At 39.2% G+C, this 72,089-nt stretch overlaps 1 long non-coding RNA gene across 1 annotated transcript; it reads left to right on the top strand.

Annotated features, from left to right (window-relative positions):
- Positions 1-26,688: 26,688 nt before the first annotated feature.
- On the top strand, positions 26,689-56,819 carry LOC110743946. The gene is made up of 2 exons (XR_002523803.2): positions 26,689-30,919; positions 56,675-56,819. It is a non-coding gene; the product is annotated as an uncharacterized LOC110743946 (long non-coding RNA).
- Positions 56,820-72,089: the final 15,270 nt, after the last annotated feature.

Below are 72,089 nucleotides of genomic sequence, written 5' to 3'. Positions count from 1 at the left end.
GTGCAGTCCCAGGGATGGACTTTGGCTTCCATGCTTACATGGTGAATGCCTGAGCCATAATTATCCTGCTTGATCTAGAGGATTCCTATGTCTCCAGCTATCTGTACTGAATACACTTTCCTTCAACTCTTCTAGCTTACTTAAAGAATATATTTGATTTGATAATATAAAGGATGATATGATATAATTTTCCCAGTTCAAAACCCTCCAGGACAAAAAATATAAGAGCAACAACAAAAATGTCCAGGATCATGATCAAACCATTAAAAAGAGAAGTGGAAAACATTATTAACTCAGGCAAAGAAAAAATGAAATGCACTTTCTAGAAAGAGTGAAAGGTAGAATACCTTTCTACCTTTTTTGGATGTGGTTTCTGATTAGAGAAAAGGTCTTTGTGCCTAAAATGTTTCCAAAGATAAAAGTTTAGGGTAAACTAAACTCTCCAACTCAGGAAAATGACTAGAAATCAGTGTCACCTGATTCTTAACCACTGCCCTGTGATAAGAAACAGACGTATAGATTACTGTTCTAAATGTAACTTAGAAATTGACTTCTCAATTATAGTATTATCTTTTCATTTAAAGAAATGCACTGAAAGAAAGTTGAAACAATTTTCATAAAAATAATATAAGCTCCAAATTTTTACTATGATGTTAGTAATTGTAATATAATAACTGACAGTTAAATGTTGTATTTCTAAAATCTATAATATGATTTCTTATACACTTACAGAATAATTTTTACAATATATTAGATTCTAGAATATAGAGATAGGTTTTCCTTTTAGTAAAATATATTTTGGTTCTTGAAGTTTTTGAGAAGAAAATATTTAAGAAAAGAGACATTCAGAAAAATAAATGTAAGTTCTGAAGTTTGCAACAGCTACTCTGCAAGTCTGTAAATTATGGGTGTTTTATGTATTAATTTAGTTATTGAGTATTTATTGAACTTAAGCTTTGTACCACTCACTGTATTTCGTGCTGAGAACACATAAATAGTAGGTTGACCCAAAATCGCTGTTTTTATAAGTTAAACACCGTTAATAGCAATTTAAACAGAAATGTATCAGGATTTAAGTTAAAGTTAAATGTAGTGTTTGTTCTTGTGGGCATCAATCTAATAAGGAAAGCAGACTTACAAATAAATACATGCAAGTTCAGGGTGAATAATCAGAAAGGACTTTTAATAGTGGGTTATATTTTTTAAAAAGTAGGAGTAGCATGGGTGGTATGTTAACAGATGGAGAAAGTTGCAGTGGATTAGAACATTTAATAGGAGTTGAAGCAGTGAAGACAGGAAATACAATATTTCATTTTTAAAAGCTTGATTGTGAAGCCGACAGCATCAGTTGTATGTGAGTGTGGTTCAGGGGTGAGTGTGTGTGTGTGTGTGTGTGTGTCTGTCTGTATGGGAGAGGCATGTTTATGTGCTGAGGGCAAGTGGTCAGGACAAAGGTTATGGAAATACAGAGGCTGGACGGGAGAGTTTCTGGCACTGAGAATTTATTTTAATTTTGCGATTCTATGTACTATGCATTTGACTTAAGTAGGAGGATTCAACAAATGTTCCTTGAACTGAAATATAAACAATGCTAGATTTTCTATCTAATTTTTGATGATACCTTGTTCTTCTTTAGGGAATACAGCTGATGAGAGCCAAGTCTGGGGAAGAGTTTTGAAATTTCGCTTTTAAATACTTTAAGTAAATAATGTTAAGAGGAAATGAAAAAGGAAAGAAAGGGGAACAGGTGTTTAGAAAGACTTTGAAATGAACCCAAAGCTTAGTAAAAGAACAATTGGCGTAGAAGCAGCCAAGAGAGCTGTCTTGTACACGGGTAAAATGAGTCATGCATAAGAAGGATTAATGAATGAAGACATGGATAAGAAAAACGTATTGCGGGTGAGAAAAAAAATCCATGAAAATGAGAGAGGCTTTTTGAAGCTCAGAGCAAAGGCAGCAAGAAAACCATTAGTCCCTGATGACAGAAGGAATGTTGTTAGTAATTGCTCAGCGGAATATAATGACTGGCCCTTTGACAGAAAGCTAATCCATGAAATGCATGAATGGAGAGTTAACATGTGGTTACAGTGCACCAAGCTCTGCTGACAAGGTGAAATCAGAAGGAGATCCATAATCAGGATAGCTTTAGGGTCAAAGAATCTTGCTTTCTAAATGAATAGTGAGAGAGAGTGTGTATGTCTTAGTCTATTTTGTGTCACTATAAGAGAATACCACAGACTGGGTAATTTATAAATAAAATAAATGTATGCCTCACAGTCTGGAGGCTGGGAAGTCCAGTATCAAGGTGCTGGGATCTGCTGAGGGCCCTCATGCTGTGTCTTCCAATGGAGGAAGGCAGCAGGAGAACATGCACTCCAGATAGCAAGAGAGCAAGAGTGCTTTATAACAAGCTCACTCTCGAGATAACTAACCCACTCCCATGACAATGATACTGATCCATTCATAAAGGCAGAGCCCTCATGACCTTATTATCTCTTATTACGCCCCATGTGCCAATACTGTTGCATTGGGGATTAAATTTTCAATGCAAGAAGTTTGAGGGGCACATTCCAACCACATCAGAGAAGAGACCTGAACCGTCAAGAAATATGAATTTTTCTAAAATGAATTTCTAGTTATTAAATTAAAGTAATTTACTTTAATGAAGTTACACATTTCAGATTGGTTTCCAGATATTTCAGGCCAACTCAACTCCTATTTCAGGGTTTTTCCCACACAGAATACTCTCTTTAATGGACATAGCTTATACATTATCTCTAATATATAATGAGAGACAAATGCCTCTGCTCAAAGCCAGTGGGGACCCCATATGCTGTCACTCCAATTCCCTCTACTCTTCTCCCTGTCTCTTTCTCCAGCCTTCTGTCTGGTGAGACATCTCCATGGATCTCAAGTTAAAAAGCATTCTGTAATTCACTTAACCTTTTAAAAAACATGACTTATTTTTTAACACCATGTGTTTTACTATGTGTCAATGTAACCCTCCTAATCCTAATTTTCCCCATTCTCCTCTGTTCAGCCTCCCTGGAGTCTTGGACTGGAGGGTCAGTAAGTGTATCCAGGCCACCAGCAGTGAGCATTGGGCTTTGGGTAGCCCCAAGTATGTGCATGAATCATGGGTGTTTTTTTCTACATCACAGAAGGAGGCTGCTCTGTTGGACTCACTCCATTCCCAGTGTCCTTTGCCTTGTTGCCAATGGGAGGAGAACTGGCTTTACTGAAGGCTGGAACTCTCTTACTCACTCAGCCATCATTCCTTATCTGACACCCCAGAAGTCTGATACCAGAAATACGATAGAGTAAGTTTGAGTTATTATTTAAGCAATGTACCAATATATTTAAGAGCATGGACTCCAACTCAGATGGATCTAGGTTCAAATTCTGACAAAGCCATTACCAGCCATGAAAGTGTAGAAGAGTAACTTCACCTTTCAGAGCCCAATTTTCACCAAATGTACAAACAAGATAACAATCCCTACGTGTAGCATTGCTGTGTTAAAAATAATATAGGCCAAAATCCTAGCACCTTACCTGGCTCAGGGAAACCACTAAATACATAATTATTAATGTTATTTTTATATGAAAGTCTCTATTTTCTCAGTTTTTCCAGAAAGCTAAAGTTCCTAAAAGACGGTCTGAGCATAATGTCAAGGGTCCTGATGAAATGGCTATGACAGGCAATATATCTGCATTAGTGGAATGCCTATGTGGAGTTGCCTGCTTAAGAACACCCTGAAGGTGGGTCGATACTATTAGCACCAATGCTTCCCTGTCATAACATCCTACTTAAACAATCAATAGACAAATAAGAAGACCTTAATGATTTAACATTTTATTAACAAATTGCAGTGGCTGCTTGCAAGATGACTTTGAACTATAGTTGGAAATTTGAAGCAGGTGATTTAGGCCACTTTGCTTTTTGGCAACTACCCACTGACAGCATGTTACTTTTGCTTCCTTTGTCAAGCACAGAAAAACAGGAAGCACAAAATCAATTTGAACTGGGGTTGGAGGTGGGAGGGAGCTGGTGGAGAGGCAGGCTGTGTCTCCCATCAGGTCTGATCCACATTAAGCAACAAGAAATCACTCTGTACTCAGCCTGGGTCTTGTGCTGAGCTGCACCTTCAAGCATTTTTGGACACAAAGAAATCCTTCCGTACATGTGGGGTTTCTGGCTCTCTCTTCAGGACCAGCCCCACCCCACGACCCCTTTTAAGAAATGTCTCTGGGGTATAGAGGGCAGTAGAATAAGTGCAGAAGGAGACTGAGACATGGGCATGTTCTGAGTATTGCAGTGAATTAGTTATGTGACCTTGATAAAATATACACTGCTTCTCCATCTATGGGAGTACTGAAGAAGGAAGAAGCATTTCACAATCAAATTCCAACCAAGGAAAGGCGTTATGGAAAAACAGTGGAGGTAACCCAGAGATGCTGGCATGAGCTGTGGCCCATGGGAGACCCCATGCCCAATCTAAAGACATTCAAATTTCGTAAACATAAAGAAATCAAGTTCTACAAGATAACATACCTATTGGCTGCCAATTCCAGACCTCTGGAGCAGATGGTGGCTGAGGTCTTTTCTAGTTTTATGATCTGAGCCGCCCTGGCACCAGAAAGTAGCACTGAAGGATGCTGAAGGATGTGAAAGCAGAACAACTGGCAAAGTCACATTTAGCTATGCCGTATTAGAAAAGCTTTAAGTGTAGAAAAAACTAACTTGCTTTAAGTTATGCTAATTCTAAAACAAAAACCAAATGAAGTCCAGTTTAATTAGAATTAAATCTAGTAGTAATAGATGGCTCTTCACAAATTTTTAAACATACAAAAAAAAGTAGTGCTTTGAGAAAAATGTCAATGAGATAATACTAGCCTCTAGGATCATTTATCATCTTCAATACAGCTAGATAGAGACCTCACACACAGTGCTTCCCTTAATGGCCACTCAGCAGGGCCTCCATCCATCTGTCTCCATTAAAAGGAAGAGGAAGTGTTTTATTTATAGAATGACTAAACGTGTCCATTGTTACTTTATTCTGCGTTTTAAAATAATGAAGACAGGTATGTGTTGCTTCTCAAAGTCTTCAGCCCAAGTAGTACTTTATTGATCATTTCCAAGTTAATGGGATAAGAACCTAGAAAGCAATGACCCAAATTATCACCTAATTGAACAAGCCCCTCACTTAAAAAAAAAAAAAAAAAAAAAAGTACATATACTTTAAAAGGTCCTTTGATTCTGAAGCACAGGGTGTCAATATAGATTGTGAATTCCATAGAATATCATAGCTCAATTAGCTATTGTGAGTTCCACAGGATATCATAGCCAGATTAGTCAAATATCATAGCCATTTTTTCAAAATGTTTTGTTCTGAAATAGTTATGGATTCATAGGAAATTGCAAAGATAATACAGAGAGGACTTGTGTACCCTTCACCCAGTTTCTCTCATTGGTTCCCTCTTATATAGAGCACAAGGTCAAAACTAGGAGACTAATAATGATATAAAGGATGTGCATAGTTCTATGTCATGTTATCACATGTGTAGATTCTGTAACTACTGCTGAAATCAAGATGCACAATGATTCCATCCCTTGCCCTCCTCCTCACCATCTCTGTCTCCTGGAATTAATATTTTCTTCATCTCTGAAGTCCAATTTTTGTCACTGTAAGAAGGTTATATAAGTGGAATCATACAGCAAATACGTGTTTTTTTTAATACTGGATTTTAAAAATCAGCATAGTATTCTCGAGGTCTATCCAAGTTGTTCCATTCCTTTTCATTTTTGTCCATTCTTCTCTATTGCCAAGTAGTATTCCATGGTATAGGTTTGTTTAACTATTCACCTATTTTAGGACATTTTTCTTCTTTCTACTCTGTGGCTATTTCAAATAAAGCTACCATGAACAATCAAGTATGGGTTTCTGTGGGGACCTAAGTTTTTATTTCTCTTTAATAAATGCCCAGAAGGGCAATTTTAAGTGCATGTTTAGTTTTTTTAAAAACTGCCAAACTAATTTTTAACGTGGCTGTACCATCTTACATTCCCACAAGCAACGTATGTTTCTCTGTGTCCTCCCAGGCATTTGGTATTGTCATTATTTTTAAACGGTAGTTGTTCTAACAGGTATGCAGTGATATCTCACTGTGGTCTTAATTTGCATTTTCCTAATGCAAAACATCTTTTAATGTGCTTATTTGCTCTCCCCATAACTTCTTCAGTGAAATGTCTCTTTATGCTTTCTGCTTATTTTCTAACTGGATTGGTTTGTTTGTTTGTATTTTACTGTTCAGTTTGAGAGCTTTAAAAATATAGTCTATAGATGAATCTTTTGACAGGTATGTGGTTTGCAAATATCTTTTCACAGTCCATAGCTTGTCTTTTTATCATCTTAAAGGGGTCTTTTGCAGAGCAAATGTTTTTAATTTTGACGAAGTCCAATTTATTATTTTTTTCTCTTTTATGAATTGTGTTCTTTGTGTCTCAGACTCTTGGTGAACAATAAATAGGTCCTGAAGTTTTTCTCTTGTTTTCTTCTAAACATGTTATTGTTTTATTACATTTTGCATTTGAACCTATAATCCATCTTGAACATTTTCAGGTTTTTTTGGTTGTTAATTTACTTTGCATCGGTGGTAGGTTTAGGTTGAAGTTTATTTCTTTTTTGCTATAAATGTCCCATTGCGCCAATGCTATTTGTTGAAAAGACTTTCCTTCCTCCATTAAATCAGTTTTAAACCCTTGTCAAAGATCAGTTAGGCATATTTGTGTAGGGATTTTTCTGTGTTTTCTAATTTGTTTTATTAATCTATGTGTCTATCCCTCCATCAATGCCACCCAGTCTTGATCACTGTAACTATATAATAAGTTGATAGACTTATTCTTCCTACTTCATTATTATTTTTCAAAACTGTTTTAATTATTCCAGCTCTTTTGACTTTCCACATATTATTCTGGAATAACTTTATATGTCTACAAAATATCTTGCTGTTATTTTGATAGGAATTACATTAAACTTGTATATCAACTTGGGGTGAGTTGATATTGTTATTATGTGGGCCTTCTGTTTTATGAACAGATATTACTTTTCATTTATTTGGATATTCTTTGATTTCTTTTTATCAGCTTTTTGTAGTGTTCAGTATAAAAGTCTTTCATATGTTTTGTTAGATTTACATATAAGTTTTTCTCCACTTTATATTTTAGGGATAGTAAATGTTATCATATTTTTAATTTCAGTGTCCACATGTCCACCGTAGACACGTGGTACAGAGCAATACAACTGATTTTTGTATGTTGATCTCATATCCTGTCATCTTGCTGAATTATATTATTAGTTCTAAAATATTTTTTTTTTCATAGATTTTGGGGGGATTTTCTACACATACAATCACATCATCTGCAAATAGAATTTTTGCCTCTTCCTTTCCAATTTGTGTGCTTTGTTTTTTCTTATTGCCTTATTGTGGTGGTTAGAACTTCTAGTACTATTTCAACAGTGATAGAGCTAGTCATTCTTGCTTCTTTTCTGTTTTAAAGAGAAAGTATTCCATTTTTCACCATTAATGCCATATAAGTTGTGGGTTTTTTGTAGATGTTCCTTGGCAAGTTGAGGAACTTCCAATCTATTCCTAGTGTTCTGAGATTTCCTTCTTTTCTATTTTTTATTTAATTTTTATTTACTCTGATCCTCCCATGTTTTGAGATTTTAACCACAAATAAGTACTGAATTTTGTCAAATGATTTTCTTGCATCAATTGATACAACTATGTGATTTCTATGTTTATATAATGGACTACATTGACTTTTGATTATTGAACCAGTATTGTATCCCTAGAATAAACTTAATTTGGTCAAGGTATGTATAAGTAGTTGTATCACTGAATTAAATTAACTAATATTTTGTTAAGTATTTTTGTGTCTATACTTATGAGGAGTATTTGTAGTTTTGTTTTGTACTATCTTTGGTTTCTGTATCAACTTCATAAAATGAATTGGCAAGTGTTTCTTCTTCTATTTCTGGAAAATATTGTGTAGTACCGATGCCAATTCTCCCTAAATGCTTCAAAGAATTCTTCAGTGAAACCATCCGTAATCTTTGAAAAGTTTTTTTTTTTTTTTTTTTTTTTTGAGACGGAGTCTCGCTCTGTCGCCCAGGCTGGAGTGCAGTGGCCGGATCTCAGCTCACTGCAAGCTCCGCCTTTCCGGTTTACACCATTCTCCTGCCTCAGCCTCCCAAGTAGCTGGGACTACAGGCGCCCGCCACCTCGCCCGACTAGGTTTTTGTAGTTTTTAGTAGAGACGGGATTTCACCGGCTTAGCCAGGATGGTCTCGATCTCCTGACCTTGTGATCCGCCCGTCTCGGCCTCCCAAAGTGCTGGGATTACAGGCTTGAGCCACCGCACCCGGCCTTGAAAAGTTTTAAATTACACATATAAATATCTTTTTTTGTTGTTTTGTTTCGTTTTGTTTGAGACGGAGTCTCGCTCTGTTGCCCAGGCTGGAGTGCAGTGGCACCATATCAGCTCACTGCAAGCTCCGCTTCCCAGGTTCACGCCACTCTCCTGCCTCAGCCTCCGGAGTAGCTGGGACTACAGGCGCCTGCCACCACGCCCGGCTAATTTTTGTATTTTTTAGTAGAAACGGGATTTCTCCGTGTTAGCCAGGATGGTCTTGATTTCCTTCTCACCTTTGGCCTCCCAAAGTGCTGGGATTACAGGTGTGAGCCACCAGGCCCGGCCCTACGGATGTAAATTTCTTAATAACGTTGGGGCCATTTAAGTGATATAGTTCATATTGGGTGATTTGTGGTAGTTCCTGCTTTTTGAGAAATTCGTTCACTTCATCTAAGTTGTTAAGTTTACATTTGTGAGGTTGTGCATAGCATTTCCTTATTATATTTTTGGTATGTAAGGTCTGCAATGATATCCTATGCTTAATTCCTGAATTAGTAATTGCGTCTTCTATCTTTTATTTCTTTGTCAAACCTGTGAAAGATTTGACAATTTTATCAGTTTTTCAAAGTACCAAGTTCTTATTTAATTGATTTCCTCTATTGATTTTTTTCCCATTTTTAACTTCATTGATATATGCTTTTTTACAACTTATTTCTTTCTGTCTGCTTGGGCTCATTTTGATCTTATATTTCTAGTTTATTGAGGTAAAGGCTTAGATTATTGGATTAAAACTTTTTATCTCCTAATGTAAGCATTTAGTGTTGCAAATTTCCTTCAGCGTTGCTTTACCTGTGTTCTGAAAGTTTTGATGGTCTGTATTTTAATTTTCATTGATTTAAATGTAATTTTCATTTTTCCCCTGAGTCTTTCTCGTTGACTCATGACTTATTTAGAAGTGTGTTGTTCGGTGTTTGGAGATTTACTTTCTGCTTTTGATTTCTAGTTTCATTCCATTGTGGTAACAGTCCACTCGGAATGATTTAAATTCTTTTAAATTTGTTGTGGTTTGTTTCATGACTCAGGATATGTTTTATCTTAGTATATGTTCCTGGGGCACTTGAAAAGAGTATCTATTCTGTTGTTAGGTAACATATTCTATTAATGTCAGCTGGTGTGTTATTCTTCTTTATCCTTGGATTTTCTGTCTAGCTGTTCTGTCAGTAATTGAAAGAAGGATGTTGGTGTCTCCACATATAATTGTGGATTTGTCTGTTTCTCCTTCCATTCTATCGGTTCTGGCTTCACATATTTTGCAGTTCTGTTGTTTGGTGGATACACCAGGATTGCTATGCTTCTTGGTGGATAGATCAAGAAGTGATTTTATGTAATGGCCCTCAATGTCCCTGTAATCCTCCTTGACTTGAAGTCTACATTATCTGGTACTAATATAGCCACCCTGCTTAATCTTGATTAGTGTTTTGATGGTATACCTTTTTTCACCCTTTTACTTTAACCTATCTAGATCATCATATTTGAAGAGAGTTTTTTGTAGACAGAATATGGTTAGGTCATGGTTTTTTTTTTAATTAAATTTACCAGTCTCTGTCCTTGAATTGATGCATTTAATGGAGTTATTGGCATTATAGGGCTTACATCTGCCATTTTATTTTTTGTTTTCTGTTTGTTCTGTTTTGTGTTTCTCTGTTTCCTTTTCCTATCTTTTTTGAGTTATTTGAACTTGTTTTTATAATTCCAGTAATACTATTTATCTATAGATTTTTTGAGTATATCTCTTTATATAGGTTTGTATGCAAAGATTTTCAGTGGCTTATATATCACATATTTGTGTATTTATGTGTGTGTTTGTGTATGTGTATATATGGCTTATTTCAGTCTCCTGATTCCACCAGCTTGAGTGATGTGTAGAAATCCATCTCTTTATTCTCCCATTTATAATTGTTTATGTGTTTCCTCTACACACATTGAGAATCACATTAGTCAAGTGTTACAATGTTTCTTTCAACTTTCAAAGATAATTTAGAAAAGTCAGGAAGAAGAAAATTAATATTCATTCATATATTTTCTCTTTATCTTGTTCTTTCTTCTGTCCTATTGTTTCAAGAGCCTCTCATTTATTATTTCCTTTCTGTTTAGAGAACTTCTTTCCCCATTCTTTCAAGGTAGGTATGTGGGCAAGAAATTATCTCATTTTTCCTTCATTTGACAATGACTTGACTTCCCCTTCATTCCTGGAGGACATTTTCACTGACTATAGAATTCTAGTTGACAATTCTTTTATTTCAGCTCTTGAAAATATTGTGCTGCGGCCGGGCGCGGTAGCTGAAGCCTGTAATCCCAGCACTTTGGGAGGCCGAGACGGGCGGATCACAAGGTCAGGAGATCGAGACCACCCTGGCTAACATGGTGAAACCCCGTCTCTACTAAAAAATACAAAAAACTAGCCGGGCGAGGTGGCGGGCGCCTGTAGTCCCAGCTACTCGGGAGGCTGAGGCAGGAGAATGGCATAAACCCGGGAGGCGGAGCTTGCAGTGAGCTGAGTTCCGGCCACTGCACTCCAGCCTGGGGGACAGAGCGAGACTCCGTCTCAAAAAAAAAAAAAAAAAAAAAAAAAAGAAAAGAAAATATTGTGCTGCTTCATCTGGGCTCCATGTTTTCTAATAAGTCTGCTGTTGTTCAAATTGCTTTTTTTTAAAAAAAGTAAACTTTTCTGTCTCTCTAACTTCTTTCAAGTGTTTTTCCTTATTTTTGCTTTTTAGAGCTTTGACAACAATGGGCTTTTATATAGATTTCTTTGGATTAACCCTGTTTCGATCATATAGCTTCTTAAATCTATAAGCATATGTCTTTTGCCAAATTTGGTGAATTTTCAGCCATTATTTTCTGCAAATATTTTTAGCTACTTTCCTCCAGGGACTCTAATGACATAAGTATTAGATCTTTATTATTGTGGTTCTTCAGGTCCCTAAGGCTCTAAACTTTTTTTTTTTTTCCCTTGTCTGTTTCCTTCTGTTATTCAGCTTGGGTAGTTTCTCTTGTTCTGTCTTCCAGTTCACTGATTCTTTCCTCCATTCTGCTCTTGAGCTCATTCATTGAGTTTTGTATTTTGGTAACTGTATTTTCTAAGTGCTAAAATTTCCATTTGGTCTTCTTTCTATCTTGTATTTCTTTGCTGAGATTTTCTATATTTTCATTAATTTCAAAGTTGTTTATAATTGCTCATTGGATCATTTCACCATGAGTGCTTTAAAATCCTTTTCAGGCTGGACATAGTGACTCACACCTGTAGTCCCAGCACTTTGGGAGGCTGAAGCAGGATGATTGCTTTAGGATTTGGAGACCTAGAATTGCCTAGGAGTTTGACACCAGCCTAGGCAACAAAGCAAGACCACATCTCTACAAAAAAGACAAAAATTAACCAGGTATAATGTGCACCTGTAGTCCCAGCTAGTTCAGAGGCTAAGATGGAAGGATTGCTTAAGCCCGGGACATTGAAGCTGCAGTGAGCTATAATTATACCCCTGCACTCCAGCCTGGGTGACAGCAAGGCCCAAAAAGTAAAAATAAAAATAAAAACAGTAAAATAGAATGCTTGTCAGATAATTCTAACATCTCTGCCATGTTGGTGTTTTTGTCTATTGATTGTTTTTTCTCATTTAAGTTGATTCTTAGCATAATGAGTGATTTCTAGTTACATAATACTTTGGGTATTATGTTATAAAACTCTGGATCTTATTTAAATCCTTTGTTTTATGTGGCCTTTTCTGATACCACTCTAATAAGAGTGGGGGTGGGGGTCACTGCCTCATGACTGCCAAGTAGGGGGTGGAAGTACAATTTCCCCACTTGGCCTGTATTGACACTGGAGTGAGTGATCCTCACTACAACCAGGAGGGATAGGAGCTACTGCCCTTTGTTGGGTCTCCACAGGCAACACCTTGGCTGGGAGTGGCAGGAGTGCTTTCTCATTGTGCCCCACGTGGCCTCTGCTCACGCCATGGGGAGGGGTATCCTTGCTGCCCCTGAGTGGTGGTGACGGTCCTGACGCTTCACTGATCCACCTCTGATAGGGGAAGGAAGGGCACCTCATTACCGCCAGGTGAATTGGAAGTCTAGGATCCCAATGTGGTCTTCATTGTCATCTTGTGGAAAAGGGACCTCATTACCCTCCAGTGGGAATGAGAGTTTTGGCTTTCTCCTCCTTCTTCTCTGATAGCACTCTGCTCAGGGCATTCAGGAAAGATATTATTATGGTCCGGGCAGTGTGGAAATATGGCCTCTCTATTCAGCCTTTGGTGGCAGGGGGTGGAGAAGCAGACGCATTTTTTTCTGTGGTGTTTGGCAGGAGTAAGTGGTCATTGTTTGAAAGCTTTTCTGTCTTTGTAGGCTGCCCTTTCCTTGTCATTTGTCTGGAGGGAGCAGAAATTTTATTTGGGTTGTTGGCCTTTCCAGGTGTTAGCCTGTCCACTGTTCAGCCTGACATATGTGAGGCAAATAAAAAACGCAGGGTTGTTCCTCAGGCCCCAGTGTCCCCATGTCCCTGTTAGTCTTCCATCTCCATCTTTCAGAACCTTCCTGTGGTTGTTCTGCATACACGGTCCAGGACTTTTAGTTGCACTAAGTGGCAGGAATATGCAAAAGTATTCCTACTCCATCTTTCCAGATGCCCACGTTCCCCACTCCCCAAGTCACATTCTTGTATTTAGTTTAGATTTTTCATTTGTTCTGGCTTTTGTTGAAACTTTAGGAATATTTACCATGTGTCTTCTGACAAAATTATATACGGTAACAATAAATGCAAAATAAATATAAAACCTGTGAGAGTCAAAAAATTCAAGAAACAGGAAATACGTTTTCCCTTTGTTTCAATCAAGTCTTTATCTGGGCAGTGCAGCACGCAACCACCGCCTCCTGGGTCCATGCAATTCTCTTGCCTCAGCCTCCCAAGTAGCTGGGATTACAGATGTGCACCACCATGCCTACCTAATTTTTGTGTTTTTAGTAGAGATGGGGTTTCACCATGTTGGTCAGGCTGGTCTTGAACTCCAGACTTCAAGTGATCCACCCACCTCGGACACCCAAAGTGCTGGGATTACAGGCATGAACCACCGCGCCTGGCCCCCGGACAATAACTAAGAAACCAAAAAGAAATAGTTCTAGTAAATAAAAATGTTTATTTTATTTTATGTATTTATGTATTTATTTTTGAGATGGAGTCTCGCTCTGTCGCCTAGGCTGGAGTGCAATGACGCGATCTCAGCTCACTGCAAGCTCCACCTCCTGGGTTTACGCCATTCTCCTGCCTCAGCCTCTCGAATAGAATAGCTGGGACTACAGGTGCCCGCCACCACACCCAGCTGATTTTTGTATTTTTAATAGAGAAGGGGTTTCACCATATTGGTCAGGCTGGTCTCGAGTTCCTGACCTCAGGTGATCCACCTGCCTCAGCTTCCCAAAGTGCTGGGATTACAGGCATGAGGCACCAATCCCGGCTGCTAGTTTGATCAGATAATAGTCTCTAAACTTATTTTTATTTCTGAGTAGCACAGGAAAATGTAGCAGGACTTTCTAGCAAGAGAAAATGTTCACATAATCTTAATAGCTAACATCTAACTAGATACAAGATAGGTGGCAGGGCATCCGTCTCACCTAATTTCCAATATTGGTGTCTCAGTGGCAAGGCATTTACATTTTTGCTTTCCTGAATTTTTAATTGAAAAGGAGATTGAAATCTAAATTAATGTTTGGGTAAAACAGCATCTAAATGATAATGAGCATACCTATTCATTTGTTGTTAGGCAGTTGAGTATCATTTAGATCAAGATTAAACTGAGAACTCTACAATGTGATTTTCTACTTAACTTTACCCTCCTAGACACTGCTCTGAAGATGAACTGGTTCTAGAACACATCCAATGTTTTGAAAGCCTTTAGATCCAGACACTCATGATTTTTCATTTTTAATTATTTATGCTTCATTTACATGTTCATTGCTGTCACTGGTTTGGATGTGTCTGAATTAATCAGACACTTTTAATATCAAACTAATTACTTAAAACAGAAGAACATATAATAGTATACCACAAAATGCAACTTCTTTGCTTATGATATTGTAGCAGAGTCAGTGAAAGCTTTTGTTGGTCCTGTGTACTTCATGCCAGAGTCTGCAATATCTATTGTTCATAAGAATTATTAAACTATCAAGACTTATTCAAGGTTGCTAATAGCACATAGTCTATAACTTAATTGGTTATAAACAGATGACACTGATTCACTTCCTTTGACAAAAGTAATAAAATTAAAGCTATATAATTAAAAATTAGATAACAATGTACATACTCATAAGCACCAGCAGATCAGATTATCATACCATGGAAACAATGCAGAGTAAGTATGAAAAATTATAAAATCCATAAGAGGTAAGCAGTTTGTTATTTGCAATTGGATGACACTGGGATCTTTTGAGAACAGTATTAAATGGATTTAATAAGTATCCAGGCATACCTGAACTTCCAATTGTGTTTTCTAATTAAACAAGATGAGATGCAGGAATAGTCTGTTCTGTACACGATGCTGGGTTTTGTGATAACTTTTACATGCATGGATCATCCAATTTAACTTCACAATCTCTCTCAGAATTTAAGTTTTGTTGTTGCTGGAGTGAATGCATTATTTTCTTTTTCCAAATTCTCCCAATAAGTAAGCTCCAAAATAAAATCAAGTTCTGCTGACTCCAGCATTGCCTGTTATGCTGAGTCTAGTCCAAACTTTTTTATTTGCTATACAGTGGAAACAGTTATGATGCTCTCTGACAACAACAATAACAACAAAAATGCTTGGCTATATCACTTCTCTTCCAAATCTGTTTTAGAAAAGTATGAACAAATTAGTAATTTTTGTAAGAAAGATTTTTTTTTTTTTTTAAGAAGGAGAAAAAGAAGAAGAAATCACCTGTAATTTTTAGTGTAACCAGCAAATATTCTTTCATTTCTGGGCATGTCTGAGTCAGAAACAGCAGTTCTTGGCAGGTGAAGTGGCTCACGCCTGTAATCCCAGCACTTTGTGAGGCCAAGGCAGGTGGATCACAAGGTCAGGAGTTCAAGACTAGCCTGAACAAGATGGTGAAACCCTTTCTCTACTAAAAATACAAAAATTAGCCAAGCATGGTGGTGGGCGCCTGTAATCCCAGCTACTCAGGAGGTGGAGGCAGAGAATTGCTTGAACTTGGGAGGCGGAGGTTGCAGCAGTGAGCCGAGATCCCAGCACTGCACACCAGCTTGTGTAACAGAGCGAGACTTCGTCTCAAAAAAAAAAAAAGAAAAAAAAGAAAAAAAATAGCCTTTCTTTTGTATCCACTGGTGCCTTTCTCACAGTAATATTTTCCAAGTGCCAGTCAAGACCTTGCCCTTTTTCACATCCATGTTTGCAAAAGTGCAAAGGCAACTGCTTCTGTTCTAAACACATTCACCTCACCTGCCAGAGTTTACATCATGGTTAACAAAGACAAAATCTTCCTCTGTATCCCGAGAGACGTGTGGCCAAACTTTCATTCTAGGAAAATCAGCTGACTCCAGACTGGGAGCTGAGTCATGAGCTACAGCCTCCTCTCTTTGTGAGATAAACTTGAAAACTTATGAATATTTTACATACTAGTGGATGTGTAAGCCTTTCCAGGGCAAACATCACCAACTCTCCACAAAGTTAGAGTTTCAACGATTAATGCAAGAACCTTTCATCAGAAACCTCTTGGAAGAGGTGTTTCCAAAAATCAAGGAAACCACAACTCAATCCATCAGTGGTTCTGACTTTTAGAGTGTACGGGCCAATGATGTACCACCTAAAATGAAGACATAGACACCCTTGCCATTAAGTTCTTCCATTTAAAATTCAATCTAAACTGGTCCCTAATTGAGATTAACCAGACACATTATTGGCAGGAGAAAAGCAGGCAGAAAAAATGAACAAATATATATTGAAGGCCATTATATGTATTTTTATCATTTAATTCTCATGACAGTCCTATAAGATTGATACTTTTCTACTTTGCCAATGAGACTACAGTCTCGGAGAGATTAAATAATTTGCCGAAATTTGAAAATTTGGTCACTTAGTAAGTGACCAAAAATACAGAAACAACGTTAAGAGTTCTCAATTATTAAGCATCTCTGACTGTGTTAGATACTGTGAGTGTAGTCCTTACATAACCCTGCAAGTTATTTCTCATTTGACAGATGAGTGAGTTAAGGCTCAAAGGGGTTAAGTGATTTGTCCAGTCAGGACTCTGGGCAACTGAAAGTCTTACGGTGACCAAGTCACGACTCTGAGGGATGCTCTACCTGACCCCAGAGCTCATTATTCCTCCACTAGGTCCCACTGCTTTCTATCTGCATGACTTCAAGACATACTGCTTGCCATGGTGTCATTGTGATTCCCGGCTGCAAATGCTTGTAATAAAAAATATCAAGTGTAGAATCTCTGAGCTCTGTGTGGCAGCTCAACTTAATTTGAAAGCCACACATTATTTCTGAAAAAGAAATTTTGAGCAGTTTGCTAGTAAAATATAAGGCAAAGAAGTGGGAATACAACTTGCATTGCCCACTTCATGTTGATTTGTTGCTTCTAAGGCAATTTACCATTCTGGGAAGAGGAGGGAGCTGTCGGTTTGGGGGAGTCCAGTGTGAATTTCAATCTAGGCTGCTCTCAGTGACTTAACTTTCTCATCTATAAAATTATGTGATTTGATTTAATAATAAAACTAAGATCCTTCCAAATTTTAGAAAATGCTATTTACAATATCTAATGAAGCAGGGCTGCTGTTATACCATTTATAATGGGTTTCACTCTGAAATATATAATGTATAACAACTTTAGTGTTCCTTAGTAAATTAACCACTCTTCTCCAAAAAAAGAAAAAGGAAAAACCCAAATTCCTTTCTAAACTTTAAAGCACCCAGAGAAAATCACTTGAAGATTTTTTTATATATATGTCACTATTCATAAAACAAAATGAATAGTATAAACTTGATGCTTTAGGCAAGGGAAGGCACTCAATGTATGTTTTAAAGGCAGCAGGTAGTAAGTCCAAAAACACTATATCAATCTGGAACATTTTTACGGTAATGATTTGTCATTTCATTTAACGAAATTTCGATATTAAGTATGGCTCCTTGAGTAGTTTATTTTATCCCAGAATACAGGATTGTCTGTTGTTGCTAAGACACTGATAGCAGATGACATTCAAACCAATGGCAGCTTATCTTTGAGCACAGAAAAGTGAGCATTAGATATGGAAAGTAGTGGTCAAATAGCTGCACTTGTAGATATCACACAGAATCGTGTAAGCAACACAAAATAAAAATTAACAAACTTCCTCTCTACATATTCATACGAAACGTTCAAACAGAGAGCAATTATAAAAAGTAACCAAAATTACTTTAATCTTTTAAAGTAATTTAATCTTAAAGTAGTTATTTAATCTTTTTATTTATTTCTGTGCTCTTGTGGGACTTACCCACTCAATACCTTATTTGTTGGGTATATGAAGGCTACCGTGAAGTATCCCTGAAGAATTTGGCAATAAAAGAATTCCGAGAGTGAAGAATAAAATCAAAATATAATGAATTGGAAAAGAAATCTAGAAAGTCATCTTGGAAAGAGATGATGGCTGTTACACCAGCATGGTTTGATTGCAGCTGAACATTGACAGAATGTCTGCTTGTCAACAAGAAGAGGGTATGGCCATCCATGAAGACAGCAGCAGAAGCCATGGCTGCTATTTCTAGAGCTGTCTGTAGCCATGTCAGCATCCCAGGAGTGTGTGTGGCATAACGGAAAATAAATGTTTGGTCTTTGTCCCCAGTTGCTGGCACAGAGCTCCTAAAATCCTTGAAATTTCCCAAGTGATAAGGATGATAAAACCTCTTGTCTTAGTCCTACCAAGCCCCTATCAACCACACCTGAGTTTATGCTAATAAGGTGACTCCTGGTGGGCCCCTAGATAGTGTTAGGATGAGAGCCGGTCACCAGAAAAACCAAAATATAATTAAAGAATTGAAATTGTCAGCCCATTCCTCAACCTCTGGGGATGGGAGAGGAGCTGAAGATTGAATCACTAATGGCTAATGATTTACTCAATCATGCGTGTATGTAATGCAACCTCCATAAAACCCCCGAAATGATGATACAGAGAGCCTCTGGCTTGGGGAATGCGTAAGGTATTGTGAAGGTGACATGCTTGGAGAGGTCATAAGAGCTCTGCATGGCCTCCCCACTCCCCTTACCCCCTGTATCGCTTCCATTAGGCTGTCCTGAATTGTATCTTTCCTAATAAACCGGTAATTGTTAAGTATTTCCCTGCATTCTGTGGGTTTCTCTAATGAATTATAAAAATGAAGAAGGGTCATGGGAGCCTCTGGACTTATAGCTGTGACAGACAGAACTGCAGGTACCCTGGGAAGCTGATAGCTAAGGCAAGGGCAATCTTCAGATGAGCCTGTTAACCTGTGGGGTCTGTACTAGCTCTGGATAATTAGTGTATTATTCTACTTGAGCTTCCATAGGAAAATACCATAGATTGGGTGGCTTAAATAAAAAGCAATATACTTTCTCACAGCTCTGGAGGCTTGAAGTCTAAGATGAAGGTGCCAGCAGGGTTTGTTTCTGGTGAGGACTCACTTCCTGGCTTGCAGACAGCTGCCTTCTCCCTATGTCTTCATGTGGCCTTTCTTTGGTGCATGCATGCGGGGAGAGAGAGAGAGGCAGACAAATCTCTGGTGCTTCTTCTTATAAGGACACTGATCCTATCATATCAGAGTCTTAACTTTAATTACTTTTTTTACTCCACATACAGCTACACTGAGGGTTAGGGTTTCAATGTATGAATTGGGGAAGGGACACAAATATTCAGTCCATAACAGCTAGTGTCTGAGAACTGGATAATTGGTGTTGGAAAATATATTATATGTTTGATATCAGGGAAAAAAACCACTCAGGATGGAAACAAAAGTTATCTTTGGGAAAAAAGCTCATCTTCTGATTGGAAAAGCATGCCTATGGGCTCTTTTGGTTGGAGATATGGTGGAGGAATTAGTTTGGAAAGATAGGATGAGATCATGAGAAGCTTAATTGCTCTTCAGCTCCCGTTACCATGGCCCATCCAGTGCCTCAGCCTTTCAGTACTTTGGCCTCTTTCTGCAAAAAGATTTTCTTCTCTCCACCTCAGCCAACACTCTCAAAGTCACTCCCTGGACTACTCATGCCTTGAAACTGATCCACCCCTGAGTATTCCACATACTCCCACAGCTGTCTTGCCTTTCATGGCCTTCCTACTTGTTCCTGGTATGTGGTGTTTCAGCTGCAGTGGGCCTTCAAGAAAGCCTCAGCTGTGTCCCAGTCATCCAACTTTCCCTTCAGCTGTCCTTGTTTCCTTCTTTATTCAACTTTGATTCCATAGTCCTCCTTTTAGAGACAGTTTGGTCAATATCCGGACTGTCTTTTCCTTCTTTTCATCATGGCCTTCTGGAGAAAACCTGGATTAACCCTTCTATCTGCTTTCTTCCCATCTACTCTTCATCTTCACCACCCCTGCAAGAACACTGCAAAGCACACTGTGGTGTCACTGCAGGCTGAGGACCACCAGCTGAACCTGGACCCACCACACTGCATCTCTCCACCAATTCCAGTGACCACTTCAAAATGTTTCCACTTTCCTCCAACCTACAACTCAACCTAACTACTCTCTCACTAAGCAAACACTTAACCTTCTACTTAGAAAAAGCTGAAGTTATCATTTGAAATACTCTTTACCATCCAAACCTGTCACCTGACCTGTGTCTAGAAACACCCACATTCAGCTAGGCATGGTGACTCATGCCTATAATCCCAACACTTTGGGAAGCTGAGACGGGAGGATCATTTGAGTCCAGGAGTTCGAGACCAGCCTGGGCAACATGGCAAAACTCTGTCACTACAAAAAATACAAAAATCAGCTGGGCATGGTGGCATGTGTCTCTAGTCTCAGGTACTCAGGAGGCTGAGGTGGGAAGATCGCTTGAGCCCAGGAGGCAGAGGTTGCAGTGAGAGGAGATTGTGCCATTGCACTCCAGCCTGGAAACAGAGTGAGACTCTATCTCAAAATTGAAGAAACACCCACTTTGTTCCTGCCGTATTTCAGCAGAGTCCCTCCTGCTATCCACGGGTAATCCCTGCACCAGTGTTTTAAGCCTCAGGGACCTGAAGTCGTCAATTATTCTCTCTCTAGTATAATCCATGTCTACCAACCTTATTATTGCCATCTTCATTTATAACAAAAAACCTTTCTTTATCACACATCACTGTCTAAACACTGTCCTTTTGCTTTGCTTGTGCTTTATAGAAAGCTTCTGGTGAACAAGTTGTTTATGAACTGCTGGTTCTTACAGCTCACATTTAGACCCTTAGCTCTTCTCATCTCCCCTTGACTCTTTGTACTGTCTTCCTAGACAATCTCATCTACCCTTAACTACCTCTTCAAGTCAAATATTGCTTAAATAAGTATAGCCCAGATCTCACTCCTGAGCTCCAGTCAACATATCCGGCCAATAACCCCACTTGGATGTCTCAGAGTCATCTCAAAGTCAACATGACCGACATTCACCCCATGACTTTAGCCTCTAAATTCTGCTCTTCTCTGAGAATGCCCTATTTCAATTTAATGATACTTTCATCTTTTCAGATGTGCAATTTCAAGTCTAGGGATCATGCTTGTGGCTTTTCTCTCTTTTACTGATAATCTCCAAATCCATCACTGATTCCTGTTGATATTCTCCCCTTAATAATTCTCAAATCCTTCCCCGTCTCTCCACTTTGGTTGGCAGTTGTTCCTAATTCTGACATCCATCATCTCTTGATTGTACTATCTTCTTGTACAGACTCTGGTCCACCTCCAGCTCATTCTCCATGCTGCAGGTAAAGTGACTTTTTTATTTTTATTTTTTCAAATCTCAAATCTGAGCTTTAGCAATCCCCTAAATTCCTGCATGGTCTGGCCTCTCTGCCTCTCCCACTGGCCTCACTGTGTGGGCTTACATCATTCTCCTCCACCTCTCTGCTCTTAGTCACACTAGACTTCTTAGATTCCCATATGATCCAGGCACCTTCCCATGCAGTGCCTTCCTCTGCCTGGGGGGCTGTGCCTCTCCACTTGCCCCTCTCTCTAGCTTTTAATCCTGCTTGTCCACTGATTGATATTTCATGACTCCCTGCCAGAGGAGTCCTCTTGTGCCCAGATGCCATTATTAAATGTTCCCAAATGCCATGTTTCTTTTCTTGGAACACTAACCTCACTTTGTAATCATGCACTCATTTGTAAAATTATGTTTATGAATACTTCCTAAGAACATGGGCCATATTTTTTCTTCCCCCTCCATAGTATTTGGTACACAGTAGGCATTTAATAAACATTTTCTGGAAATGATAGCACCATCATAGAATGTGGCTGGAATTTTTCTCTGGAGAAGGAATTTTGCTATTGTTTTTACATATGGGTTGGAGAGGGTAGCTTGAGAACTTTGGGGGCTGAAGAGAGCAAGAGAGAAGATAGAAAAGAGGCCTCGAATCTGAGTAGGACAGGGGTTTCAACAACAGGCTGGTGGAGAAATTGCCACTAACGGATAGTCTGTGATGGACCATGGTCAGTGCTCTTTGGGAGCAGTGATATCTGGTTGATTATTTTTTCCTTTCCTGTTTTGAAATTCCCTCAACAGATTTCCTGCAAACTAGTTAACCAGTACAATCAAGTGACCCTCTTGTAAGGGAGAAAGAGGAAGGATGTAGTGATGGGACAGAACTAGTGCTAGCTAAAGCAACATACAGGGATAGTAATAAGATGGCAAGCAGTGACTAGCAAGGCAACTTGGGAGTAGTTTAGACTGAGAGATAATAAATGACAAGCAGGACAAGAAATTCTCAGAAATATTTGAGAGGTGGCTGAATTCTTCATAGTCATGCCATATGGGAGCCATAAAGTATTTCAAATTTGGTTATTAAAAGGAAGGTGTGATCTCAGAAGATTATAAAACTCAGAATAATCATGTTATACAAAGAGGAAGAATAGCTAAAGATTCAAATATTGCTAGTGCCTGCTCATTTAGCCAATAGACTCAAGAATGTTATTCCATTGGCAACTGACAACCATGGAGATGAATTCATCAGACTATCTTAATCTGATGCCATTAAATATTCAAATCATTTATTGATTTTCCCTTGATCTGACTCCAGGCTTATCCAGCAAACTTTTGATTATATCTGGTTTTCCACAGGAGATAATCAGGAGACACTGCCCTTCAGTGTTTATGACAGTTCATTTCTCACTGTGAGTTAATACATCGATGTTCTGATTTTATCCATCAATCTCACACATGCATTTATTTTTAGATAAAGCTGCTCTCCATTTGTGGTTGGAACCAACTTTCAAAGCTAACAGGTAGAGGACCTTGAACTGTCTACCAAGGAAAAGCCATCCTCTGCAGCCTTGTCTAAATGGGGCCTTTCCCAAAGGCTCCTCCTCTTTCCCACATGAGTATTGTCTCTGTTCCTCTCCCCTGCATACAGGATCTGTGTTTAAAAAAAAATTTGTTATGAAAAGAAGTATAAACATGATCTCTTAATTTAAGAGTTTACAGCCCAGTTAGGAAGAAGAAGCATCTTTACAAGTACTTTCATTTATTAAAAATATTTAGTAACTGAATGGTACTATACAAGAAGTGATATAGAAAATAATCACTAAAACAAATAAAAGTATTTTTAAAATAAGGTAAAATAACTGCATGTGTGATTCAAAAGCAGGCAGTGAATTTCAGTTAAAGAAATCAGAAGCAGCTCCACAGAGGGTGTGAACATTGAATTTGACTTGAAGGAGGAGACAAATTTCACTAGGAAGGGATTTTAGAAGACCAGAGAGAGCAAGAGTGGAGAGGAGAACAGGGTGAGTTCCGATTCTGCAAGAAAAACAAAACCCCTTGTCATGGACTAAACTGTCTCCCTCCCCAACTCAAATACTGCCGTCCTAACCTCCAGTACCTCAGAATGTCACCTTATTTGGAAATAGTGTTGTTGCAGATGTTACATTAAAATAATGCCATTAGTGTGGGCCCTTATTCAGTATGTCTGGTGTGCTTACACAGAAAGGAATTTTAAACCAGAAAGATGCATACGAAATATGGCCATCTACAAGCCAAGGAGACAGGCCTGGAACAGATCTTGCCCTCACAGCCCTCAGAAGGAACCGACCCTGCCAACACCTTGATTGTGGACTCCTGGCCCCTAGAACTGGGAGGTAATGGGTTTCTACTGCACTTTGTTATGGCAACTCCAGCAAACCAGTACACTATTCTCATAGGCGCTCCAGACATGGAAGTCCTGGGAAATAAGACCAGATAGGTATGTGGGTGGGTTTTAAAAAGGGTCATAAATGCCACACAAAGAATTTATTATTTTATTCTAAGTGTGGCAAAGGATAGGGAAATAACTGTTTACCAATCTCTTACTTGTTAACAAGTATTGTTAAACAACTTTATCCCATTTGTTTTTCGCAAGAAGCCCTGGAGAAAGTGTTAATAACACAGATATAAACAGAAGCAAAAACCATCAGAAGTAAATTACCCAGTGGCGCTCAAAAAATGTGCAGTTGGGTGAGTGAAGAAGTAACAACGCTCTGCCCTTGCTTGGGCTCAACCACTCCAAAGTCTTAGCACAGTATCCACAACTTGGTAGGCATCCCATAATATCTCCCGAGCAGGTTGCCAAATGTTTTGACTCTTTGAGGAATAATAAATTTCCTACTATTTCAAGGTCAGTATCTCAAAGAGGTAGATCCGCTTCCTCCATTTTAATAGTAAGTTCATGTGAAATAAAAAGTTATATTTCAGACCAAAAAGCATATTTCCACAACTATAGCTCCATATGTGCCCTGCCTACGTGCCTTATCTTCTTTTTAAAGAACATCAATTCTTTGGTTTCTAATTCCTATTCTCCACTAGACAAAAAATAGGGCCAAGGCAAGTCTAAGAAAAGGTTTGTCTTTGGTACCACCCCCCACATTCTTATGCATTCCGCATCTTCTCCTTCTCCAGCATTTGCCATCAGGCTAGGTAGAAACCGGGCGAAGCCTTGAGAAACCTTTTCTTTTGTCAGTAAAACACATTTTACTAAAAGACTCCTCTATTCTACGTAAGCCCACTCTGCTGGATAGAAGGATAATATATTGTCACCTAGATTTTGTAAATCCTGTTGTAATCAAACAAGAAGAGAAAGTCCTCCCATCCAGAAAAGGAAAAACACTGGTTTTCTTACTCCTTTCTGAGAAACACGATGGAACTCTGTCCATTCCACACAGCATTCCTGAATAGTGCTAGGGAGGGGGGCACTGGTGACAGATTAACATGTAAATGCTCTTTAAAAGAACCAGCTTAAACCCATTCTGGGTCTGTTCTGAGTCTTCTCTGTGCTGTGGAAGATTGATAGGGGTAGGTGCCACCATATGAAAAACTAAGGAGGCTCTTGGACAAGAAAGAAATAATTCACCCCAAAGGAAGCGAAAGTGGGAGTGCTCCAGGCAAGGTCAAAGGCTGGAGAGTGAAGGAGGATGTGAAGCCAGGGTGCTGCCTATTGCCCAGATTTCCTGAGCACTAGGGAAAGAAGACAGCCATACAAGAATGACGGAAGCCGAGAGTTTTTCCAAATCACTCTGGCATCAGCATAATGGTCACAGTGGCAGCCCCAGCACTGAGGCTGAGGCAGTCTGGTGCCTATGGGCAGGAAATGAGGCTGCAGCGGATGCCACAGGAGTCCCTGGGAGGCGGCTGCAAAGCCAGAATGCAGCCCTTGATCAAGCAGCTTTTTCCTTGCCCAGTAGGAGCTGCAACCACTTCAACTGCGTGTTTCAGTCTCCAAGGACAAGAGCCTCGCTGGGCTTCTGTCTCACTTGCAATGAGCTGGAGCTCTCAAGAAGTCAGGAAAATGGTACACTTTGCCGGTAGACGTGAGCTCTTCCTTTAGATCTCACAGAAGCCCACCCTCTGGGGACGCCCAGACTTGTTGAAGGACGCCTGAGGCCAAGCGCGCTCCGGAAGAGCAGGCAGGGGCTGACTAGACAAGGGTGATTTTGTTTGTGCCGGAAACTCCCTAACTCCAGCTGCACTGGGCTTGTGTTTGTGGAACAGACAGGCACATCTCTCCATCTACTGGCCTCCCCTCGTTGCCCTTTCTCCATATTTGGTATGGCTGATCTCCCGCCATTCAAGTCTCAATTCAATTCAGCCTTTCAGAGCCACCTTTCCTGGCTCTCCATCCAACAACCAGCCCCTTCCGATGACAACTGCCTCTCTGGAGTCTTCACATCACTTAGAAATATGGCATTTTAACATGTATGTCTACTCTGTTGATCATTGCTATTTATTATTGTGTTTTATCATCTGTTTCTCTCTTAGTGAATTTAAGCTCTGAGAAAAGAATCACCTTGCCTGTCTTTTCTTTCTTTTCTTTTCTATTTCTAGTGTGTAACACAGTGTTGGGAAAAAGGCAAGCCCTAAGTAAGAATTTGTTGGCCCTGTGAATTCTTACCATGCAGTAGTTGTGCTGAAATAGCATGGGATAAACATGCAAAGCAATACACTTATTTGACCTCTTATTATAGAGTGGGCATCTAGAGTTATCCTGAGATTCAAGGTGAGTCGGATTGCTTAAAGCCAAGGCAGCACTGTTGGGGATTAGAGAGTAGCCTGGATGTAGGGTGGGGGTCCTGGAGTGCAGGGACTCCTTTGTATCATCTCTCCCTATTTCACAGACATTAGCTGTATGGGGCGGTGGTGGTGTTCAGAAGTCCTGCCTGCCCTGTTGCAGGTGGATGCAGGAGCAGCTGGTATATGCAGGCAGGCAGGTGGGTACAGGTGGGTAGAAGAGCTGCTGGAAGCCTTGATCGGGTAGCATCTTTACTCTCTCTTGGTTGGCACTAAGTAAGTACCTCCTTGGAGCCCACAAGCCCCTCCCTTGCTAGCATTTCTTCGTGCAGCAGTTACCATGGCAGCGACCTGCCTGGTTGACGTCTAAATATAGTGATAAAAGATTTCATCTGCTCTCAACTACTAAAAGACAAATTTGAGGAGCAAAGAAGAAAAAAAATAAATATTCCTGTGCCATTTTTTTGGGGGGGGTGGGGAAGAGGGAAGGTTATATTTTAATTAGATGTAAAAAAAGAATGATTTATGTCTTTTTATATTTAAGAGGTTATTTGTTGCATTATCATATTGATGTTATATTAAAGTTTGGTTTTTTAAAAGGATTTTTTTTTTTCGGGGAGGAGAAATAAACAAACAACTGTATTTCAGAATGACTGTTTTAGTAACTCTCAAGTAGGTAACTCATATGAAAATAACCCAGGAGAAATACCCTGTGATAGCTCAAAACATTTTAGATGAAGGGGGAAAATACACATCTAAAAGAAAAAAAGGAATCTGTCTATCCAAAGCTACAGCCTAAAGATAGAAGAGACATTGCATTCCTTCATGGCCACAGAAAAACCTGTGTATTCAGGGGCACTCCAGAGAAGGAGCAGCCAAGATGACAATGCTTTATAGTGGTGATGTTTATTAAGGGCCCCTGGATGCAATAGAAGGATCTGTTCCTTTTCTTGTCCAGAATACTGAGCAACAACTCAAACTTTGAGAGAACTCACAAAATGTGAAGTGCTCAGTAAGAAAAGATAGTGTTGTTAAATTACTAAATTCAGTACCAGTTTGGCTCTGGAGGCATACACTGTTCACGTAAAGCAGATTAATTTACTTATAACGCCTTTTGAACAGCATGCCAAACAAGTTATCTGTTTATCTAGGGAGGTCCTTCCCAGCCCACCTGGGGAGACACCATGGTTTATGCAGGAGCCATGGGCTTAGAGTCAGAACCCTCAGGCCACAGAAGTGGGCTCTGTCTGCTTATCTCTTATCCCCAGGCTAGCTCCAAGCCTGGCATGCAAAGAGAACCTCATAATCAAGTGTCGGGCATTCGGTGAATGTTGAAAGAATCTAAACTACTGTCCTTCTGAGGCTAGTCCTGATGGTAAAATGAGGTGTGGCCAATGCTGTAACTCAGCACTGTGCAGCTCTGATGTAGGTTAATGCCACTGTAGGAAGGAGTTAACTTGGGCTGCCTGCCCTAGGGAATCTAACTCTAATGTCTTAGAAAGGAATGGTTTCAGAAGCAGAGAATGGAGCCTGTGAACCAGGCCCATCAGCACAGTGGGTGTGAGAGGAGCTCTGGAATGGGATTGTTTCCTGTGAGGGCTGCGATGTGCTGGGCCAATATCCTTGTCTGCAGTGGTTATAGAGTCTGCAGAGGTGCTGTTGGCAGGCTGGCCTTGGATGCTTCAGATCCTGTCCTTCAGATGCTCTGTTTATAAACATCCTATTGCATGTGGCTGCCTCGATGGTGAATTGGGTGGATGCAGTGTTCACGTGGGTGCACCACATTTGTCATCCTTACTCCACTCATCTTTTCCACGGGGTCTCACACCAACCCAAATATCCTGCCTGCACCAAAGTTTCTACCATCAAAAGGAAAAATTTTAATCAGACATAAGATGAATGAGATCAGGAGCTCTAGCATACAGCATGGGTGGTAGAAGATGTGTTCATTAATTTGATTCTGATCATCATTACACAATATATACATATATCAAATCACTATGTTGTCCCCCTCAAATATGCACAGTCTTTACTTGTCAATTAAATACTTTAAAATAAAAAAACTGAAAAGTTAATTTCCACCAAGATATTAATCACTTAGTATATCTCAACATCAAGGAGCATTTACTTTTCAAAAGATAACTGAGAAAATAGGGCAATATTTAATCCAAAACACTAAATTGCTCATTGTCTCTGTAGCTATTTCTCAACATATGCACACAGTGATTAAACTATTCTTAGCAAGCAGACAGCTGGAGGGAGGAACTAACCACACTGACTTCAACCAGAGGAGAGTCATGGATGGGAAGAGGAGTGAAGCCCCTGGGCTTGGTGAAGACTGAAAGTGGACTTTTGGGAAACATCTCAATGTAGCCATCATTGACTCCTTTTTTGTTTGCTTGTTTGTTTTCTGTGATTCCAGTGTTACCTACATGCAGTCTCAATTTATTATTTAGTGCATCCTTGACTGAAGTTCTGTTTCTTTTTTAGGAGAAGGGGGAGAATTAAGATAAATATGAGCACTGTGTTGAATTCTTTTTAAAATCCTCATGCCAAATCTGTCCCCCATGCCTTTTTGCACCTGTAATTATTTTCCCAACTAGGACTCTCATGTGGTAACTCCAGCTCTGGCCTGCCCATTATTCTTTAGTTTCTTATGTTCAAAACCTTAAGTAGTGTCTCACTTGCTTACCTTACCATCACCCTAAACTCATATTAATGTAAAACCTGACTTAAAATCTGTGTCCATAAGTGTCTCTTCTCAATACTGCCATTTTTTATCAACAGTCCTATCCTACTATAGAACCACTTTGATTTACATTTTTAATGGTTTTTTTCCTTCAACATTTATTAAAGTTTGACCACTTTCTTTCTAGTTCAGTGCCGGTTATTGGGCCTTGAATGACTTGATAAGTTCCAAGAGGGGGCCCACCTCTCTTCCAGTCAGCCCACAAGGTCTGCGGGGAGCCTCCTCCTTGCTCCTTGTGCTATGCTCAGCACCATGGACAGTGCCAGGCACACGCAAATCGTGCAGCCTCTAATTCAGACTTTTAAAGTATTCTTCAATTGAGACTATACAGAAGATGTTCATTATACAAATTTAAGCTTTTATTTTATTTTAGACTGCATCCTCAAGAGTGTATTCTGTTTTTTTTTTTTTCCAAAATCTTCTAATTTGTGACTAGCACAATTACACTACATTGCAATTTTTTGGTGCTGTTTTATGTTAAATGAGTATAGCAAAATATATCAGAATTTTTGTAACATTGCATTTTTTAGCTTTTATTACACAATGAATCTAAAAAAAAAAAGAGTTGGCTGAGGTCTCTCCCATTGTCTGAGAGGCCCTGGCCTCAGCTGCTCTCACATTTTTATTAGCTTATGGTGTCTTGAGTGCATTACTCAGAGGAGTTCATAAGGTTCTGGTAATTGTGTACAACTTGTACCCCATCATGCCTGTGCTGCAGTTCACATTCTGGGCAAAGTCAGGGCTCAGGAGCATCATCTGACATAAGTGCTCTAAGAGCTGAAAGGTTGACCTGGTCAAATCTATTTTCTCTGTTTTGGTCGACTCTCCTTCCCCTACTGGCTCACTCACAGGCAATTATCTTTCCTACCTCTGAGCTTTTGCCCATGTCATTTCCCAATTTAAACAACCTCTCTCTGTCAGTTTTTAAAATACCCATTCAGGTCTAATACCCACCCAGACCTTCTCCAAAGACTCTGCTGTAGATCGTTCACAATAATACAACATGGTCAGAGAATGTTGCATATTTGATATTCTTCTTTTTGTATAATTATTTGCTTCATGCTTATAGTTTTGACCCCCAAAAGCATCCCAAGTGTCCTTGAAGTAAAGAGTTATTCCTTCATTTATTTAACAAGCACACATTCTAAATCATTTATCTTCCTGGTCAAATGGAAGAAAAGGCACTGAACAAATAAACATACTTATGGATCCATGGTTATAAATGGTGATAAGCAACAAGGAATTGAACCAAATATTATGAGCAAAGCATATTGACTGAAGATATTATTAAGAGAGAAAATGACAGAAAATGATGTAGTGTAATAAATCAGGGGTGGGGAGATTCTGAGAGAGTCTTGGAAGTCACTATGAAGAGTGTAAGATTTTATTCTGAGGACACAGGAGGCCAATGAATAGATTTAAGAGAGAGAGTGACATGATCTTTTATGCATTCTGTCACAAATTTCTATGAAGCAATAGACCAACTTAAAATACATGGCAAATCTTACTATTCAGTCCCCGTGAAAGAAAAGACAGCAATGGTGACTGTGTTGAGTTAGCACAGAGTACTTTTAGAAGACCACACTCAGTAGTGGCATTTACTGTTACAAGGGAACAGACTGGAAAAGACTGCAACTTGCTGTTTTGCATTCCTCTTTTCCCTGTCTACCAAAATATCAACTTAAATAATCTGGTTAATTTACATAAATGGTTACAGTTCATAGATTCAGGCTCCAGTCATTACTCCTAAACAAATTTTATTTTGAACAGAAATTTTTATCAGAAGTGATTTTTAACATGTTTAGACTCTTTAATGAGTTGAAGCAACTTATGTCTCTTTCAGTCAAAAATAAAACTAAACACATGAAAAGTGTATTATCCTCTCTTCATGCTCTTCAAAGATGCAGCTAAGCTGAAATTATGTGATATGTATGGTTCATCTGTATATTGAAGTCTGTCTCTCTTCATCCATTCAGATACATAGATCAACCATGATGACTCTTTTCCTTCATTCAATTGACAAGTAGGTATTAAGCACCTATGTGATATATAAAAACTGTTCTAAATGTTCCTGGGGCAAAATCCTGAAAATGGACCACAGAATGTATTATTCTGCAAACACTTTGCCTGACTTACCTCACCTATTTGTGGATCCTGAATTTCATTTTCATTGTTACTATCTATGAATATAAAACTGAATGTGAAATTTAATTTCCATTGCCCCTACAGCTGGTGTTTGGCACACAAGGGGGAAGAATCTATCATTTTCTAAATGAGCCTTACATCCATGGCAAATACATTTGAATGTTGATGTTTTCCATTCTCTTTTGTACCTTGCTAATCTTTGGGGTACAACAGACCTGATATTTATGTTCCCAGTAGCTGGACTGTTATATAACTAATTTAATATTTTGACAGCACTCATTTCAATGGTAAAATATAGTTGCTGTTTACTAGCATCTTTGAGGTAGGATAAGTCTTATTAAAAATGAGAACACTTTTGTGAATGCCAATGCAACTTTCAAAATGAAAATCCCATTTTGATTACCCTTAAAAATGCTTCAGCTTCTAGTCTTGGAAACATTTTTACTTGATAGCTACCTGGAACTTGGGCAAAAATGACAAATACTCCTTTTAAATATCTTTCTTCTGTCAGGGTAAACTGCTGGTTTTAAAAAATGTACAAATAAATAAAAATAAGTATCTTCCTTAACTTACTAGCCCAAAGACGGAATATTTGGTCATTCATGGAGTTCATCAATCTATTTAATATAATTATCTTATAATTTTCACCATATAGTAGTTTCGTGCATTTTATTTTGTATTAAACAATTCCACTAGTTTCCAAATGCTGTTGATCAGCATGTAATAGTTTATTATAGCATAGTGGTTAAGAGTGTGGCTTTTGGAGAAAGTGGATTTGGGTTAAAGTTAGAGATAGAGTTGTTCAGATTTAGGCTTAGGTCTGGGGTTAAGGTTGTGTTTAGGATTAAGTTTAAGGTTGGGATTCAAACCTTGGTTTTTAATCTTCTAGCTATGCTTTATCACCAAGAGCAAGGTATTTAACTTAATTGTCCCTGAGTTTCCTCATTTACAAAAAGAGGATGATAGCACCTAAACTATATAATTCTTTCCAAATTTAAATGTTTAATATATACAAAGTGTGCCTGGAACGATGGAAGAACTCAACACAATTAATTTTTCTTCTGTCAAATTTGAATCTGACAAAAACACTAGGCCCAATCAATCCGTTTTGAGACAGTGTCTCACTCTGTTGCCCAGGCTGGGGTGCAACCGTGATGTGATCTCGGCTCACTGCAGCCTCCATCTCCCAAGTTCAATCAATCCTCCCACCCAGGCCTCCAGAGCATCTGGGACTACGGGTGTGCAGCACCATGCCCCACTAAATTTTGTAGAGATGGAGTTTTGCCATGTTGCCCAGGCTGGTCTCAAACTCCTGAGCTCAACCAATCCACCCACCAGGGTCTCCCAAAGTGCTGGGATTACAGGAGTGAGTCACGATGCCCTGCCTAGTCAATATTTCTGCAGGATAAATGCTTATTTTGAAGTCTTGGTAAAGCCTGAGAAAAAAGGTAGAGCAATTTTATATGACCCCTTGTCACCTTGTTCTCAGTGTGCCTTTATTGGGATTTAGACTACAGCACAGTGGAGCTGTCCCCTCTGTTTCCCCAGGCTTCGAAGTGCAGCTCCAACTCCTAGAGGCATCCAATTTACATGCTCAGAGTCACTTAGGTATTATGAGATCTAGTTCAGAAGCAGAAGATTACAATTTAAAGCCCATCAAGTGGCATTTTAAAGCCCATCAACTCAGAGAGCTTAGAAGACCAAGTTTTTTTCTGAGCTCCTTCACTCTGAAGTATGACAGATCTCAAACTACAGCCCGTCTTCAAATTTTAGTCATTTCTTTCATCAGAAACCACAAGCCAGACTGGTATGTCTGGTAAGACAGGAGTTTGGAAATGCATTCATAATGTTGCTGCAGCCCAGTAACGTCTCTAGCAGTTACTAGAATAATAGACCAGTGTAAGGGTATGTTGACTCTTGGATACTGCTGCACCCTGTGTCTGACTTGCATTTGTTATTTACATCTGTGGTTCTCAGGCTGAAAACCAAGACTCTTGTAATAAACTGCCACTTCTGAAGAGAGAGACTAAGATGTCTGTTACGATACGAAAAGAGAAAGAAAATAACATTTTTACCCTGCACAGTTTTATCTAATGAATTGGCATAAGTTGGTCAGTCTGTTAGTTCACTGTGCATTCCTTAGCTGCCCTTAATGTAATTTAATTCTAATCGGTTATAACACACCAGGAAAGAAACTGCTCAGGCATGCAATCTTTCTTAGAAGCAACATATTATCTTCAAAAGGAGAATTCCTCTTTGAATTTTGAAGCACCTGTGGCCTCAGGGCAAAGTGATGACTACTTAACCCAAGCAAAAGTGTCCCTCTGAGACTTTGACATGCTTCTCTGGAGCGCAAGGTCATTTTCAAACATCCTACCAGAAACTGCAGAGGAAGATGCTTACGATGTGAAGGAGTAGAGTCTCATTTAGGCCAGCGTAGTTCTAGTTTGATTAACAAAGCAGTGAGCTATTTCCTTAGGAATGTGGCAACAATTGTGAAGAATTCATTCACCTTCAGAAGGTGAAGGAATTGTAAACTGGTACAGCTCAAACACTGAAAATAGCTCTGATATAGACAGGAATTATCAGCTTTGTTTTCTAAATGAAGGAAATGAGGCACTCATCTTAAATGATTCTGTGTGTTAGGGGTTATATCTGTGTCTCCTACATATCTCCATCAGTGTGGGATGGAGAGCAAGGTTAAGACGAGCATTGACTAAGTGCCAGGAATGTGCTACAATGCTGTTCTACATGTTTCATACGGCTCAACTTCACAGAAACTCTGGGACATTGGTACTATTTTCATCTTTGTTTTATAAATTAAAAAAATATATACATATGTGTGACACAGAGTGGTTCAGCGGTGAAGCTAGGATTGAACTGAAGTGCCCTCTCTGTGAAGTCTGTTCCTAACTACCACTGTGCTGGCCCTGAGTGAAGAGACACAGAACTCTAAGAACTGGTCCTTAGTAAGAGAGCTGGAAAGAAAGGAAAGAAGCTGAAGAAGCGTCATCAGAGGGCAAATAAAGTGAGGTTTGGGAGGAAGAAGGATGCTTTCAGCTGAGAAAAATAAGCATTTGTGGGGAGCATCCCATAGAACAGGTTGGAAGAGAAGGTATGAAAACAAAGGACTGTCCTCCTAAGACACGGCATCTGGTCATCTTTTCCATCTTATAACCGCAAAGGGATTTTAAGACATGTGCAAAATAAAAATAAAAAAAAAAAGCAATAGTAGAAAAATTATCTGATTCCTTGCAGAAGTAAGTTGCCTAAAATAATACCTTGGAATGCTCACACCAAGCTATGACCATAATTCAGAAGAATGAAAACACAAGCTAAAGTCAGCAAATCTTAAAAAGTATCACCCACTTTCCCTCCTCCTCTTCCTTCTTGCAAAGCCTCCTTTGCCCAGTGGCTGGTGAGGACTCTACAGCATGGCCTATTCCTCAGCAACAGCGCCCAACCCTGGGCACTGCCCAGTAGCAATGGAAGTAATGGCTTCTTGACCAAATTCATTTTCATATTCAGTGAAACACTGGGCTACAACAAATTCAAGACCTTTGACTCATCGATTTTACCATATGACTTGATGACACACAAAATTCTTTGTCCATGACTTTAGGTTTAAATCTTACTTTGAAGCACTCTCATTAGTTCCAACACTATAAATAGAAACCATATATGTTGAAAGTCTGTCATTTTCCGTGTTTCCAGCTGTATATGGAAGAGCCTCCATGAGGGTCCCTAACTGAGGGTGTGGGTGTGGGTGTTTGTGCATGCATGTGCATGGGCATGCAACTATCAGATGTGATAAGTGTGGTGTTTTCCATAAGGATGGCATGATGAAACCACATGTGATTTAAAAAGGCAAGCAAAAGAAATAATGGTATTTTTTAGTAGAACAGCATGAGCAATAAAGCATGAGGAGTGAAATCTGGGTCATTTTCAATATAAAGCAAACTTTTCATCACAAAGATAACCTTTTCCTTGGCCTTGCTAAAGCAGCTTTCTAGGGCTTACTTTTCACTTCTATAAAAATAGGAAACCTAAGAGTGATTGAACTGAGATTACCCACTTTGCTGGAAGAAAGACCTGGGTTCCAGCTGAGTGTGGTGGCTCACGCCTATAATCCCAGCACTTTGGGAGGCTGAGGAGGGCAGATCACTTGACTTCAGGAGTTCGAGACCAGCGTGGCCAACATGGTAAAACCCCATTTCTACTAAAAATACAAAAATTAACTGGGTGTGGTGGCAGGTGACTGTAGTCCCTGCTACTCAGGAGGCTGAGGCAGGAGAATCCCTTGAACCTCGGAGGCAGAGGTTGCAGTGACCTGAGATAGCGCAATTGCACCGCAGCTTGGGTGTCAGAGCGAGACTCTGTCTCAAACAAACAAAAAAAGACTTGGGTTCCCTTTCCCCTGACCCCAGTGATCACCTGTGGAACATTATGCAAGTTGTCTAATGTCTCTCAGCCTCCATTATCCTCTAGAAAAGAAAGAGGTAGCAGTAGTGCCTATCTCCCAGTGTAAATACGAGAAAGATAAGATACATACAGAGTGTTAATGAGCCTAGCCCACAATAAGTATGCAAATGTTGACAGCTGTAATTATTCATACCATCTGAGATTTCTGGTTTTACCTAGGTACTTAAAGGTAGGCAAGTTCAGCATTACCAATTCCATTTTAGTTATTAATTAAACTTAATTTTATTAAGATTAATGTTTATTTTACTAAAATGTGATTTTACTTCTTGAGGCAGCACTGAGACCCTTTTTCCTTGTCACGGGTATCAGTTGTTTGCTTTGACCTTTCTAGTATTTTAGTCTCTGAGAAACTTTGAAAGAGTAAAATGATTACATGAGACAATAAATTAGAGTGTGTATCCATCCAAACTAAGGCCTCACAACATTGGAAATTTGAAAATCACACATATAGAGTAGTTTAAATTTAAACTTGCTTATAAAAAGAGGAGAAATCGGAGATCCACAAAAGTTAGATGGTTGTCCATGACCTTATAACCCTGCCAACTGATCACCTATCCCAAGTTTAGTCTCCTATAGCTCACTTGAACCATATCTACATATTTGTGTCGAAGTGGCAAGTGTCTACTAAGCTGGCCCATTTGAAGGATCAAAAATTAGAAACAGATCAATGAAAGTGTTGTTCGAGATATTCAGGGAGAAACAATTAAGGCAACTTCTTAGGGATCACTTTTCTTATTTTAGTGAAAATGCATTTAGCAAATTAAAACCTCCTCTACGGCACACTCCATTTCAGCTGGTCTTCGATGAAGTGGTAGCATTAACTACACGGTATCGGCCAGCCCCACTACTCGAAGAATGTATCTATAAATTCAGTGTCGAATAACCTTACAAGAAGATATTTATTCTTGCTAAAATGTGAAAATAGTGCAGAAGACAATGCATTCCATGAGGGCAAAATATATGACTTCTTCACGTATAGTCCCAAACTTTGGCATAGTGGCTATTATTCAAAAATGTATGCAAAATAAATGAAAATAAAAGTAGGAGTTAAAGCAATACAGAAAATCAACAAAACCAGGAGTTGTTTGTTGTTGTTGTTATTGTTGTTGTTTTTGCAAAGGTCAACAAAATTGATAAAACTTTAGCTAGACTGACCAAGTACTACGAACTGAATCGCAAGACCCCAAAATTCACGTGGTGAAGTCCTAACTCCTAATGTGACTGTACCTGTATTTGGAGACAGGGCCTACATGGAGATAATTGAGGTTAAATGAGGTCACAAGGGTGAAACTCTGCTCTAATAGGATTATTGTCCTTTTAAAAAGAAGAGACATCAAAGACCTCAGTTTTCCCACACATGCACCAAGGAAAGGCCCTGTGAGTGCAACAAGAAGGCAGCTCTCTACAAGCCAGGAAGAGAGCCCTCACTAAGAACCACATCAGGTGGACTCTTAACCTCAGACTTCCTAGCCTCCAGAGCTGTGAGAAAATTAATTTTGGTTAGGTCTGCAGTCTGGTATTTTGTTATGGCAGGCCAAATAGACTAATCCATCAAGCAAAAAAAAAAGAAGACTCAAACTACTAAAATCAGAAATAAAAGAAAAAGGACTTCACAGAAACAAAAAGGATTATAAGGGGTTATTAAGAACAATTGTATGGTGCAATTTAGATAACTTTAATAAAACTGACAAATTCTTAGAAAGACACAAACTACTCAACTAACTCAAGAAGAAAGAGAATATTGAACAGTACCATAACAAGAAATTGAAATTACTACTAAAACAAAACAAACAAAAAACACCACACTGCTCACAAAGAAAATGCCAGGTCCAGATGGCTTCAGTGATGAATTTTACCATATATTTAAATAAGAATTAACACATATACATAATAAGCACTTCCAAAAAAATTAAAAGAGGAAGAAACACTTCCCAACCCATCCTATGAGCCCAATATTACCCTGATGCCAAAACAGAGAAAGACATCCCAACAAAATAACTATAGACCAATTTCCCTTGTAAATATAGACACAAAACTCCACAAAACACTAGCAAACTAAATTCAGCAATATATTAAAAAGTTAGGCCGGGCTCAGTGGCTCACTCCTGTAATCCCAGCACTTTGGGAGGCCAAGGCGGGTGGATCACAAGGTCAGGAGATCAAGACCATCCTGGCTAACACAGTGAAACCCCATCTCTACTAAAAATACAAAAAAATTAGCCAGGCATGGTGGTGGACGCCTGTAGTCCCAGCTACTTGGGAAGCTGAGACAGGAGAATGGCGTGAACCTGGTAGGTGGAGCTTGCAGTGAGCTGAGATCTGCCACAGCATTCCAGCCTGGCAACCGAGCGAGACTCTGTCTCAAAAACAACAACAACAACAACAACAAAATTATACACCGTGACCGAGTGGGATTTATCACAGGAATGCAAGCCTCTTTTAACATTTGAAAATGAATTAATAGAATGCCCCATATCAACAGAATAAAGAACAAAAAACCACATTGCTATGGACTGAACATTTGTGCCCCTCATTCATATGTTAAAATATTAGCTCCCAGGTGGGGTGCGTTGGCTCACACCTATAATCCCAGGACTTTGGGAGGGCAAGCAGGTGGATCACTTGAGGTCAGGAGTTTGAGACCAGCATGGCCAACATGGTGAAACTCCGTCTCTACCAAAAAATACAAAAATTAGCCGGGTATGGTGGTTCACACCTGTAGTCCCAGCTACTCTGGAGGCTGAGGCAGGAGAATCGCTTGAACCTGGGAGGTGGAGGTTGCAGTGAGCTGAGATTATGTCATGTACTCCAGCCTGGGTTACAGAGCTAAACTGTCTCAAAAAAAAAAAAAAATTAGTCCCCAGTGTGATGATGCTGAGAGGTAGAATTTTGGGGAGATAGCTAGGTCATGACAGTAGAGCCTTTATAAATGAGATTAGTACCTTTATTAAAAATAAGACAGGACAGAGCTTGTTCCTCTCTCTCTCTCCCCCTCTCAACCCTCCCACTCCAACCACCATGTGAGGATGCAACCAGAAGATGGCCATTTGCAAACCAGGAAGAGTGCCCTCACCAGACGCTGGACAGACACTGGATCTACCAGTGCCCTGATCTTGGGCTTTCTAGCCTCACATTTCCCAGAATTTTGAGGAACTAATTTCTGTTGTTTAAGCCATCCAGTCCATGGTGTTCTGTCATAGCAGCCTAAACTGGTTAAGACACACATGGTCAACTCAATGTATGAATTAATGGGATGCCCCATATCAATAGAAAAGGGACTTGACAAAATCCAACACTCAAACAATATCAAGAACAAAAATAAACAAAAAATTCAACAAATTAGGAATAAAAGGAAACTTTCTCAACTTTATAAAGGACATCTATGTAAAACCCGTAGCAAGTAGCATATCTAATAGTGAAAGACTGAAAGCATTTCCCCTAAGATCAGTAACATGATAAGAATGTCTGCTCTCACTAGTTCTATTTACTATTGTGCTGGGGCTTCAGCTAGGGAAATATGGCAAGGGAAAAAAAAACACCTGGATTGGAAAGGAAGAAACAAAATCACCTCTATATGTATATGAAATGAATTTATATACAGGATTCTAAGCAATCCTATTTAAAAAAATGATTAGAAGAGTGATGTTATTATAGCAAAAGTGGTAGAGTAGATAGCTCAAAGGTTCTATCCCTTCACAGAAACATCAAAAAATCAAGCAAAAACTCTCAGAACCAACTTTGTCATAGCTCTGAAAAATAGTAAACCGTTCATACCAACTAAGTAAATGCTGAATCAAGAAAAAGTAATTTAAAAGTGGTAATAAAGCAATTTAAAAGTGGTAATAAAACTTCACAGCATTGTGCTTGTTCTGTCTCTACCCACCATCCCTGCTCAGTGACAATCTTTAAGATGGCAATTCAGATTCCCAGTGTGGGACCCTGGTTCCTGGTTCTAGAGGGAGCATAGTGGACCTTCTTCTTAAAAATTGTGTGTGTTTTTTTTTTAAATTACACTTTAAGTTCTAGGGTACATGTGCACAACATGCAGATTTGTTACATATGTATACATGTGCCATGTTGGCTTGCTGCAGCCATTAACTCATCATTTACGTTAGGTATTTCTCCTAATGCTATCCCTCCCCCATCCCGCCACCCCATGACAGGCCCCAATGTGTGATGTTCCCCACCCTGTGTCCAAGTGTTCTCATTGTTCAATTCCCACCTATAAGTGAGAACATGCGGTGTTTGGTTTTCTGTCCTTGCGATAGTTTGCTCAGAATGATGGTTTCCAGCTTCATCCATGTCCTTACGAAGGACATGAACTCATCCTTTTTTGTGGCTGCGTAGTATTCCATTGTATATATGTGCCACATTTTCTTAATCCAGTCTATCATTGATGGACATTTGGGCTGGTTCCAAGCCTTTGCTATTGTGAATAGTGCCTCAATAGTATGTGTGCATGTGTCTTTATAGTAGCATGATTTATAATATTTTGGGTATATACTCAATAATGGGATTACTGGGTCAAATGGTATTTCTAGCTCTAGATCCTTGAGGAATCCCCACACAGTCTTCCACAATGGTTGAACTAGTTTACACTCCCACCAGCAGTGTAAAAGGATTTCTATTTCTCCACATCCTCTCCAGCACCTGTTGTTTCCTGACTTTTTAATGATTGCCATTCTAACTGGCATGAGATGGTGTCTCATTGTGGTTTTGATTTGCATTTCTCTAATGACCAGTGATGATTAGCTTTTTTCATGTTTGTTGGCCATATAAATGTCTTCTTTTGAAGTGTCTGTTCATATCCTTTGCCCACTTTTTGATGGGCTTGTTTGTTTTTTTCTTGTAAACTTGTTTAAGTTCTTTGTAGGTTCTGGATATTAGCCATTTGTCAGATGGGTAGATAGAAAAAATTTTCTCCCATTCTGTAGGTTGCCTGTTCACTCTGATGGTAGTTTCTTTTGCTGTGCAGAAGTTCTTTAGTTTAATTAGATCCCATTTGTCAATTTTGGCTGTTGTTACCATTGCTTACAGTATTTTAGTCACGAAGTCTTTGCCCAGGCCTGTGTCCTTAATGGTATTGCCTATGTTTCTTCTAGGGTTTTTATGGTTTTAGAGCTTATGTTTAAGTCCTTAATCCATCTTGAATTAATTTTTGTATAAGGTGTAAGAAAGATGTCCAGTTTCAGTTTTCTTCATATGGCTAGCCAGTTTTCCCAACACCATTTATTAAGTAGGGAATCCTTTCCCCATTGCTTCTTTTTGTCAGGTTTGTCATAGATCAGATGGTTGTATATGTATGGTCTTATTGCTGACACCTCTGTTCTGTTCCATTGATCTATATATCTGGTTTGCTACCAGTACCATGTCATTTTTGTTACTGTAGCCTTTTGGTATAGTTTGAATTCAGGTAGGGTGATGCCTCCAGCTTTGTTCTTTTTGGTTAGGATTGTCTTGGCTATACAGGCTCTTTTTTGGTTCCATATGAAATTTACAGTAGTTTTTTCAATTCTGTGAAGAAAGTCAATGGTAGCTTGGTGGGAATAGTACTGAATCTATAAATTACCTTGGGCAGTATGGTCATTTTCACAATATTTATTCTTCACCATGAGCATGGAATGTTTTTCAGTTTGTTTGTGTCCTCTTTTATTTCCTTGAGCAGTGGTTTGTAGTTCTCTTGAAGAGGTCCTTCACATCCCTTCTAAGTTGGATTCCTAGGTATTTTATTCTCTTTGTAACAGTTGTGAATAGGAGTTCACTCATGATTTGACTGTTTGTCTGTTATTGATATATAGGAATGCTTGTGATTTTTGCACATTGATTTTGTATCTTGAGACTTTGCTGAAGCTACTTATCAGCTTAGAGAGACTTTGGGCTGAGACGACGGGGCTTTCTAAATATATAATCATGTCATCTGCAAACAAAAAGAGACAATTTGACTTCCTCTCTTCCTATTTGAATACCCTTTACTTCTTTCTCTTGCCTGATTTCTCTGGCCAGAACTTCCAATGCTATGTTGAATAGGAGTGGTAAGAGAAGGCATCCTTGTCTTGTGGTGGTTGTCAAAGGTAATGGTTCCAGCTTTTGCCCATTCAACATGATATTGGCTATGGGTTTGTCATAAATAGCTCTTATTATTTTGAGGCACGTTCTATCAGTGCCTAGTTTATTGAGTTTTTTTTAGCATGAAGGGGTGCTGAATTTTGTTGAAAGCCTTTTCTGCATCTAATGAGATACACATGTGGTTTTTGTCATTAGTTCAGTTTATGTGATGGATTATGTTTATTGATTTGCATATGTTGAACCAGGGATGAAGCTAACTTGATCGTGGTGCTTAAGCTTTTTTTTTTTTTTAATTTTTTTGTTTTATTTATTTTTATTTTTTTTTGAGACAGAGTCTCACTCTTGTCACCCAGGCTGGAGTGCAGTGGAACGATTTTGGCTCACTGCAACCTCTGCCTCCTGGGTTCAAGCAATTCTCCTGCCTCAGCCTCCTGAGTTGCTGGGATTACAGCCATGCATGCCGAGCTAATTTTTGTATTTTTGGTAGAGATGGGGTTTCATTATGTTGGTCATGCTGGTCTCAAACTCCCGACCTCATGATTGGCCCACCTTGGCATCCTGTGCTGGGATTACAGGCATAAGCCACTGCACCTAGCTGGATAAGCTTTTAAATGTGCTGCTGGATTTGGTTTGCCAGTATTTTATTGAAGATTTTCACATCAATGTTCATCAGTGATATTGCCTGAAATTTTCTTTTTGTTGTTGTTGTGTCTCTGCCGGGCTTCGTTATCAGGATGATGCTGGCCTCTTAAAATAAGTTAAAATAAGAGGAGTCCCTCTCTTTCTATTGTTTGGAATGGTTTCAGAAGAAATAGTACCAGCTCCTCTTTGTATCTCTGGTAGAATCTGGCTGTGAATCTGTCTGGTCCTGGGCTCCTTTTGGTTGGTAGGCTATTAATTATTGCCTCAATTTCAGAACTTATTATTGGTCTATTCAGGGATTCAACTTCTTCCTGGTTGAGACTTGGGAGAATGTGTATGTCCAGGAATTTATCCATTTCTTCTAGATTTTCTAGTTTATTTGCATAGAGGTAGTTATAGTATTCTCTGATGGCAGTTTGTATTTCTGTGGGATCAGTGGTGATATCTCCTTTATCATTTTTCATTGTGTCTATTTGATTCTTCTCTCTTTTCGTCTTTATTAGTCTTGCTGGCAATCTATCTATTTTGTTAATCTTTTCAAAACACCAGTTTCTGGATTCATTGATTTTTTTGGAGGGTTTTTTCATATCTCTATCTCCTTCAGTTCTGCTCTGATCTTAGTTATTTCTTCTCTTCTGCTAACTTTTGAATTTTTTTTGCTCTTGCTTCTCTAGTTCTTTTAATTGTGATGTTAGGGCATTGATTTTAGGTCTTTCCCATTTTCTGAAATGAGCATTTAGTGCTATAAATTTCCCTCTAAACACTGCTTTCACTGTGTCCCAAGGAGTTTGGTACGTTGTCTCTTTGTTCTCATTGGTTTCAAATAACTTATTTATTTCTGCCTTAATTTCATTATTTACCTAGTAGTCATTCAGGAGCAAGTTGTTCAGTTTCCATGTAGTTGTGTGGTTTTTAGTGAGTTTCTTAATATTGAGTTCTAATTTGATTGCACTGTGGTCTGAGATACTGTTTGTTATGATTTCTGTCCTTTTGCATTTGCTGGGAGTGTTTTACTTCCAATTATGTGGTCAATTTTAGAATAAGTGCAATGTGGTGCTGAGAAGAATGTATATTTTGTTGATTTGGGGTGGAGAATTCTATAGATGTCTATTAGGCCCTCTTGGTCCAAAGCTGATTTCAAGTCCTGAATATCCTTGTTAATTTTCTGTCTCATTGATCTGCCAGTGTGGTGTTAATGTCTGCCACTATAATTGTGTGGCAATCTAAGTCTCTTTGTAGGACTCTAAGAACCTGCTTTATGAATCTGGGTGCTTCTGTATTGGTTGCATATATATTTAGGATAGTCAGCTCTTCTTGTTGCATTGATCCCTTTACCATTATGTAATGCCCTTCTTTGTCTTTCTTGATCTTTGTTGGTTTAAGGTCTGTTTTATCAGAGACTAAGATGCAACCCCTGTTTTGTTTTTGTTTTTGTTTTTGTTTTGCTTTCCATTTGCTTGGTAAATATTCCTCCATCGCTTTATTTTGAGCTTATGTGTCTTTGCACATGACATGGGTCTCCTGAATACAGCACACCAATGGGTCTTGACTCTTTATCCCATTTTCCAGTCTGTGCCTTTTAATTGGGGCATTTAGCCCATTTATATTTAAGGTTAATATTGTTATGTGTGAATTTGGTCCTGTCATTATGATGCTAGCTGGTTATTTTGTCCATTAGTTGATGCAGTTTTTTCATATGGTCAATGGTCTTTACATTTTGGTAGGTTTTTCTGTGGTTGCTACCAGTTTTTCCTTTCCACATTTAGTGCTTCCTTCAGGAGCTCTTGTAAGGCAGGTCTGGTCATGACAAAAATCCCTCAGCATTTGCTTGTCTGTAAAGTATTTTATTTCTCTGTACTTTTGAAGCTTAGTTTGGCTGGATATGAAATTCTGGGCTCAAAATTCTTTTCTTTAAGAATGTTGTATATTGGCCCCCACTCTCTTCTGGCTTGTAGGGTTTCTGCAGAGAGACCCACTGTTAATCTGATGGGCTTCCCTTTGTGGGTAATCCGACCTTTCTCTCTGGCTGCCCTTAACATTTTTTCCTTCATTTCAACCTTGTTGAATCTGACGACTATGTGTCTTGTGGTTGCTCTTCTCAAGGAGTATCTTTGTGGTGTTCTCTGTATTTCCTGAATTTGAGTGTTGGCCTGTCTTGCTAGGTTGGGGAAGTTCTCCTGGATATATTCTGAAGTCTGTTTCCCAACTTGGTTCCATTCTTCCTGTCACTTTCGGGTACACCAATCAAACGTGAGTTTGGTCTTTTCACATAGTCATATTTCTTGGAGACTTTGTTCATTCCTTTTCATTCTTTTTTCTCTAATCTTGTCTTCATGCTTTATTTCATTAAGTTGATCTTCAATCTCTGATATGTTTTCTTCCACTTGATTGATTCAGCTGTTGATAGTTGTGTATGTTTCACAAAGTTCTCATGCTGTGTTTTTCAGCTCCATCAGGTCATTTATGTTTTTCTCTAAACCGATTATTCTAGTTAGCAGTTCCTGTAACCTTTTATCAAGGTCCTTAGCTTCTTTGCGTTGTGTTAGAACATGCTCCTTTAGCTCAGAGGAGTTTGTTATTATCTGAAGCCTACTTCTGTCAATTTGTCAAATTCCTTCTCCATTCACTTTTATTCCCTTGCTGTTGAGGAGTTGTGATCCTTTGGAGGAGATGAAACATTCTGGTTTTTGGAATTTTCAGCATTTTTGCACTGTTTTTTCCTCATATTCATGGATTTAGCTACCTTTGCTCTTTGCAATTGGTGATCTTCAGATGGGGTTTTTGCACGGGCATCCTTTTTGTTGATGTTGATGCTATTTCTTTCGTTTGTTAGTTTTCCTTCTAACAGATCCCTCTGCTGCAGGTCTGCTGGAGTTTGCTGCAGGTCCACTCCAGACCCTGTTTGCCTGGGTATCACCAGTGGAGGCTGCAGAATGGCAAAGATTGCTGCCTGCTCCTTCCTCTGGAAGCTTCATCCGAGAGGGGCACCGGCCAGATGCCAGCCAGAGCTCTCCTGTATGAGGTGTCTGTTGACCCCTGCTTGGAGGTGTCTCCCAGTCAGGAGGCATGGGGGTCAGGGACCCACTTGAGGAGGCATCCTGTCCCTTAGCAGAGCTCAAGCACTATACTGGGAGATCTGCTGCTCTCTTCAGAGCTGGCAGGCAGGAATGTTTAAGTCTGCTGAAGCTGTGCCCACAGCCACCCCTTCCCCCAGATGCTCTGACCAAGGGAGATGGAAGTTTTATCTATAAGCTCCTGAGAGGGGCTGATGCATTTCTTTCAGAGATGCTCTGCCCAGAGAGGAGGAATCTATAGAGGCAGTCTGGCTACAGTGGTTTTGCTGTGCTGTGGTGGGTTCTGCACCCAATTCAAACTTCCCGGCTTTATTTACACTGTGAGTGGAAAACCACCTACTTAAGCCTCAGTAATGGCAGATGCCCCTTCCCTCACCAAGCCTGAGCATCCCAGGTAACTTCAGACTGCTGTTCTGGTAGCAAGAATTTCAAGTCATTGTATTTTAGCTTGTTGGGCTCCATGGGGGTGGGATCTGCTGAGCAACACCACTTGGCTCCCTGGCTTCAGCCCCCTTTCCATGGGAGTGAACAGTTCCGTCTTGCTGGTGTTCCAGGTACCACTGGAGTATGAAAAAATCTCCTGCAGCTAGCTCGGTGTCTACCCAAACGGCCACCCAGTTTTGTGCTTCAAACCCAGGGCCCTAGTGGTGTAGGCACCAGAGGGAATCTCCTGGTCTGTGGCTTGTGAAGACCATGGGAAACGTGTCTGGGCCAGACTGCATCTTTCCTCATGGCACAGTCCCTCACGGCTTCCCTTGGCTAGGAGAGGGAGTTCCCCAACCCCTTACACTTCCCAGGTGAGGCAGCGCCCCACCCTGCTTCTGCTTGTCCGTTGTGAGCTGCACCCACTGTCTAACCAGTCCCAATGAGATGAACTGGGTACCTCAGTTGTAAATGCAGAAATCACCTGCCTTCTGTGTTGGTCTCACTGGGAGCTGCAGACTAGAGCTGTTCCTATTCAGCCATCTTGCCTGGGAATCCATTTATCATCAATTATATTTTTATATTCTTGTAATGAACAATCCAAAAATGATATTAAAAAATCTAACTACAATAACATCAAAGATTATAAAATACCTCAGAATGTATTTAACAAAAAAAGTACAAAATTTATACTTTGAAAAGTACAAAACATTGTTGAAAATAATAGTGAAAATCCAAGTAATTGGGAAGATACCTACATTCATGGATCAGAATATTTAAATGTGATAAGATGACAATACTACCCAAACTAATCCACAGATTCAATGTAATGCCTATCAAAATCCCACCTGGTTTCTTTCAAAACTTGACAAGCTGATATTAAAATTTACACAGAAATTCAAGAGACCAGAATAGCCAAAACAAGCTTGAAGAAGAACAACATTTGAGGACTTGCACTTCCAAAGTTTAAAACTTACTATAAAGTTATAGAAATTAAAACAGTGTGGTACTGGAATAAGGATAAACATATAGAGCAGTGGGATAGAATTAAGAGTACAGAAAAAACTCTCATATGTATAGTCAACTAATTATTGATAAAGCTGCCAAGACAATTCAATAAGAAAAGAAAATTTTCTTCAACAAATATTACTGGGACAATAGTACATCCATTACATAATAATGAAGTTATGTCCATGGATCAAAGACCTAAATGTAGGGGCTAAAACTATAAAGTGCTGAGAAAAAAACATAGACATAAATCTCCATGACTTTGGATTAGTCAATGGTTTGTTAAATACGACACTAAAGACATGAAAAGAAAGAAAATAAATGGATGTCATCAAAATTAGAAACTTTTGTGCTTTAAATGAAACCATTCAGAATGTGAAAAGGCAACCCAAAGAATGGGAGAAAATATTTGCAAATTATGTACCTGAGAAGGGACTCGTATCTAGAATACATAAAGAACTCTTACTTTACTAGTCAATGAAAAAACAAAATAGCCCAATTAAAACATGGGCAAAGGAGCTGAGTGGACATTCCTCTAAAGGAGATATTCAGATGGCCAAAAAGCACATGAAAAGATGTTCAACATCCTTAGCCATCAGGACAATGTAACTCAAAACTACAATGAGATACCAGTTCATGCTCACTAGGATGAGTAAAATTAAAAAGTCAGATAATAACAACTTTAGATGTGAATGTGGAGAAATGGAAGCCTTGTACACTGTTGCCAAGAATGTAAAATGTTGCAGCCATTGTGGAAAACAGTCTAGTAGTCCTCCGAAAAGTTAAATGTAGCATTTACCATTGATCTGACAATTCTGTTTCTATGTATACACCCAAAATAATTGAAAACGTATGTTTATGCAAAAAACTTTACAGGAATACTTATAGCAGCATTATTTGTAACAGTCAAAAGAGGGAAACAATGCAAATGTCAATCAACTGATGAACAGATAAGTAAAATGTGGTATATTCATACAATGGAAATGAGGAACTCATACATGCTACAACATGGTTGAACTTTGAAAATATGCTAAATAAAAGAAGCCAGACAGAAAGGTCGTGGCTCACCAGGTAGCCATCACTGTGACATGAGTAAGTAACTTTTCTAAACAACTTCAGTTTCCCAGTTCCTGAGTTGTAAATACTCAAAGACAGACTAATAAACCACTTAACATGCAATTAAATAAGTCTGTGACATTAACCAAGTATTTGACTGAAAAAAAAGCAAAAGGACAACAATCATATATTTGAATGATTTGTAGAATGAAAATAAACATCAAAACTAGAGCTATACATTCTCATATCACAGACTGAAGTTAGATTTTAACTTTGCTTATATCAAAACACCTACTGAATTTGGGCAAAAAGTATCTGCCTTGATTTCAGGTGACTAAGCCATTTGTTCCTTGAAGAAGTTTAAGTGCACCAAGGAACTTTTATTTAAAAATTAAATTTTTGAAAAAAATTTTCTTTGGTATTCTATGTCAAGTAACTGAATATTTCTTTAACAATCAACTTTGCAAATCTGCATCAATAGATAATGAGCCCTCCACATACATGTTCTCATTGTAAGTTTAGACTTTATCAGATTGCAGTCTCCTCCTATTTGGCTTATAATTGCTGGACTTGAGATAGAAGAGGCTGGTGGTAGCTAACAGAATGTTTGCCAGTTTACTTGGTGTCTTTATACCTCTTGGCTCATGTAATCCTTAGAACGATTTTATAAGTAGGCATTAGTTAAATTAATCCTAATTTACAGATTTGAAAATTGATGCTCTTTGCAGTTAAGAATCTTGCCCAAAACTAATGAGTGCAGACCTCAAATCTGGGTCCTCAATGCCTGAGGCTGTGCTCACTCCAATCATCCCGTGATCTGGAATTGTGGAGCCTATAACCAGAGTCCTTCTCAGTTCAAGTCAACCTCACCCTGTCCTACTTCCATTGTCACCAGCGGTACTTTATGAGAACACTATCTCAGCAGATGAGAGGGTGAAAAATTCCTTACGATAAACATCTATTATTCAAATTATGACCCAGGGGTTGTGGTAAAATACCTACTGTTTCAATTGTACAATTTTTGTTCTGAGAAAGAACAGAGCTGGGAAAGATAATGCAGTAGTTGCTGAATGACTGTGGTATAAATTGCCTCTATGACTGTCCAAATGGTAAGCCTGGAAGCATTGGTCTGCCTCCAGCTAGAACCCTGTGGCTTTAATATTATTCTGCACTTGTTCCTTTGCTCTTCATAACATCAGGTACTCCCAGCTGGGCATCTTCTATTTTGGAGGCAATAAAACGCTGTAGCCGAAGTAACACTGAACATATCCTCTATTTTAGAATGCCATTGGGGCAACACAAACCACCAAGATATGGTCCCAAGACAGGCTGCAAGTCAATATTGGGCCAGGGCACAACTGGGCTTCCTGATACCTATGGTTTAATAGTGCCCCCTTTGTGGACACTCTCATATTTACCCTCAGTTAAGGTGTTCTTGTTTCATTTCACGGTTGGTCTGCTGCAATGTAAGATATCCACTTGGTTGGGAACCCGGAAATCCAGTTGCAAACCAGTTGCACAGCTCCCTGGCTGAGTGGTGTTGATCAAATATCTGTGCGTCTCCAGACTTCTCATCAGAAGGTCGTGGGAAGGAATATGTCACATTGTTACTGTATTTTTAAGCCTGGCTAGATACAGGGCTGGGTGGTCTAGGAGGAGGATATCATTGCTCTTTGGGAGAGGATTTCCCTGCTCTTTCCTCCGCTCAGGAAAGGCACTTTAATGGTTGTGTTTAGTTAAGCTTAGTACTGAGATAGAGAAGTAAGGCTTGGTGGAAATGGTTCCAGAAATTTGAGGATGGGTCTCAAAAACTTAGTTTGAAATAGATTGTCATGATCTGTTTTTCTTCTTTCATCCCAAATCATTACAGTCAGGCTTTTAATCAGGGGGTTTAGGATGAAGGAAGTAGGGTGTGTCCTCATGGGGCAAAGCTGTGCACACAGAGGGCTACAGCTGTGGGAGCTGGGTTCCGAGGGTAGAGGACAGAAAATGGCAGAGTCAGGCCCGTGGAATGGTGTGTGAGAGAGCTGGAGACTTGCCCCAGTGACTCAGGGCTTACAACAAGGGTGGACCTTGGAAGCTCGAGAAACTCAGAAGCAACCAAGAGGCAAGAAGTTAACTTATGGAAAATGAAAGATTTGGTTGACTGATCATCAAGCATCCTTTCAGTTAAAAGATTCAGTGGATTTATGCATCTGCCCAAAGAAAAATTAAGTTAAAAATAGCTAAAGAGGCTGGGCGTGGGCGTGGTGGCTCACGCTTGTAATCCCAGCACTTTGGGAGGCTGAGGTGGGCGGATCACCTGAGGTCAGGAATTCGAGACCAGCCTGCCCAACATGGAGAAACCCCAACTCTACTAAAAAAAAAAAAAAAATACAGAAAATTAGCTGGGCATGGTGGTGCACACCTGTAATCCCAGCAACTCAGGAGGCTGAAGCAGGAAAATCACTTGAACCTGGGAGGCAGAGGTTGCAGTGAGCCGAGATGGCACCATTGCACTCCAGCCTGGGCAACAAGGGTGAAACTTCATCTTAAAAAAAAAAAATAGCTGAAGAATTTCTATGGCACTATTTTTAATCATTCTTATTTGTCTCATTTATTGTGTGTTTTAAACAAAACTATCAAAATTACCTTGCTGTTATTTAATGTCAGAAGAAGATCAAGTCAACAAGTATATATTTAAAAGCTAAAGCCCAGGCGTGGTGGCTCACACCTGTATTCCCAGCACTTTGGTAGGCAAAGGTGGGAGGATCTCTTGAGCCCAGGAGACCAGTCTGAGCAACACAACAAGGCTCCATCTCTATAAAAAAATAAAAAAATATATTAGCCTAGTTTGGTGGTGCACCTGTTGTCTTAGCTACTCAGGAGGCTGAAGTGGGAGGATTGCTTGAGCCTGGGAGTTCACGGCTGCAGTAAGCTATGTTTTTGTCATTGCACTCCAGCCTGGGTGACACAATAAGATCCTGTCTCAAAGAAAGAAAGAAAGAAAGAAAGAAAGAAAGAAGGAAGGAAGGAAGGAAGGAAGGAAGGAAGGAAGGAAGGAAGGAAGGAAGGAAGGAAGGAAGGAAGGAAAGAAAGAAGGAAAGAGAGAAAGAAAGAAAGAAAGAAAGAAAGAAAAACAAGAAAGAGATAAAAATAAAATATGTTTAAAAAATTAAAGACCATTAAACAATATATTTTGTAGGAAATTCAATGTTAATAATGGCAGTTTGAAAACAATAGTCCCTTATATAAATTAGGTGAGGAGAAAAAAAAAAAAAACAGAAAAAAATCCCAGCTTTTATGGGTGGGAAGGATGATTCTGTACCTAAATACATAATGCATTAATGTATGTTATTTTATGTCTGGTGCTATTGGACTGATATCAAAATCTAATATTCCTGACATCCCTTCAAGTTCAAGTATGTATGTCAAATTCTGACTCTAAGCGTATTCATTTCAAAGGGCTTCACAGACAATTAGCTAATTGCCCCTGTGGGGTGGGCATAGAACCAACGAGTGTGATTATTGTTAAGCTCTTCAGACCTGAACGTTCCGTGCAGTGGGACCCTCTGTGTTTTTCATGAGAAAATCTGACATACTTCACAGCTCAAGAGAGCAGCGATGCCAAATTGACATAACAGCTGTGAAAACCTTCAGGGTTGAATTATTATTATTACTCCAGTAACTCTCCTCTTTGAACATGGTTTTGAATCACTACTGTCTTTTGCTGAGGATCCAGTAGCAGCAGTTAATTACCAAGTTCCAGTCGTTCCTGTGGGCCTGCCACTGAGACCCCCATAAGCAAGCTTTTTATTTTTTAAGTTTTATTTTATTTTTAATTGACAAGTAATAACTGTCATATTTTGTTATAAATTGATATATTCATGGGGTATGACGTGATGTTTTGATACATGTCTACATCGTGAAATAATCATATCAGGCTAATTAACATATCTATTACCTCAAATATTTATCATTTCTTTGGAGTGAGAACATTTCAAATCCCCTCTTTTAGCTACAATACATTATTGTTAACTATAGTGGCCATACTGTGCAACAGATCATCAGAATATATTGCTCCTATCTAACTGAAACTTTGTACCTGTTAACCTAAATCATCCCTTTCCCTGTCCACCCTCGACCCTACCAACACTTACCCTTCCCATCACTGGTAACCACCATTCTCTCTCTACTTCTGTGAGTTTGAGTCTTTGGATTTCATAAATAGGTGAGATCATATGGTATTTGTTCTCCCTGTGCGTGGTTTATTTCACTTAAGATAATGTCCTGTAGGTTTGCCCACGTTGTTGCAAATGACAGAATTCCTTGTTTTATTAAGACTTGATAGTGTTCTATCATGTGTATCATATTTTCTTTATTCATTGGTTGAGGGAAATCTGTTGTTTTCCTCTCTTGGCTGTTGTAAACAGTGCTGCTGCAATAAACATGGGAGTGTAGATATCTCTTCGACATGCTGATTTCAGTTCCTTTGGATATATACCCAGCAGGAGGACTGCGTCATAAGGTAGTTCTAATTTTATTTTTTTTTGAGAAACCTACATTCTGTTTTCCAAAATGGCTATACCAACTTACATTCCCACCAACAGTGTTCAAGGGTTCCCTATTGCTCACATTCTCACCATCACTTGTTATCTTTCGTCTTTTTGACGATAGCAAATCTAACAGGAGTGAGGTGATATCTCATTGTGGTTTTAATTTGCATTTCTTTGATGATTAGAGACGTTGAGTGTTTTTTATATATCTGTTGGCCATTTGTATGTTTTCTTTTGAGAAATGTCTTTTTAAGTCTTTTGCCCATTTTTAATTGGATCTTGTTTTCTTGTTATTGAGTAGTTTGAGTTCCCTATATATTTTGCATATCAGCCACTTTCCCCAAATATGATTCACAGATATTTTCTCCCAACCTGTGGGCTGTCTCTTTACTCCATTAATTGTTTCCTTCGCTGTGCAGAAGCTTTTCAGATTTACTCACTTTCAAACTGACTAAGATATGTTCATCTTTTGCAGGAGGATGAAGGTGAAATTGGCAAGTGGGCCTGCAGATTAATGTTTTCTGTTTGTTTCATCATCCTGCCCACTTTGGCACTTAACAACTGATAAAGAGGTTTTCTTTCTATTCTTATAAAGAAAAACAACAACGAGATGTACTTAGATATAGGCTTGTAAACCTTCAAAGGAGAGACTTAGCATTTTTTTTCCTTGCTCTTTTTCTTTATCGCCAGGACAAATGGATCAGGATCTAATCTGCTTACTCTTGCTATACTTGCCAGCAATTTTGATGTGATCATAGGATTATCTTCAGCATTTCAAACACTTGAACTCTGCATTCATTTTTAGCATGTCAACCAAGGTGGCAGGTATTTTTGTCAAAAGGCAAAATCCAACTCCAGTACCTCTTTGGGATTATATGTCTGGAACGTATAACAGCCAATTTGGAATTATGGTAATAATCTTTTGCATGTTTACATAAGTGAAAATGGATTGAACTGGGATAACTTTGAAGTTTGACTCTGCTAGCAGTCTCCTGCTCTCTTACAGTTAGTAATAACTTACTGTCATTATGTAACTAATTTATATAACTAACATAATGTTAATAATAACTTTACAGTTCATACATCGTTTAATAAAACTTCACGAGAGGTATATTTTTCATCATATGTAAAAATCTTTAATGCTGAGACTTAGCAGCTAAAATTTTTTTTAAAATTAGGATTCTTGTGCAGTAGTACATATCATTAACACTGTTGTAACAAAGCAAACCCGGATTACGCTAAGAGTTTATCTTTGAAAAGGATTGATCAAATTCCTACCTGTATGGAACAACATGCTGGGGCCATGTATGGTTTCTGTCCTCCAGGAATTTGCAAATAAAGGAGACACACAAACACAAGAAATAAGAGAATGTAAATGTTTTTTAACATTTTCCTTGATGGCCATGGCAGATGTCTCCATTTTTGGTATCTGTGTCTTGCAGGCCAACTTTTTTTGTGGCCCTCTTTTCCCATCTGTTTGTACTGTCATCTTATGCACCTGTCTTATCCAAAGAAAGCCTTCTGGGACCTGCACTGGAGCACAGAAATCCTGTTCCCAGCAAACTACAAAGGTCATCTCAGGGCTCAAGCTTTAGTGGGGAAGTTCATTAGACTCCACAGTGATTTCCCAGTGTTTTTTTCTTTTCTTTTCTCTTCTCGTCTCTTCTTTTCTTCTTTCTCTTCTCTTCTTTTCTCTTTTCTCTTTTTTTTTTTTTTTGAGACAGAGTCTCACTCTGTCCCCCAGGCTGCAGTGCAGTGGCACAATCTCGGCTCATTGCAACCTCCACCTCCTAGGCTCAAGTGATTCTCCTGCCTCAGCCTCCCAAGTAGCTGGGATTACAAGCACCTACCACCACACGTGGCTAATTTTTGTATTTTTAATAGAGAGAGGGTTTCACCAAGTTGGCCAGGCTGGTCTCAAACTCCTCACTTCAGATGATCCACCCTCCTTGACCTTCCAAAGTGCTGGGACTACAGATGTGAGCCACGGCACCCGACCCCCAGTATCTATTTCTTTCAAACACAAACACAAAAAGATACTTATACATATGGCCTTCAATATAGACTGCACTTGCTCGACAAATTATAAAAATATACATAACTTTTGTTTTCAAGTACCTTTATTCATTCTTCAGAAAGTATCTGAAGTGAAAAGAATGGTACTGAGATATTGCCTGTTTCCAGCACCACTCCAGAATGATCCAGAACAATGTGTTCTCATAGAAATGGAATGGGAACCACATATGCCACTTTACATTTCCTAGTAAGTAAAAGAAACAGGTGAAATTAATTCTAATAATAAATTTTATTTAACAGAGTATTCAAAAATATTCTCATTTAATTTATAATTGGTATGAAGTTATTAATGAGAGATTTTACATTTATGTTTTTTCATACTAAGCACTCGAAATCTGTGGTGTATTTTACACTCAGAGCACATCTTAATCTGGACTAGCCACAGTTCAAGTGCTCAACACCCACATGTGATCAGTAGCCATTATATTGCACAGTACCGGTCTAGAGTGCACAATGTGAATTTTGGTCTTCTATTAATGCCTGTGATGAATTTGACCGCATGTATTTTGGGCAATGTTCATTCAGTGTGACTATTTAGTTTTTGTCCTTGGTTGAAATGTTATCAAGTACTATCTTTGCTAGAGGTGAATTTTTAATTGAAATAGGGTGTGATTTTCCCTAAGGGTACCTGAAGATGCTGTTTGCTTGGAGACTTAACAAAGAAGTGAACAGGCTAATTGAGAATAAGACATAATATTAAAAGATGCACAGTTCAATTGTAAACCTCTAACTAATGCAAATCCTGCAGAATAAAGTCCTAGGTCCCTCCCATGGTTTTCTGTGTCGTTTGTCATCTGGTCTCTGTTTTCTGTCCTAGCCACTTTGCTCCCCACTCCCCTAAACCAGCCCCATGATCTAGTCATACTGAATTATTTACAGTTCCCCTAACATGATCCTACACAAGCCTGTAAGGCAGGTATGTTTACCACTGTGTCACAGTTTAAGACATCAATCATTAGGTCTAAATGACTTGTGCATGCTCACAAATATGCGCTAGTGGTAAATCTAGGAAACAAGTCTTCAGACACTTGCACTGAGCACTCCCTACTCCATACGAAGCAGGTAGGCTTAGGCTTCCTGGATTCTCTGGAAAGGGTGTCCTTAGCACCTTAAATGATAGCTCAAGTCACCAGACCAAACTCTGTGACTGTTTACCTTTTTAGCTTGCTGCTCTGAATATGACAAACAAAATATTTTATTGCAAGCATTTTGACTCAAGTTTTGTAGTAGGACATTACACACATTCAACAAATACAAAGAGGCAAGGAATTACAGTTTTGTTTCCATTTCAAAGCATTCTAAGTATTTAACTTCTAAGACAAATCAGTCTAAGAGCTTGACAAGGTAATTTGAGGGAACATTACAATTGATGCCTTTGAAACTACTGTTGTGGCTTTAAGTTTCTCTCCTTTTGTTTCCAAAAAATCTAGTATCTTACGTGGGTGAATAAAAAGTTGTTTTTGTTTAGGAAATTGCTGGCATTAAAGGAGTGAGTCTGTTGATTCGCAAATATATTAAAGAGGAAGACAGTGAAGGGACACACATCACTCCAGCACTTTGGAAATGACTGAGACTTTATGAGGCCTGATCTGTTTGCCTTGTGCTTCTCCCTGATTCTTCCCCAAACCTTACCTTATGCAACTTGTTGCCAAGGATAAGAGAATGACACTGATAAATCAGAATGTGAAAAATCAAAATCCTATTTTACTAGGGTTACCTCATTATATTTTATTGTTGCTACTATTATTTGAAATAATGTGGACATTTGTTGAAATGTAGAAAGCATCAAGAACACATAGTTTGTCAAACATTTTAGAGTATTAGCCAAATGTAGTGTGTACCCAGTTGATTAATTTTAAAATCTCAAAAATCCTTGAATACAGACCACAAAAGCATAGTCAACTCTCTGGGTGTGACGTGCACAAAAAAGCCCAAAGTAAGACTCGGGTCTATAAAGTGCTGAGCACAAGAAATTGATGTGACCAATTTAACATCAAAGTAGACTTCAAGACAAGAAATACTATCAGAGATAAGATGCCAATTCACTATGAAGACATAATCCTAGATGTGCTATTAACAAATAAGAGAGGTTCAAAATAAATGCATTAAACCTGAGATAACTAAAGGCAGATATATAGTAAAATTCAATTATGGTGGATTATTTGAACACTTGTCTGTCAGTAATTGATAAAACAATTAGACCAAAAACTCAGTACAAATATAGAAGATTTGAAAAACACTATAAACTCTCTTAATCTTGTTGCCTTGCAGGAGACGCTGCACCCAACAAGAGCAGCCTTTTCAAGTGCACATGGAGCATTCCCCAAGATATGTCATAGTGTGGGCCATTACATATCTCATGAAATTTTAAAGAGTTGATGTTAGGTTGTTTAATTTGAGTAAATAAGAAAGCTTCTGCTTTGAGTGTGGATCCTTTTCTTTAAATAATATACCATCTGAAATAATAATAATATACAATTTGGGGACATCTATAAGAAGCTAGTTATTTAAGCTCTTTAATTATATTTTATCATAGAGTTTAATTTTTTTAAAGGATACATTTTTAAAATATATAAAGCTGTATCACCAAAAGTGTTTGGGTAAAAAAAGCATCCTTCCCATTCTCTTGCCCCCTCCACACTCACTATAAAACTGGGAATAAAAGCCATTTGTGGCCAGTGGTTGTTTGGCAATGACAGCTCACCTTGATTACAATCAGGCAGTACCTCTCTGTTGATACAGCCAAAGATCTTCAACTCCCTTCTCCTTTGTGTACCCTTAACTTCACATCAAAGCACTGTTGCTTGGGAAAGGTGAAGGTTTGCGTGCTCCTCCCCATGCTGGATGACCATCTGGTCCAGATAACACCCAGCACACCCTTGCAGAAGTTCAATTGGCACCTGTCTCACCTGTTCTGTCCACTGCACGCAGAGTGAAGGTGTGCAGCTGATCAAGAACACATTATAGAAATAACACCATTATAGTCAGGTGTCTTTGAATGTGAGAGTAAAATTCTGTTAAGCAAATATGGTTTGTAGGTTGTTTGATTTTTGTTTTCTTCAGAATTTATAGAAAGATCAATATAGAAATACCAAGGTGGTTAATAGCAGTTTTTAATTTCTATCTGTAAGAATCTTTTAAAGAGAGGATTTCAACCACAACCCATTCCAAAGCTTATCAATTTTGTCTCACCGCTCCAACACCAGTGTTTACATATGCTACAGCATATGAACCTTCACTAATATGCTTTCAAATTCTTCTCAATGCGTGCAGTTTATTTTTGCTAAAGATGAGGACACATGGTAATTCTTGTTAGGCAATGATGGAAGCTGAGGGTATCATATGATAAAGTTCAGAGTAGGGTAAAACTGGTTACAAGTTGCAAGATATATAAAAAACACCTCCAGTCACACCTGAGTTAGGTTGATTTAGGGTTGCCAGCAGTGCTGCTGTAACAGAGACCCGGGAGTTCAGAGTGGAGAGTTACTACAACTGCTGACAATTAAACTCTATGGTAAAATGAACAGAGTAAATAACTGTAGAAATAATTTGTTTCTATTTTTCTAGAACTTCTTTTTCTAAAACTGGTGTTCACTTGTTAGATCCTTCAGTACTGCTACCAAAACTTTTGATATTAGAAAGTGCATCATGAACACAGAAAGGTTAAGCACCAGTTTCCTCCCAATGAATAAATTCTACTATTCCACTTTGCACATCTTCTCATTGCAATGTGTACTAGTCCACTAAGGCTGCCGTAACCAAATATCACAGATTGGGTGGCTTAAACAACAGAACTTTCTTTTCTCATAATTCTGCAGCCTGGAAGTCCAAGATCAAGGTGCTGACAGGATTGGTTTCTTCCAGGGTCTCTGTCCTTGGCTTGAAGATGACCATTGTTCTGCTGTGTGCTCCCCTGGGCATCTTGCTATGTGTGCACATGTCTGGTGTCTCTCTGCATTTCCTAATCTCCTCTCCTAGTAAGAATCTCTGCCAGATTAGATTAGGGTCCTCCCTAATGACCTTATTTTAACTCAGTTACCTCATTAAAGTTCCTGTCTCTAAATACAGTCACATTCAGAAGTACTGGGCATTAGGGCTTCAACACAGGAATTTGAGGGGGACATTATTTGGTTCATAGCACAGCTCTCGATGCAGTCTGGACCACAAGTTTTTGATAGACTTTGACCCTTTTCTGCAGTTCACCTCTTCCTTTAATGACTCAGATTGATTAATTTAACATCCACAAGGGCAAGCAACCAACATTCTAGCTTCACAACTTCTCAGTGTATAACATTTAGTAATTCCTTTCAGCTTCATTATGAGAGCCACACTCCAAAACTACTTCAAATTGAAGCTGACCCTCTGTTATCCCTCTCTCAGTCTTCCCAGTATGGGGATCACTCTAACTACTGAAGCCGGAATATTTAGAAGAAAGGGAACTGTCTTGATTTAGGAAAATGCCTTCAAAAGTGACCTGGGAATGGTAGACAAAACTCTCAGGATGTTGATTGGCAGGATACAAGGAACCAAATATAGAAAAACCATTTGGTATGAAATAAACGTAAATTGGAGAGGAAAGGTCAGGTGCAGGAGGGGGCTGGAGAGAGGAGAACAGTGCTGTGCTTCATGGTTTCATGGCAGGAGGATGGAACCTGAGTTAGTGGAGAGAGATTTTTCAGAACCAGGTTCATGGCTTAACAAAGTATCTATACACTAACGTTCCCCAAATGAATACTGTTATCCCAGACTTGTCCTTAAGTACCAAACTTGCATATCACACCCAACTGCCAATTCAACATTTTCTACTTGAAGAATGCCCATCTCAAACTTAAGCATCTGAAAGATAATATTTTATTTCTTCCCACCGACAACCTCACTCCTGTACCATCTTCTCTTTTTCAGGAAGTGGTGATGCCGTGTGTCCAGCTATTGAGGCCACATCCTAGGTCTCATCTTCATTCTTCGCATCCAAGCCCACATCCAGTCCAACAGCATTGCTTACTGGCCTGTCCATCCTACCTCTAAAATATTTCCCCCAATCCAAGCTTTTCTCTCAACTTTCCCTGTTTCCACATTAGTCTAAGCCAACATCAACTCATAGCAAGAGGACTGCAATAACCGACAGATGAGTTGCTCTTTAGTCGATTCTCTAGGCAGCAGCCAGAGTGAGCTTTTTTCTAGTTCTTTATTCTCTAACCACCTGCTGACTTCTCACACCCAGAGTTTCATCCCAAATCCAGGTCACAGCTTCCAAAGCTCTACATGATATGGAGTCTCTGTAAACTTACCCTTTACCTCTTTCTACTTTCTAATAGCAACTCATTAAGTAGGTATCTACACTCACTCTTCACTTTGCCTGGATACTCTTCCCCCAGATCTCTGGAATCACATCTCATTTTATTAAAATTCCTATTCAAATCAATCCCCCTCAGCAAGGTCTTGTCTTATCAGCCCATCTGAAATTACTACCCAATGAGTCTCCATTTAAGTGCTTTATTTTTCTTCCTTGCACAACTTGACATAATTTAATAAACCTATTGGTTTAATTTCATCTCACCCACTAAAATGTAAGCACCATGAGGACACTTTCATCATTTCAAAAAAACCTGTAGTGTGTTCTTGGCAGGTAGTACAGCACCTGGCACCTTGGACAGGTTGAGTGTGGGGTGCTCTACAAATGTTTCCAGCAATGATGAGGATGGTTATAAGGGGCTGGTAGGGATGTATAAATATAATTTTATGACACTGACTGAAACATGGTGGGAAAGGAAGGAGGGAGAATGAGGAAAGAAGGACACGTGAGAGAGAAACTTGAGGGGGTAGTAGGGCTTGGGGAATGCTTTGAAATAGATATGCATGCAATTGGTATAAAGATGAAGATGCACATGAGGGTGTACTGTGAAGCGTAAATGTTTCCTTTTCACCTGACTGCTCATCACTGACAAAGATCCTTTGGGCAAATTTGGCTCAGGCTTCCGAACTTTCACCCAGGCCCATCTGTGCACTTTCTTGTAAAATCTAGCTTTAGCAAAGAGCCTTGCTAAGTCAGTTTAGCAAGAACACCCCATGCTTGATATCTGATCACCCTTAAAATCTGGTCAAGTCCCTCATCCTCTGTCATCCCTCAGATGATGTCTGGTCACCCTGGTCTCTCTTCAGCAAGAATCCTGTTAAGTCATTTTGGCCAGAACTTCCCTTATTCTCAATATTTCCTCTTAGTAATTTTCCATTCACTGACCCCCATCCTTCTCTTAGGCTATCAATTCACACTTGCCCCTTGAAAAATGAAACATACTGATGCCACAGAAATACAAAGGATGATTAGAAACTACTATGGACAACTATATACCAAAACATCGGAAAACCTAGAAGAAATGGGTAAATTCCTGGACGCATACAACCTACAAAGATTGAACCACAAATAAATAAAAAACCTGAGTAGACCAGTAATGAGTAACAAGATTAGTAATAAAAGGTCACCAATCAAAGAAAAGCTCAAGACCTAAGGACTTCGCTGCTAAATTCTACCAAACATTTCAAGAGGAACTAAAAAAATTAAAGAGGTGACTACTTTCCAACTCATTCTATGAAGCTAATGTTACCCTAATACAAAAAAATAGAAAAAGACACAATGAAAAAAGAAAACTATGTTCCTGATTAACACAGATGCAAAAATCCTCAACAAAATACTAGCAAATCAAATTCAATAACACATTGAAAGGATCATTTGCTATGATCAACTAAGATTCATCCCAGGGATACACAAATGTTTCGATACATGCAAAACAATAAACATGGTACATCACACCAAATGAATCAAGGACAAAAACCATATGATCATTTTAATAGATGATGAAAAAGCCTTTGATAAAATTCAACATCACCTTATGATAAAAACTCTCAACAAATTAAGCATATAAGGAACACACCTCAATGTGATAAAGGCCATGTATGACAAACCTACAGCTAATATCATACTAAACAAAAGAAAAATTGAAAGCCTTTCCACTAAGATCTGACACAAGGCAAGAATACCTACTTTTGCCACTTCTATTTAATGTAGTACTGGAAATCCTAGCTAAAGCAATTAGGCAAAAGAAAAAAATTAAGGGCATCCAAACTAGAAAAGAAGAAGTCAAATTATTCCTTTTACAGATGACATAATCTTACACTTAGAAAAAAACAAATACTCCACCAAAAATCCCTCTTAGAAATGATAAATTCAGTAAATTTGCAGGATACAAAATATACATTTAAAAAATCAGTGAAATTTCTATATGGTGACAGCAATCAAACTGAAAAATAAATCAAGAAAGCAATCCCATTAAGAATAGCTACAAAAACATAAAATACCTAAGAATAAATTTAACCAAAGAAGTGATAGATCTCTACAAGGAAAACTATAAAACACTGATGAAAGAAACTGAAGAAGACACAAAAATATGAAAAAAAATCACATGTTCCTGGGATGAAAGACATTATATTGTTTAAGTCTACACTACCAAAGTGATCTACCGGTTCAATGCAATCCTTATCAAAATACCAATCATATTCTTCACAAAGATAAAATAACCTTAAAATTTGTATGGAACCACAAAAGAGCCCAAATAGCCAAAGCAATCCTGAGTGAAAAGAACAAAACTGGAGGCATCACACTACCTAACTTCAAACTATACTACAAGGCTACAGTAATAAAAACAACATGGTACAGGCATAAAAACAGACACATAGACCAATGAAACAGAATAGAAAACACAGAAATAATTCAATTCACTTACAGCCAGTTTATTTTTGACAAAGGCACTAAGAACATACATTAGGGAAAGGTTCACTAAGGTGTACAAAACACAGTTACGTAGAAGGAATAAGTTCTAATTCAGCAGTACAGTAAAGAAATTGTAGTTAACAAGAATTCATCATATATTTCAAAATAGCTAGAAGAATTATAATGTTCCCAACAGAGAGAAATTATAAATTTTGAATGATGAATATCCTAGTTACCCTAATTTGATTATTGCACATTGTTTATAAGTATCAAAATATCACATGATATTTCCAAGGTCAAATATCCAAGGTCAAGGGCCATATCTGGTGAGGGCCTTTTGCTGGTGGTAACTCTGCAGAGTCCTCAGGTGGCACAGGCATCACACGGTGTGGGGCACACAGGAGAGAACCAACCTGGCTTTTATAACAGACTCACTCTTGTAATAACTAATTTATTCCCATGGTATCCCATTAACCATTAATCTACAAATTAATGCAAGCATGAGGGGAGACCCCTCAAGACCCAATCACCTCTTAAAGATCCTACCTCTCAACTCTGCTGCATTGGGGGCCAAGTTTCTGACATATGAACTTTTGGGGAACACATTCAAATTCTAACAGATTATCATCCTGGAACTAGAGGCAGCTTAAGATTGGCCATTCACTTCAGCTTCACTCCTGTGGCCAGAGAATTAACTTGAATGTGTTGCCAGTTCTTAAGTATATCTATTCCCACTATATATTCAGACATTGGGGAAATAACCATGGAATAAGCCCACAGACCCTCTCTGAGGTAGACTCAAGTCAATACTTCATCTATTACTTGACTTCCATAAGCTCCCATCTTGACTAGTCTACTACATGGGTATTTCTGGTCTCTGGTTATTAGCAATCATTTAAATCCAATAACAGTAATCCCTCAATAATCTAGTTATTTCCGTTTTCCTAGGGCAGTCACCCTGACAAATGGTCAAGGTGCCTCTGGAGAAGGCTTGAGAGAAGAAGCCATATACAGAGTCATATCTCAGTTGAGCCTCCAAGCCAAAGGCTTTATATCTAGAAACTGGACTTTCCAACCCCCAGAACTGTAAGAAATAGATTTCTTTTCTCTTTCCATTTTTTTGGCCTAATATTTATTTATTTATTTATTTGTTTGTTTGTTTGTTTTTATTAATATATATAGTAGTTGTACAAATTTTGCAGGTACATGTGATATTTAGATCTGGTAACTAGATAAGAGGCCACATATTCTCCATAAGCAATTCATTATGATCCACAGGGAAGGAGCCAAGCTGAGTGGGGTAATAAGTCCCTGGATTCCTTCTTCTCACCCCCTCCAATCTCTTCTTGTTGGTCCCTATTTGTGGAGGTCAACAGGAAACCAGAAAGCAGGAGAGCTCAGTGATGTAACCCATCTGTAAACCTCCCAGAAGAGCCACGGGGGCAGAGAAGTAAGGAGCATGAACCTGGAGGAGATGGAGGTCACCAGCACAGGCTCCCCAACACTCAAAATATGTGTATGCCATGATGTGTCTTCATTTTAACACAAATTATTTTTATTTGGCTGCATTTACTTAATGTATATGTCAGATACCATTTGGTATTGGTACACATAAAGTTGTTTCATGCCTTTTTTGTTTTTCTTTTTGAGATGGAGTTTTGCTCTTGTTGCCCAGGCTGGAGTGCAATGATGTGATCTTGGCTCACTGCAACCTCCGACTCTCAAGTTCAAGCAGTTCTCCTGCCTCAACCTCCCAAGTGGCTGGGATTACAGGCATGTGTCACCATGCCTGGGTAATTTTTTTGTATTTTTAGTACACGTGGGGTTTCACGATGTTGGTCAGGCTGGTCTCAAACTCGTGACAGCAAATGATCCACCCAGCTGGGCCTCCCAAAGTGCTGGGATTACAGGCATGAGCCATGCTTTTAACTTAATAATAACATGTATATTATTCCATTGTATGGATATAGCATAACTTATTTTACTAGTACTCTACTGATGGGTATATAAATTGGTACTAAGCTTTTGCTATTACAAATAATACTTCAATGAATTTCTGTATAAGTATGCCATTTTATACAAGGGCAAGCACATACATACATAATACACAGGGTGCTTTAATATTTAATTTTGATAAACATTTAAAAAGAGTACTTCATACTTAATTCTCTCTTTTTTTTTTTTTTTTTTGAGACAGAGTCTCACTGTGTCACCCAGGCTGGAGTGCAGTGGTGCCATCTCAGCTCACTGCAAGCTCCACCTCCCGGGTTCACATCATTCTTCTGCCTCAGCCTCCCAAGTAGCTGGGACTACAGGTGTCCACCACCACACCCAGCTAATTTTTTGTATTTTTAGTAGAGACTGGGTTTCACTGTGTTAGCCAGGATGATCTCGATCTCCTGACCTTGTGATCCACCGGCCTCGGCCTCCCAAAGTGCTAAGATTACAGGCGTGAGCCACCGTGCCCGGCCAATTCTCTTATTCTTTAGAAAAGAGCTCCTCAATGTATTTTGCAGCACATTATACAATGGCTTATGGACGTGTCATGGGTAATAGGGCAGTAGGCAGGGCCCATCTACACGCTGCATTGTGCACATTCTTTTCTTTGTGGCCCTAAAAAGCATTGTGTTAGATATCTGTTACCTAAATGCAAAGATAGGATTTGTGTATTTATACATTATCCACTCTCTTTACTCTCTTACACCACCCAGATTTCACTGATTCTGTTATTTACCTAAGTATTATCTTTAAATATTTTCCAGTAGATATGTCAGGTTGACCCTATCTACTTTCCTTTTAACTGTTGCCCTGTATTGCAGTGGCTGAAAAGCTAAATGCTCCAATTTGCAGACTCCTTTACAGTCAGGGTTCCAGAGAACTCAGATCTGATGAATGAGATGCACAATCCTGGGTGGCAGAGCTGAGATGGGGGCCTCGCTTCTGCTGTTTCTGCTGGCAAGTGTGAGAGTGCCGTAGAGATTTCCTGCAGCAGCTCATTGTCTAGTGACCAGCACCTTGAGTATCAGGAAGGACATGGGTATCCATCTGCTGGTGGGGACCAGAGCACAGGCAGGGGCCATAGCACTGCTTGGGGCTTCCTCTCTGGGGTGGGTTCTTACCCAGGAGTGGTAGAATATTTCAGGAGCCAATGGCTTCCAATTATAGAAGAAGTAGTAGTTCTCTTATTCTAGAAGCCATTTAATATGCTATAATAAATTTCTGCTTTGATTTATATCTTTAAGCAAATTTACTCTATCAAATTTTTTAATTTATATATAAAAATATGTTTGGGCAAGATTTTCACTGTTTTCAGTATTTTTCTGAGCGATCTTCACCTTCAATTTATTTTTCCTATTTCTTGTCTTGTTTCCTTTTTTAAAAATATTATTTGGTGTGTTCTATTCAAAGTAGAAGAATTTTGAAGGCGAAAGTAGTTCTTCCTGGACCAGTACCAATGGGAAGTTCAGATGATAAGTGGGCCAGGGCTGTTTTTAAGGCTATCCAGAATCCTCCTTGGCACACAATGAAATTCCTCACGACTGATTTTTTGTAAGTGAATGAAGTATCCAGCCCTTCACTTCTCCCAGGTTACAAGACCAGTGGTGACAGAGCTACTCTCCATGTAGAGCCCTTCTCCTCTCCCCTCAGCAACAGACAGCTTCCTACAAATATGGCATGCCTACCCCACTTCTTTTTCCATCCTTCTTACCAAAACGGGCCCCAGGAAAATGCTACAACCAATTTGTGAACCAGTTTGTCATTGCCTTGAAAAAGGAATATACCTATAATTTTATCTATATATCTAGAGTTTTTTTTTTTTTTTTTTTCTTTTAGGATATAACACTTGCTTTAGGAAACTGAATGGAAAACTGTTCTTGGGAAATTTTGTCTGAGATCTCTAGCCATAGGCATCCTCTCAACCCTTACTCATCTTCCTTTTAACTTCTGGTCACCCTTCCTCAATTATTGTGATTTAAGTTTACAGGCACCCCCATGTTTAACTAAAGATAGGGTTTTCTTGCTGTTTTTCATTCTGTATGTTGTTATAGGTAATTTAGGAAGTTTGAAAGAGGCAGTAGCATCTGTATGTGCTCATTTTGCTTTGGGGATGCTAGACTGGGCAATCCTGATCAGGCTGTGTTCCTAGGGAAAGGACACAGAGTACAGACTGCAAATGCAAGCTAGAGGAGGTCAGGATCAGAAGGGGTGGAGCTCTGGAAGAGGCAGAGAGGAAAAAGGTCAAGGACAAATGTAGGACAATGCTTCTCCACTCCTTCACACATATATCAATAATATGTCAGAATTTGTCAGCATATTGGAAAAAAAGTACAATGCTCATACCAGATAGTACCAGCCTAAAGATTTTGGCCCCATGCTGTTTGAAAGCCGAGGGGTTCAGTATCTCAGCACCATTATAACCATTTTCATGCACCAACTTGCCTCCAGTGAGGGCACACTGAAGGGATCAGAAGGTTAGACTGGGGAAGGAGTGTGCTATAGATATTTGGGACATAAGCAGAATTACACAGGTAATAAAGCAGATGGGTTTTAAGGTAGAGAGGAGATGTGAGATGTTTATCACCAATTATAAGGTTAGTTGCATCTGGTTCATTAGGTCCCCAAAATATTATGAAAAACTGATCATAATTCCTACACAATAATTGTAAGATGACATGAAGACTCAGTCTCTTAATCCTGGGTTCATTGTGCTACTGCTATAACAACACAATTTTTAAATTCTCAAAGAAAATTTAAGTAATTAATTAGATTGGTATTTTTCCAACTTTCTAACTAAAAATGAATCTTTTAGTTGCTGTGTTTTAGGCTGATTTATTCAGATAATCACCCCACGCTCTGTTGGCTGGTACATGTGTAGGCAGGCAGGTGGGTGAGTGTGTGGGAGACATAAGGAGACCAGGTGGGAGCGAGGAGAGGAGTTGGACTGGTCATTGCCAACCACTGCATGATCCAGGGGTGCCTGAGGCCAGAAGGACATGACCAATTTGGTATCTAGTCTAACTTATCTTTGCCCATCCCAGAGACCTGCTGTCCGGTACAAAGTTTGCCAGTCACAGAGCACCTAGAAGGGAAACTGTGGAATGGGAAGAGGAATCCTTAACCATGATAGACTCCTGTCTGCATGACTACAGCTTCTCCAAAGAAAGCCCCAGAGGCACAGTGGGTAGAATAGTGTAAATACTAACTTCATTTTTGCCCTCAAAGCTATTTTTTCTTTTTATAACCCATAAGAAAAGAACAGATTTTTTTTTGTTAGTCTAGATGACTCTTCACTTAGAAAAATCTAGACTATGTGAATTCTGTTCACATTTTTTCCCTACAACATAATTCAGCTGAGAGACTCAGACTTTGGTATAATAATTCCTAGTCATTAGATATCAGTAAACACAATTGGTCATTGTTTTAAATGAATTCTCATTATATTTTCCATTACACTTCCTTATTATTTAAAAAGCAGTATTTATGCATCATGTTTACCTTCTTGGTTTTTTTTTTCTCAGTATGAAAGGATTAATTTTTTCAGTATGGAAGGATTGATTTCTATAACATAATTGTTGATAATATAAAATTTTCAAATTTGAATAGTCATAAAATGATCAACCTAATTTAAATGAGACTTTTTCAAATAAATATTCAGAATCCGCATTCATGGTAATAGAAGCAACCGGGCCAAAGATAAAAAAGTTAATCTAAGATCTAACATTAAATTCACAATGAGTAGTATGAAACTGCAATTTCTTAAATTAACCATTAAATGAGAATGAATTACTAATCTATGACAAAGTCATTGTTTCCTTTGAACATTATTTTAAGTGTTATGAGAAATGGTTTGTGACTTTCAAAAGAGCTAACTACTAAGAAACTCCAAAACATATAGTGTACACTATTTGTTCTTTGTCATGAATGTTATAGTTAAAGTTATTAGCAATTATAGATTCTAAAGTAATGTTTAACCAACATTGTCTGCATTCTATGGCATCATTAATATTTTACATATTATTTTGACTAATATAGATTTGTATTCCTCGTACAAATTATAAAGAAAGGATTTCCTTTTGTCATGATTGACTGCATTTTGCACATTCTACAGCAGAAGTAGGAAACAGCCAGCTGTTCAGACAGTGTAAAGGCTCTTGTATTCCTAAACTCAGAAGAACTAACATCTATATACCAGAAACCATGCTGTATTAGTCTGTTCTCATGCTGCTAATAAAGACATACCTGAGACTGGGTAACTTCTAAAGGAAAGAAGTTTAATTGATTCACAGTTCAGCATGGTTGATGAGGCCTCAGGAAGCTTATCATCATGGTGGAAGGGGAAGCAAACACATCCTTCTTCACATGGCGGCAGCAAGGAAAAAGACAGGGCAAAGGCAGGGAAAAGCCCCTTATAAAACAATCAGATCTCGTGAGAACTCACTCACTATCACGAGAACAGTATGAGATACTGTTCTCAGTATGAGAACACGCTCCCATTATTAAATTGCCTTCCACTGACTCCCTCCCACGGCATGTGGGGATTATGGGAACTAAAATTCAACATGAGATTTGGATGGGGACACAGCCAGACCATATCATGTGCTAAGGGCTTTATATAAATCATCACGTTTTATACTTGCCACAACACTAGGGAAGAGCTACTAATATCTCCATTTTTACAGCTGAAAAAAAATCAAGACTCAGAAAAAGTTAAAAGAACCTGTTCAAAGTTAAAAAGCAAAGGATTCAAATTCAGTTTCTGTTCCACTACAAAATTATGCTTCTCACCCATTCTTATTTTAGTAGTGCATAAGGCAGTCATGAAAATGTGCAGCACACACCTCTGCAGGACTTAGCTTATTGACATGCTGGTCCCTCTGCTAGCCTCTAGAATCTGTCTCATGTTCACAGGGTTATCCTCTAAGGGCAACTCTGGGGCTCACGGGTGTTCTCTCAGGACTTGACCAAAACTTTCTTGGAACTGCACTGCAATCTCCTTTCTCCCTCTCTCCTTTCATAGGTGCCAGACCTGCTGCATAGTCTGGAAACAACTCCACCTCTTTCCACTCCTTCTTTTAATAAATCTCTTGTATGAATAATCCTGTCTGTGCATGCCTTCTGACAGATACAGACTAACAGAAAATGTTCTAGGAGTGGCCCAGGAAGATAGTCTATGAGCTCAGTGGGACAAGCTCACTCCCAGCCCACTGGGTGCAGAGGATGCCAGCTTGACCAGTAGGTGGGGATCCCACTAGTTCCTGACACAAGTTAATGTCTTAATTATTAAATATTTCACTGGTGGTGATCAGCGAAAACGTCATGTGCAGGGGACTGTCTTTGTAGGTGAGATGATTCAGGCTTTGGGAAAACATGAAGCACTATGCCACAAAGACATCTTATCTGGCTGGGTACTAGGAGAAATTTTGATAAAGGAGGATGGACTTGCGTAAGCAAGCATCTATTAATATAAAGAAACTTTCTTGGGGCATGAGATTTGACATCCTGGCGAGGATGAAGGGAATGGGAAGACTCACTGTGATGGAGGCTCTTAGAAGCTTATAAAAGGCTGTGGCCAATGCTGAGCAAAAGGAAATGCCCAAGGCACTCTGTCAGGTGGTAGGGTAAGGACTAAAAAGCTCAGGTGGTGATGGGGGTTGGTTGGATATTTTATGTGAAGCTAGAAGACTTACCAGGGGCTTACACTCCACAAAAGTACTCAGAAGACACATTTTTCACCAAGGCCATAGGGAGTGTGCTGGTGAGAATGGCACCAGCATCACTCAGAAGCTCAGTGGTGCCTCCTCTGCACCAGGCATGACAGTAGGAGAGGCAGTCCTAGGCCAGCTCTTCATATGCGTGGGAATGATGGCACCTCCAAATTACAGGGACCTGGCCTGGTGGCAGAACTTAACCACCCGAAGCCAGGGGTTCACAATTACCATAACTAGCAACAATGGACAGTACCTCATTGGGATCGGCCTCCGGGGGTTGTAGATCTTGTTAATAGAGGATGATTCCACAGAGATAAAATAGAAGGGGAAGGGCCATCAGCTATGATGTTACTTGGCATCTGCAACCCAAACAGACAAGAATGGGGAGAAGGAGGCTGAGGGCAGTTGCCCCAATAAAAAATCACAACCTCTTGCTTAGTTCCCGGGTCTTAGTGAACATTCAGATCTCGAATCTTTGACTGAAGAAGTGTCCAGGCCCCTAGGAAGAAGGATCTTAAAACACCACAAAACGTATATATTCTAATGGTGCTCTCAGTCTGTCCCAAAGAGACTTATGTGCACTGGCTTGGGTGATGTACACTGAGGGAAGGTGAATGGACAGTCAGACATTTGGAACACTACCTGAAAATGGGTCTCAACTAATGTTATAGCTGAAGACCCAATGTGTCATCTTGGTCCCTTTTTGAATGGGAACTTTTGGTGGGGGTGAGGGATTCACTGATGAGATAAAGTCCAGCCCACATAGGCCCAATGGTCATTTCCCAAGTTCCCAAATGTATAACTAGAATTTTGTTATACTTTAATGTGCTAGAGGACTTAGTAAGACATGTGTACAGAGGACAATAATCTTTATAGATTATTATCTATAAAGATTGAGAGACTTACCAATTGACTGAAGTTTTCAGCATTTGGGGGTTGGGACAGGGAGTGATATCCTATCCAAAGCTAAAGAAAAATTGCTGTATCCTGCATCTCCCACCACAAAGAAGGAAACCCAAGGTCCAGTTGTCCTCTGAGGGCTCTGAACACGATACATTCCACATCTGAGAATACTACTCCAGCCCATATACAGGAGACACAAAATGCTGCCAAATTTGAAAGGACTCAGAGCAGAAAATGGCTCTGTAGTAAGTCCAGCCTGTGCTCAAAGCAGTCTTATAACTTGGTCCATGTCAGTTGTGGGGAGAGATGCAGTACACAGCCAACACAAGTCCCAGGGTGAGAATAAGAATGTAGCCTCTGGGATGCTGGAGCAAGGCCATGCCATTAGCAGCAGAAAATTACATAGTTTTTGAGAAGCTGGAGTATTCCTGGATCCTGCCAGAGGTGGAATACTTGCCCATGGGACATCAACAAACCATTGTGCAGAGCTGCTCAATGTGAGCAGGGTTCTGTGAGACCCAGCAAGTCATAAAACCACATGTGCCCAGTAGGATTTGATGGTACAATGGATATGGTACCTCTGGGATTGAGCCTGAGTAGGACAGAAGGGCATGAGTAAGCGTCCAGAACAGGTAGCCCAGATGCCCATATTACCCAGTCACCCACTGTGTTCCCTAACTCACACCTGTAGTCAGATGGGGTGTGGGTATCCTCACATGACCAAATGTGAAGGAGGAGAGGGCCAATCTCAGTTCATGAATAGGTCTGCTGAGAATGAGTACTCGCCTAAAATGATGGAGACTTCACTACCACCACATAGAGAAGAGGCCTTAAAAGACAATAGAGATGAAAAAAATCTTCTGAACCGACAGACCACTTTAAGTGGAAAGAGAAATGATCCAAGGAAAAAACTCATATCCAGATGACTGGATAGTGGTCAGTGGCCCGATCTGGGGAGGAAAGAGAAGGAACTCTGATAAGGAAGTCTTGGTAGAGGCATGCAGACAGATGTCTGAGAGTGACCATCAAGAGTGAAGATTATCGTATCACATATTAACATACCGCAGAAAGCATCTGCCAGAGGAGTCATTGAACAGTTAAGTAGTCAAAACGATGCAGCCATTTGGCTGAAGCCATTTGTTATTGGCGCCCAGAACTTGTAGAACTAGCACAATGAACACATGAAGAGGGTCACCATGGGGGCAGAGGTGGAAGTTGTATATGAGCCCAGTAGCCTGGACTCTCACTTACCAAGGCTGATCTAGCTACTGCTGCCTTTGAAGGTCTGATTGTCAGCAGCAAAGATCAA

The sequence above is a fragment of the Papio anubis genome, chromosome 8 (assembly GCF_008728515.1).
Source record: "Papio anubis isolate 15944 chromosome 8, Panubis1.0, whole genome shotgun sequence".
Taxonomy (NCBI): domain Eukaryota; kingdom Metazoa; phylum Chordata; class Mammalia; order Primates; family Cercopithecidae; genus Papio; species Papio anubis.
This window is presented reverse-complemented; position numbering and strand designations above follow the sequence as displayed.